A 70,655-nucleotide genomic window follows, 5' to 3' on the forward strand; every position below is an offset into this window, starting at 1 on the left:
TTAGGGCACAGTTCGGTATCAAGCGCACCCCCAGTGCTGTGCAGCCTTCGCTGTCCATCTCCACGAGCTTCATCTTGCAAACTTGAAACTCTGCTGCCACCAAGCTGACTGCCCACCCCCTCCCCGGGCCCCTGGCACCCACCCTCCTACTTTCTGCCTCGATGAACTTCACTATTTTACGTTCTTCCTAGAAGTGGACTCACACGGTATTTGTCCTTGGGTGTCTGGTTTACTTCACTGAGCATGTCCCCAAGGTTCACCCGCATTGTAGCAGGTGTCAGAGCATAAATAACATTAAGGAGCATTAATAACATTCCACTGTGCAGAGGCATGTGGATTTTTAATAAAACAGAAATCTGTCCTCGGCCTCCACGGTTGCCTCAGGCCAGCAGTGGCCGAGGGAGAGGCTGGTCTGTGGGCCAGGCTGCAGGTCACAGTGGCCGTGACCCTCGGGGTGGTTCTCCTCCTGTCTTGCGAGCCACCCTGTCCTCAGGCCCCCTCTGCACACGGCCCCGGAAGCAGCTTTCAAACTAATAAAAGCAAATGGAGTTTTCGATTGCTCCTAATGAAATTATGGGACGTCTGGTGTTTGCTGGAAGAAGCTAATGCTGAAAGATGGTGCTGATCCCCAGTTATCATTTCAGGGAACAGCGGGGCTCTGGGGACCCGGCAGGCACTGCCCACGTGCCATGTGGGCGGGTGGGGGCGAGGGGCTGGCACTGGGCTCTCGCTGGCTGGCCGGCCCTTCTGCCCGTGGCCAGGCCTGAGACCACCTCTGGGGGTGCACTGCCCAGCTGCAGAGGCTGCAAGACACCACGCAGGCGGAAGGGTGTTGGCGCCTGAGCCCACGCAGCAGACACGGAGGGCTGTGAAGGGAGCAGCCAGGGGGCCGCGTGGGTGGGGGTATTCCTGGAGCTTTTCGTATTGAAAAGGCCCCTAAACGGTAGCCTGTGACCCCTGGCAGAGCTCCGAACGTGAAGTCGTCCACACACACTGATGCGCACCCTCCATCCGGCCTGGAACGTGGTCGCAGGAGGACCGAAAGCTCTCAAAGCAGTGACAGTGACCGCTCGCAGCGTGGGAGGGCCCTGGGGGGACGCGGGGTGGCCCTCAGAGGTGGGAGCGGGTCCTCCCACCCTCCAGGCTGTAAGAGTCATCGATCCCGGGGACGCTCTGCTCTCTGTGGCCAAGCTCCTGACCTGCGCTCAGAGATCACGTATGTTCTGCTTGTTCCCCTACACAACCCCCCACCCTGGCCTGGGTGGCCCGGGCTTCACACACACACACACACCCCTCCACCTGGGCTGCCCGAGCTTCACGGCAGAGACACGGGGAGCCAGGCCCTCCGAGGCCCCAGCAGCCCCCACAGGCTCAGCACCTGCAGCAGCCCCCAGGCCACCAGGAGCACTCGAGCTCTGTCCCTGCTGCACCCCCTCAGCAGCTGCGGCCCCTGGCTCCCCTGAACAACCTGGCCCTCAGCTCTGACTCCCTGGAACCTGAGGTCCCAGCACCCGCCTGGTTCCTCCCTTCTCACAACACCTGCACGCTGGCACCTGCTGGCCGATCCCTCCCCAGGTTGGGACCCCGCCAGGCTGCTCTCTCGGTGAATGTCAGTCCTTACCCCACCCAACAAAACCCCCTGGCAGCCACTCTCAGGGACCCAGGGACTGCACCCACACCCTCAACCCCTTGGTGCACCTCTGCCGTCCCACCGAGAGACAGGGAAGCCAGGGGCTCTGCAGACGCCGAGAGGACAGGATGCCAGGGCCGCCCTGGGCTCCAGAGGGGCTGCACACACCCGCTTGCTGCCTCGGACCCCGTGGCCACAGTGAGGACAAGCCCAGGCCTGGGAGGTGAGGGAGGGAGGGCCCCAGGGGTGTGCCAGCCCAGCAGCCCCAGCCAGCCCCACTACCTTACACCCGCGAGAGCCCCGCCCCCACCTGGCCCGGACGCACCGGGACCCTGGCTCCAGGCTGAACTCCCCACAAAGAGCAGAGGCTCGTGTGGAAATGAACCAAACTTAAAACTTTGACAGGTCATTTGAGTTTGGGAACAAGGCTAGTTTGCCAAAATGATTTTTTCTCTCTTTAATTAAAATCCTTTATTAACTGCCAAGCTAATACCTTCCCCCAAGACAGACGAGGTAATGAGCACACATCTGTCAGCCAGGCGGGCGGCTGTCCAAGCAGACGGGTGGGCTCCGGGGAGGGAACTCCCAGAGACACCCCTTGCTCTTGGGCTGTGGCATGGCCCCAAACCCAGGTCAGGAGCTCCAGGAGGGCGCAGATCAGATCCATCTGAAGATCCCCGGGGGACGCAGGGGCGGCCCCGCAGGCGCCCCCAGCTCAGTGCTTTGCAAAGCGGCGTTTCCTACACGGTGTTCTCACTGCAGCCAGAGCAAGGAGGTGGGCAGGGGCCCCGTGGGCCAGCGGGTCCCAGACATGCTCTCAGACTGCTGGCTGGGCGAGGACACTGAATACGGAAGGTTTCGATGCCAGCAAGGGGCAGGCCTGTGCCCCAGGAGCCCTGGACCACAGCCGTTAGTACAGATGGGGAGCTGGGGCCAAGGAAAGGGGTAGACAGCCAGAGCAGCAGCCCATCCAGGCCCAGCCGCCCGGGGGGGCTGCGGGAGGACAGTGACTGTCCACCAGCCCGGGTCAGGCCCTCGAGGACGGTCATAACCACTTCACCTGAAACATCCCAAACGCAGACAAAGTCAGGGATCCATATAACAAAACCAATATAAACCACCAGCCTCACCCAGTCTTAAAACCATACCCCTTGTAACCTCTAGGGTAAAATAAATACCCAGGAGTCCGTGCTGATGTCAATAAGTGATTGAACAAATAAATAAATGGGGAGAAGACACAAATCTCCCAAACTCTCTGTGCGGAAGAACCCCAAGTAGTTTATGGGCTCCGCCCCCGGAAGACGCCCCGCAAGTGTGGGCTGTGCAGTGAGCGCCGCCCAGAGAGGACAGTGTGCCGGGGAAGAAAACAGCAGCTGGACAGTGGAGATGACAGCCTCAGCCCGGTGACAAGGTCAAGGACAGCAGTGATGTCACGGGGACAGGACGGGCCCTCGATATGACGCGATGAGAACCACACTGTTCTCTGTGGCCTTCTTTCCAGAGAGCCATGGCCCCAGCGTCATCATGACAGAAACCTCAGGAAAATCCCCCACGGAGGCTTATGCAGAAACCTGGCCGCAGCCTTCAGCCCGCCAGGTTCCAGCCAGGACCGTCCGAGAAACTGTCAGAGCCACGCGGAGCCTGAGGACACGCGGCACCCACATGCTGGGTGGGGTCCTGGACGGGGCCCTGGGACAGGAAAACGACATCGGGAAACTAAGATATTCTGAAAAGCTCTGGGCTTCAGCCAATATTGTCTCAGCATTGGTCAGAAATTATAATAAACAAACCACACTAACGAAACAGGCTGGTACCAGGGACAACTGCATGGGGGGGGGGGGGGGGGGGAACCCCTCCATTCTCCTGTAAACCTAAACCTAGGCTGAAAAATAAATATTAATTTTAAAAACTAAGCTCTGCCCCGCTGGCGTGGCTCAAAGGTTGAGCATCGACCTAGGATCCAGGCATCGGGGTTCGATTCTCCGTCAGGGCACATGCCCGGGTTGCGGGCTCGATCCCCAGCGGGGGGTGTGCAGGAGGCAGCCCATCAATGACTCTCTCATCACTGATGTTTCTGTCTCTCTCTCTCCCTCTCCCTTCCTCTCTCTGAAATCAATAAAAACATATTTAAAAAATAACAATAAAGAATAAAAAACTAAGCTCCAATTGTCCCTACTGTCCCCCAAGGTCCCTCAGCTCCCCTCATTGAGGGGACACTGAAGGTTTACTGAGGCCAAATAACAAAAATCTCATGGGGGAAGTTGACCCCAAAAAGGCCAGAGGCCCTGTCTGCTGAGGCGCCAGGGGCAGGTGTCCTGTGTGTGAGGGACCAGGCCCCATCCCCCCGCCAGCCCAGCGCTCCAGATGCTGAGCGAGGGGTCAGGTGAGTGGGGTGCAGGGGCTGAGAGGCTGCACAGAGGCCCGTGAGGGTCCCACCGGTGCTGGCAGCGGGCCAGGAAGGCTCACAGGTGCTTCACCTGCAGACAGGTGTCTCCCCGCAGAAAGGTGTCTCCCCGCACACAGGTGTCTCCCCGCGGACAGGTGTCTCCCCGCAGACAGGTGTCTCCCCGCACACAGGTGTCTCCCCGCACACAGGTGTCTCCCCGCACACAGGTGTCTCCCCACAGACAGGTGTCTCCCCGCACACAGGTGTCTCCCCGCACACAGGTGTCTCCCCACAGACAGGTGTCTCCCCGCACACAGGTGTCTCCCCGCACACAGGTGTCTCCCCGCACACAGGTGTCTCCCCACAGACAGGTGTCTCCCCGCACACAGGTGTCTCCCCGCACACAGGTGTCTCCCCGAAGACAGGTGTCTCCCCGCACACAGGTGTCTCCCCGAAGACAGGTGTCTCCCCGCACACAGGTGTCTCCCCGAAGACAGGTGTCTCCCCACAGACAGGTGTCTCCCCGCAGACAGGTGTCTCCCCGCACACAGGTGTCTCCCCGCGGACAGGTGTCTCCCCGCAGACAGGTGTCTCCCCGCACACAGGTGTCTCCCCGCGGACAGGTGTCTCCCCGCGGACAGGTGTTTCCCCGCAGACAGGTGTCTCCCCGCACACAGGTGTCTCCCCGCACACAGGTGTCTCCCCGCGGACAGGTGTCTCCCCGCAGACAGGTGTCTCCCCGCACACAGGTGTCTCCCCGCAGAAAGGTGTCTCCCCGCGGACAGGTGTTTCCCCGCAGACAGGTGTCTCCCCGCAGAAAGGTGTCTCCCCGCAGAAAGGTGTCTCCCCGCAGAAAGGTGTCTCCCTGCAGACAGGTGTCTCCCTGCAGAACCACAAACCCCCAGGCAGCCTGGATCCCTCAGAGGGCGGGGTCAGCACCACCACCGGGCCGCCCCTAAGGACCAGGCAGGGCGGAGTTGTCGGGGCGCCCACCCTTCCGAGGCCCCTGTTCCCCCGACGCTGCTGCCGGGACCCCGGCGGCCCCCAAGGGCCCAGGCACAAGGCCACCATCCAGGGGACCCAACCCATTGGCAGAGCGCAGCTCAGCTCTCAGCCCCTCCAGCAGGCCCTGGGTCCTCGGCTGGCAAGCGAGGCAGGTGGTCCTGCAGAGGACGGACCCACGGTCCAGGTAAAGCCCTGGCCAGGTACCCAGGGCCAGGTGACATCCGCCCAGGCGCCCTGCCCGCCCTCCCCGCGCGCGCTCAGGGCACCGCGCTCCGGGCTCTGCAGCCGGCCCTGCGCGTTCCTCGGTCTTCGCGCGCCCCCTGGCGGCCAGCGGGCGCCTCCGCAGGCTGCGCGGGTCGGGCCGGAGCGCGGTGCGCAGCGCCCTCGCGTGGACACACGCCGTCGGTGGCCTGGCGCTCTCCGCGCGCGGACCTCGATGTCCAGCAGTGGCCTGGGAGCCAGAGCACACGCCTCGGCCGTTTGGCATTGGAGGCCACGAGGCACGAGGGGTCCTGGAGCGGCTTTTCCCGCATATAGCAGGCAGTTCGCGCCCTGGCCTGGCCATCGAGGTCACCCCTGGCCTTTGCCAGCATCACACCGCCCTGGTGCTGGAGGTGCCCCTTGTGAACCCCACGACCATGGCACTCAGGGATCAGGGACAGGGCCCCGGCCCCGCCAGGCAGGTGAGGAGCCCGCAGGCCCAGCGCAGACGTGTCCCAGCTGACCCCTCTAGGAGGGGGCTGCTCTAGGACTTAACCCTCCAAAAGGTGGGCACACTGGCAGCGACCTCTCCAGAAGGGCGACCCTCCAGAAAGTGGGCGCACCTGGATGAAGCCCTCCAGCACAGGGCGCACCCCGAGCCTGCGCAGACCCCCTCCCTGCCGCCACTCCTGACTGCGGGCCTGGGCCTGGGAGGCTGGGCCACGGGCACCGGGCCTCTGCCAAGGTGGCCAGCACAGCACTCGGAGGACAGATCACTCTAAATTCAAATGCGGCCCGAGGTCATTAGCAGGGTGTATTTGTCAAGATAAGAGGACAGCACACATTGTAACGTTTCGTTCAGGTGATTTAGAGCTTCAGTGTTTGCATGGGGTTGGAGGCTCGCTCCCTGAGCCCGAGCCTGTGCCCCGGCCACCCTAGGGCAGGTGGTCCCTCTGGAGCCCCGGGTTAACACCCTGCCCACCAGGAGCTGAGAGTTGGGCATGGGAAAGAAGGGGCTTGCCCTCAGCGAGGCCCAGGTCTCCCGCCCAGCCCGACAATGACCACCTGCTGCCCATGAGGGGCAGGGATCCAGCCTGGCTTGAACCCTGGCTCAGGCACTCAGGTGAGCGACTTGGTAAAATTTCTGAACCTCTTTCCCTGTGGGCAAAAATAGCACCCATGCCACCCACTGCTGGATCCTCAGCATTTCCAAATGACATGCGCCTGCTTCCAGCAGCGCCTGCCCTTCAACAGACGGCCCCTCCTATGGTGGCCAGGCCCCGCCCCGCAGCCCACACCAGGCCTCTGCCCCATCGGGACCAGCTGGGGCCCACCTCTGGGCTCAGTGCCCTCTGGCCTCCCTCTCCAGGGACAGGGGAAGGAGCAGAGTCTGACGCCACCTCCAGGCCAGGAAACCTGACCCTGGACCAGATCCCGCTCCACCTGGTACTCTGACCTGGAGCTGTCTGCGTACCCTACTTCCCGATCTGTAAAATGGGGCTGCCGACGCCTCCTCACGGGGTTGCAGCGAGAATTAGGTGATTCACTGTGTCAGATACTCGGGGCGGCACCTGACAGGTACTAAGCACCCGGTGTTAGCAGCTGCTGCACGGCCCCGACAGGAATGCAGAGCGCAGACTCGAGGACGTGTGACCACGCTGAGGGTGACAAACACGTTCCTCTAGTGAACGGACTGACCGAGGTCGGGGAGGACTTGATAGCAGGCCTCTGGTATTCCCTAAGTGGTTCTTTAACAAAATCTCCAGGAGAGAACACAGGTCAGGGCTTGACACCCACCCCATCCCTCCTCGGTCCACACCCTCCGGAGCGAGCGGCTTCCTGGGCTGTCCCCAGGGCCTGCACTCGGCAGGCTTAGTGTGATGCTGTCCTCACCTTGAGATTCTTAATGTTGTCTTTGGACCTGTTTTGTGAGTGAAACGCAATGGACAATAGAGCGTGTGCGTGAACAAAGACACTTGCATTCGCGTGTCCACCTGTGCAGCTGGCCCCCCGATTCTCAGTGTTGGTGATGTCCTGTGAGCACAGGACCCCAGAGGCCCCCAATGTCTGGGAGCTCAGTGAGACTCAAAGCAAGTGTGGGCTTAAAAAAGTCTGGGAAATGTAACAAAGCACATGCCGTCAGGGTCCAGGGTCCAGGCATTCGACCTGGGAAGCCCAGCGCTGGACCCAAGGCCACCTGCCCAAACCTGGCTCTACTGCTCAGCTGCTCCCCCTCTGCAAAGTCCCCGGCCAGGAAGGCTGGTGCACAGTGGGCTGGTGATTCGGGGACGGGACCCTCGGGACACATGAGGAACCGGTGCCCTAGGTTGCTCCACACACCCTGGGGTGGGGTCTCCACCGCTGGCCAGGAAACAGCTTGGGCGTCCTGCCTGCCTGCACCCCCCAAAGCCAGAGACCCTGGAACCACCGAGGGGAGGGGAGGGGAGGGGAGGGGAGGGGAGGGGAGGGGAGGGGAGGGGAGGGGAGGGGAGGGGAGGGGAGGGGAGGTCAGGGGGAGGGAGGAGGGGGGAGGTCAGGGGGAGGGAGGAGGGGGGAGGGGAGGGGAGGGGAGGGGAGGGGAGGGGAGGGGAGGGGAGGGGAGGGGAGGGGAGGGGAGGGGAGGGCTCTCTGAGAACACCCAGCCTCCTCCTAATTTTTCGTTATATCACACTTAGTCCTTTATTGAGACACAGGGCAAGAGCATAAAAGATTTTCAACTCCCGTAAGAATATCGTTTCCCTTCTTCCTGACTTGCAAGTCCAGCCCCCAGGCTCGGTGCCAAGGCCGCACCTGAGGGAGGCATAAACCCACCCACACAGCAGGCACCCACGTGCCACCCTGAGAAAAGGCACGCTCCCCCTCTGTGGGTCCCTACGGGAAACCTGTAGCGACCTCAAATAAAATTTGATGTCTTAAGATTAAGTAAACTATCTACCAATGATAAGCCTTAGGATGACGGGGCCCAGCAGCGCCCTCTGCAGTCAGGCTGCTGAGCCGGCCGCTTCGTTTGAACACGGATGTAAAACTGCAGCCCGCAGGCCTCCCTCGCGCAGCCTGGGCCCAGCTCCGGCCGGGATCTGGAGAGGGACTAAGGCGCCCAGTCCTCCCACAGGCGGCGTGGCCTGAGAGCGGGCACGGCATGGGGCGAGGCGGGCAGCAGCCGGCGGGCGGCCCGCGCCCCCTTCACCGGCCCCGCTCGCCCCGAAGCTGCGGAACTCGCTTCCGGACCCGAGGGCTGTGGGTTCCAGACACCGCTGGCGAGAGCCCCGAGACGCGAGCCCGGGGTCCGGGTCTCACCACAAAACTTCCCTTTGAAACCCCCCACTTCAGTGTCAGGCGGTACTAGACTTTTCGGGGTGATCACTTCATAAGTTGTACAAATATCTAATCACTAAGTTAAACACTTGAAACTAATACAATACTGTATGTCACCTGTAACTGAAAAAGTAAACATTTTTTTAAAAGATTGAAGAAGGAATTTGCTATTTTGGTGAATGAGTCATCAGTAAGTTAACTCCCATCCATTCCGAGAACTCAGCATCTGAAATACGTATAAAAAAGTAAATTTACCTGCAAAGTACCAAATTACTTTTATTTTTAAAAGTTTTCGATTTTAACAACTGTCAAATTTAAGAAAACTGATTTTAGTTAAAAATTAAGTTGGAAACCAAGCTGCCTATTTCCAGCACAGCTCTGAACCCCCGACCGGACCAGGGCCGGTCCCTCCCGTCCAGTTCTCCCCAACGAGCAGGGACAGCTCACCACCCAGCCCGCATCGCAGCTGCTCCAGTCACTCGGCTCCTTTCCATGACTACAGCGCAGTTTTCTTTACAAGAAGTTATGCAAATGAGACTTTCTATTATAAAAATATGCTTAATATGTTTTAGAAATTGTCTCAACTTTAAACTCAGTAGGATTAAATGCCATTTTGTAAAGATTTAAAACGGTAAATCATTTTCCTTCATTCTTGACTAAGCTGATGGTCAGTCAAGCTGGACAGCAGCAAGGACAGTGCAGCCCAGCAAGGCCCCCCCTTCTACCTGCTGTCCCCACAAGGGCAGTTCCATTATGAGAGCAAGTTTCATAGCCTCCTACGTGGCTTTCTTCAGATCAACACTCGGACCTCAGAGTGAACAGGTCACGAGAAGGGACACACTCTGGTCAGAGCCAGGGCCCTAGGCCAGAAGGCCCTGCACTTCTAGGGACAGGCACACTGGCCACTTGACCCGCACACCCGATGGGAAGGGGCGAGCCTCAGGTTTGGGACAGAAATCCCCGCTCCAGTGCTTTCAGCTAAGCCCTTGAGCAAACTTATGTCACCGAGTCCTTTACCTGCACAATTCTTAGCTCCTCTCCTTGTCTTTTTCTTTCCAGTTTTGGTTGCCAAGCAAAATCAGAGTTTAAAAGAAGAAGCCCACCCTACAGGCCATTTCCCAGTGAACACCAATCCCCTACAGACCCTCCCCTCGCAGGAAGTCCCCTCCAGGCTCCACACCCAAGAGGAGACACGGGTCCCTCTATCCCCACATGAACCCCCACTACCCCCGACACCCACACTCACTAGGGCCCTCCCGCCACAGCTCCCAACAGAGCTCAGACCTAGGGCAACAGTCAGATGATGTCCTTTCCCTGCTGACAGCCTTTCAAGCGCTGGGAACAAGTGTGTCTCTAGGACCCATGCACTGGAGAAAGGAGGTCCATTCCGACGAAACGTTACCACAAGGGCAAGCTCCCTGTTAGAAAACCAACCGGGGGTTGCCAATGGAATCTGAGGTTCGGTTGGGTCCAAGAATTGCCTTACTTCGAAAATATACCCAATAGATATCACTGCAGCTTCTCGTCGGGCAGGAGTCACCCTGAGGAAGGGAAGCCTGTCCCGGAAGCACAACGCAGCTACACCACCAGAGCGCAACACCTCTGCCCTGAACAGCGGTCCCCAGACTGGAGGTGGGTGCTTATGTGAAGACTTAGGCATTTTCTTTACCTGAGCCTGCAGTAAGGAAGAAACTAGCTTATCAAACCTGTGATAGCAAAGATCTTGTTACTTGGGATAAGGTGAGGTTAAAAGGTGACTTAGCAGAAACCACCACAGGACAAGATGGCACTGTGGACAGAGCAGCAGGCACACGATTTAAGTTTGGGAGAAAGTACACAAGTGTGGACTCTCCCCGTCACCCATCCTGAAGCCAAGGCCTTAATGAACCTGCAGTTACAACCCCATTTCCATCTGCATTCTAAAGTTTTTGCTTCACGGACAATGCCCGAAGGAGCCCCATCTAATTACACACAGTGGCAAGAAAATCCACCGAGACGGCGTCCGTCTCCAAGCAGGAAGCAAGGCCACGTCCACCTCTGTGACTGTGCAGATGCCCTGTGTGGCCGCTGCCTCTTTCCACAAACAGCAGGGAAGCAGGGCCTGGGGCAGGGCGAGCCTTCTCTGGAGCCCACCCCTTTCCAGTCTCTTACCTCAGTGGCTGACTGTTGTGCTCTTTCCTTACCACCAGCAGGCAGCTTTGCAGAGCCCTAACCACCCAGATCAGTAGGCTGGGAAAAGTTTATGACCTTAACAGGGCCATAGGCATCCAAAAATCTAAGCAGCAGGGAGGTGAATTCAGCCATCCGGTTAATGGCATGCACGACAGAGGCCTAATGGAGCAACTACTACTTAAATACGCCAGACTCAGGATCAAAAATGCTGTTGACACTTTCACGGACCTCGGGATGTTCTCAACCTATTTAAGGGATAAATCAATACTGTCCATATAGTAAAATAAGTTGTGATACTTAAATTGACAGCACCCTCAGGCTGTGTCCCGGCTGCCCCCTCCCCATGCTGTGTAAAGTGCCTGCTGGGCCCCGCTCCAGCAGGGCCGCTGCGTCTGCACTGCTCCCAGGAGCACACCACTGGGCTCCCTGAAATGATCCCGAGTCGCCCTGCACCACCTCCAGTCCCACCAGTGCCAGCTCAGCAAAGCTGTCAGAAAACATGTTCATGTGAACTTCTCCACGCTGTAAAGAGGCCTCTGGCCAGTGAGGGGAGCCATTGGTCTGGTCTGTGAGCGCTGTAAACATCGTGGTGGATCAGACTCCATCACCCTTCTCCATTTGCTGAGACAGTCTGTTCATAGCTGCTACAAGGAGCCCACAGGTTAGGAAAGAGATTTAAAGTGAGTTCATTATGGTCAGGTCACTGTAAAGACATACTGTAAAGACACTACAGTTGAATATCACTGTAAAAACATACTTTTTTTTTACACAATGGTTTTAATTGAATTCGAAGATGTTTATTGCATTCTGTTTTTGGTGGGAAAACGTAACATATATTTCTTTAGCACAGCCCGTGGAACAGAGCGATGGGAGGAAGCCCTTCCTCCCCGAGTCCAGGATGGGGCCTGGCCCGGAGCTGTGTGGCTGTAACTAAGTATTTCCTGCACTAGTTGGGCAACATGTGTAACATTTATTAATTTTCTCCTTTCAGTGTAGGCAGCAATTCACCGTTTTCTTTCAGTTCCTAAAAATAAAAAAGAAAACAGTAACATGTACACATATATGTAGAAAACAACCTAACTAGAGACTGTATCTGCATCAGAGAACAGAAAGACACCAGTTCACCAAACACTCTAAGTATGAGGCCACACAAACCATCAGACGACTGTCAGGTTACAAAATTAAGGTAAAACGTTTCTCTAAAGCCAGCAGACTGTTTAGCCTTAGTGAATGCAGCAACTGGGACAGACAGTGAAGCCTCCTATTTAAACAACAGCAATGACAGATGGGGGAGGAAACCAAGTGACTGAAGGAAAGGCAGTGAGGTGTTACTGTCCACACAAACGTGCACACAACACCCGCTGCCCACGTCACTACTCCAACCCAACCTGGAAAAGCAACAGCACTACTGCGTAAATATAAATGTAAAGGCCAGAAACCAAGTAAGACATAGTAATTCAGAAGCATTTTGTGCCTATCTTTCAGAAAATTTGGAATATGGCCATCAAGTGTAAAATGTGACAAAAAAGAGTAAGATTTTCTAGTTTAAAATAATTTGATGTCACATGTCAGGTTCTTACGAAGCAACCTGAACATCAATCAGTAACCCCACTCGAGCTCATCTCTGGATTAAACCCAGGTGGGTGCGATCCTGTTACAGGCGCTCACAGTCCTCAGTGATGTCTTGGGATCTGCTACCCAGGAAACAGCACTCTGCTGCACCTAAGGATGCACAGGGCCGTACTGAGCACACGCCCCAGAAGGCCGGTGGCCTCAAGGACTTCCTGGATGTGGCATCGCAGACAGCTCGCCTGCTTCTTCAGGTCTGTGACCCCTCCTCTGGTGAAGGGGACGAGGCTTCTCTCGGGCTCCTGCACTAGAGCAGTGTGCTGGTCGGCATGAGTCCTGAGACACAACAACTGTCCTCATGGGCAATTTAAAGGGCAAATGGATCTAAATACTCTGACTCTCTCCAAACTCTGCAGGAGTAGGCTCTTCAGAGCTAAGGTTAACTCACTGAGTCCATGTTAATCAGTGGCTAAGGTCCTCAGGACAGGAGACTGAGCCACTGACTTACTAATTCATTTAGCCAATCACCCATTCGACAGAAAAGCCAGCACAGACCCCCTGGAACATAACCGATGTCTTAACTGAACTACAGATGAAGAACCCACTCTTCAAGAAACACACCAAACTGCCAATCCAAGAGCTGTTCCCAGTTATCTTCCCAAAGAACAAATTTCCAAACATCTATGTTCTCGGCAGGTAAGCATAAAGTTATATAGCAAACACCCTGCTATGTACCTAAGAAGAGGCTGCCCGAGCAGCGAGGCTGTAGAATTAAGTGAGATTTATTGATTGTATCTTCCCAGGAGTCACCGATGGCTCAGGTACAGGCTATAAACCACTCAGACAAGAGCAGGCTCGAGAGAATTTGGGGTCTGAAGACTGTTGTGTCTTACAAAAATAAAACACATGTATAAAATAACAAATACAGATCTCTTTCTGTTGCTTCCGGGCTATTCAAAAGCTACTAAGTTAGACTTTTTTTTCCACCGGGAGTAAGATTGTTTACTAGAAAAATGCCTCCCTGGTTTGCTTGAACAGTGTGATGTCAAACCTGGAAGCCAGCCGGAGACACCTGCATAGAGAAGAACCAGGAGAGCAGCCTCTGCATGGGAAGGCCACGTTTATAAAACCTGCGACCCACAGCACTGGTCACGCAGGTCAGCCTCGGCCTTTTTCACATTACAAAGTGCGAGTTTAAAACTTTAATCTCCAACAGAACTAGAAGCAGTACTACTGGAGGGGCTCCCCGGAGGAGCAGCCAGTGTCGGGAGAGGCCCCACAGCAAGGGAGAGACTAGCTCAGGTGAGCGGTGAGGACAGTCTGACACAGCAGTGGCAGTGAGATGACAGGCCATGACAGCCCTAGACATGGTAACACTGGTATAGCAGCGACTGGACGTGAGGCCAGAAGAGAAAGGCAGCAAAGACAGCCCGAGGGCTCCTGTTAAAAATGAAATTCTAATTTGCCAGCATGCCCCAGCTCTCAGCTGCTTAGGGCGCCAGATGGGCTGGGACCTCACCTTAACGATGTCCAGCCCGCCAATGAGCTCCCCTTTCACATAGAGCTGTGGGTATGTTGGCCAATTGGAGAAGGTTTTCAATCCCTGCCGAACCTGTGGAAACAAAAGGAGCCTGAGACCTGCCAATCAGGCCTGAGCGCGGACAGACAGACAAGGGACATCAACCAGGAACTTACATCTCCGTCTTCCAGAACGTCGAACGTCTCAAACTCAACACTGCAAAAAGGAGAAACGCTTTAACAGGCAGCTCAGTTTTACACAGACACTGTAGCACCTATTCGTGCTTTTAAAATACTCAAGAAAAGTAAATAAACCGTTTTGGTGGTAACAAAATTAACTGTAGAAAAACAGAAAAGATTTTACTTCTTAATCTGTCACACACTACTCAGAATAAGTCACCCCAACACACTTATGTGAGCTAGGGTCTGGCACTGGCCAGAACGCTCCATTGTAATCGAACATGAAGCACTCACAGAGCAGAACAGCAAGAACGAACAGACGGGAAATACAAGGTACAGACGTAACTGAAGAGTCAGAATTTCTCAAACAGAAGACGTACTTACCCGGTACTATTTAGTATTTCCAGAATCTGTTTGCTGAATCCACACTTAGCTTCCTAAATGTAGAGAAAAAAATTGAAGATGTGCTACCTTTCCACACGACCCATGCATGGCTGCCCCTACGGCTCTGCCGTGGGCATGGACAGACCTCCCAGGGCCCCTTCACATCACAGGGCAGTCAGACAGGTGAGGGTCCAGAAGACACCTGGCATCCTCCCTGCAACTCCAAGTACTGACCCCCCAGACACCATCCTAGACGCACAGCCCACAGACTCACATCAGTCTGTCACCATCGGGAAGGTGTGTCCAGTAGCTTCTAATCTTTGTGGTCGGAAGTCCCTCCGAGTAACCCTGATACCCTCCTGAGACGTCACTTACACAGAGGATCTCAACACTCAGCATTTCTGCCACCATCGTCACTTTCCTGCTCCACTACACCCCACTAGAGATCCACACTTCCTGAGGTTATGGAAATCTCACCTTTTTCAGGCATAGGATCCCGAACCCCATCAATCCTGAGGACAGACTTGGTACCCACAAACATCTTAATGGCGTTAATAATTATGTTCCCAAAATGCACAAAGACTGTTTGGGCTTCCATAAAAAAGTGTTTTGAGAATAAAAATAATCACGAAAAAAACTACTGGGGACTATCAGTTCCACTACTTTGTTTTAATACATGTACAGTGCACACTAGTCAGAGAATCCAGGTCCTTACCCAGTGATCATGTTGAAATTCCCATGATCACCTTCCTAGTCATACTGCTTTCATTATGAGTTACATTAACTAATTCCATACGTACACTAGCTGTTCCACTGTATTAGTTACATTAACTTCCACACGAGTTACCGTGACCTCGTTCTGAGACGCTGTGAAGCATCTGCCATCTGTTCACAGAAGGGGAAAGTGAGGCTCTGTAAGGCTGTCAAGGAAGCTACAAGAACCCCTGTTACAAACAAATGTGGCCCTGACATCAGAGGAGCCACAGGACAAAATGGACTTTAGGGGGAAGTCAATGTATCGGTGGTTCTCAACCAGTTAGGGGCAGGCCCTTTGAGAATTTGATAAACATTAAGAACTCTCTTTAGAAAAAGACAAATATGCAGTTACAGAAAAGAAAACTGCCAAAACCATTTCACTCATTTATCAAACAAGTACTGAGCACACAGGAGGCAGCCAGGGTTTACTTGTCTGTCCTGGACACTTCCAAGGATGGTCTCCAGCTGCAAACCCGAGAACCATGAGGTTCCAGGACTCAGCAAGCACAGTGACCAGACTGCACTCTGTGATAAAGTCACGGTCATGACAGCAACTCACAGAGCAGGGAGTGCCAGCAGTGCTGACCAGTCAGCTGAGAGTCTGGCCACAGAAAGAAACGCACCCCACTGAGATGCTGAGGACACAGCCAGAAAATGCAGATGACTTGGTTTGATGTCCATAAGCACCAATTAAGGCCCAGATAACTTCCTGGTACCTCCGCGGCTTCATTAGCTAAAGCTGGGAAAAAGACGGTAAGTGTCCCCTTGCTGCAGATGTTAACATCAAAAGAAATTACAAGCAAAACCATTTTTGAGTCCTTTACCTGTTTGTTTCCTTTCATAAAGAGCATCACAGAAGCTTTATTTGTCAGTACTTTGAGCCTAAAGAGAGAAAAATGACATGGAACGGCTCAGCTCAGTTATTAAAGCCCACTCTCGCTCCGCTCAGAACGTGCATGCTGAGGGGGAGCAGGAAGATAGTTCACAGCTCTTAGTGGCATTAAACAAGCAAATGCATTGACATTTTCCTGTATCTCTCTCTCTCCCTAAGCTGCTGTAAAATACAATATGGCTTTTTAAGGCAACAAATGTTCCTTCAAGTTGCAATTTAAGCCCATCAACTCAGTTCTAAGAAAATAATAATACCCAATTCAGTAAGGAACTGTTCAATCAGGGGCCCATCCAGAACCTCCAGCACTCCATCCTGCGCGTTCCCTCTCATCCTGAGGCTGTGCACAGCTCCGCACACTGAGTGCGCACATGGCTACCCAAGGGGCAGTGCTAAGTCTAGGAACACCACTAATACTAGCTGCTAAAATCAAATGCTCTCAACTTAACTTCAGGCTGGAATTTCAGGCAATCTTTCAAACATCAGGAGCTAACTTGCTATAAGAATTTTCACCATCTGCATATTAGCCTAGAGTTTAGAAACAGATCTCAGAACAACAGTTAGCGTGAGGACAATGGCTGCTGACGACCCTCTAGGCCGCATGGTGGCCCCCTCACCATGTTCTCCTCCTGTCCCTGTCTCTCTGGATCACTCATGGCTCCAAATCTCCTCAAAGAATAAAGTTGTCATAAATGGAAGCGCAAGTCGTGCACTCTCAATACAGTACTATTAGCTAATTCTCAAAAAAACAGTAAGAAATAGCATGATGCTGATCCCAATCTCTCACCTAGTAACTACCACCTGGATCCAGGGAAGCAAACAGGTCCCTCTGTCCCACTCAGAGATGTCACCAAGCCCAGGAACTCTGGCTTCTGCACTTTTCCCACCAGGAGCCCTTTAAATTATTACTCAAAATACACTGAACTTCCTATACAATTCTAGACAGTCATCCATTGGTGCCTGACCACAGGAGACACAGGTGGATCCAACAGAGAGCAAATGAAAAGCAAAGACAAGCAGGACATGACCACAGAAGTCTGAGGCCACACAGCCTCCAGGGCCACGAGGAGAGCTCAGCAGAGGACCCTGGAGTCACAAAGGGACGAGCAGCATCATTTTCTTACCAAAAAGGCAGGAAAGGATGTAAACCATTTGAGAAAGTGCACCACTTAAAGGTCGGCTTGACATATATGAAATGCTATTTATAAGGATTGTTTTATTAATCAAGGGTAGATAAATCAGGTGTTCATTTTTAAACACTTAGAAATTCTCAAAATGTTAAATGGCAACAAAGGGACAAGAGAAAGCTTTATCTTACAATCGGAAGCCCCAACAATGAATGCCTGATGCTGTTACACATCAAAAAAATTCCTTTTTAAACCTCTACATTAATTCATATTTATTGCAATAAAAATTCCTTTAAGTCTCCCTATAGGCCAAAGTCCAAAATTTCTATAAGATAAAATGTCTAAAAGCTGATTGAGATGCTTCATAAAACGAGTCGGATGGATTTTACAGCCCGAAATCTCCCTGGATGTGAAGTTCTCGTGGTCTGGAAAAGCAACGAGAATCTCGTGTGTGTGCAGGCACCACATACACAGCACTGGCTGTCCCACTCCCACTCCAGGGCTCCAGTGGGACAGTGACAGCAGTAGCACCAAGGCCGCATGTAGGAAAACAAAGAACCAGGCTTATGCCATGAGCAGGACCGGTGACCAAAACCTAGACATCAAGACAGCTGAATCCTGGCTCCGAAATGCACAGAGACAACTAAAACTTGGTCGTCCCATTGTGGCAATGACATTTCTATAAAACAAAGAATATCCTGCACTTAATCATTAAACTGACACAAAACTTCCCCCAGCCTAAATCAGACCTTGCCGAGTTAGTGTGACTTGTCTGACTGCACACACAGAATGCTGACCTTGGCATACAACACAATCTCTGATTTCTGTATGAAAGGCAATGCAAAACTGAGAATTTAAAAATATTTTTAAAATAATGACAGACTACTTAAAACTCTTAAAACACTTACCTTTCCTCTAATTTGGGGGCTTTGGGGCAAATTGTATCTAGTTCTTCAGATGCTTCCAGCTCCTGAAATAAACACATGTGCCCATTGAAGAAAGCGTTTATAGGTAAATCCTGGTCACACCCTAACAAACTCCAGTCACAATCATCTCATCAGAAATGCTATGTATATGTTCCAGACTCAGGCTGGCAAATGTAGAGGTTCTTGAGAAATTTATACTTTAAACTTATTACAGCACTTATGAAACTACACTCTACTGAAGACTCTATACCCGGTACAGACTTCCAAATTCTAACCTTCACAATGTCAAGTCCTCCAATGAGCTCGCCAGAAACATAGAGCTGGGGATAGGTGGGCCAGTTGGAATAGGTTTTGAGGCCCTGACGAACTTCTTCATCTGAGAAGATATCGAAACTGCTAAACTGAATCTTGTGTTTGTTGAGAATTTCCACCATCTGCTTGCTAAAACCTGCATACGGAAAAAGAAAATAGAAAACTTAGTTTCTCTCTCGTTCATATACATACACACAATTTTGAATTCAGAATACATATATCTACGAAACATAGATGCCTGCCTCTATTCTGCCAGTGATTTAATAAGCATATCTGAATAGTGTGTAAAGAGAAAACAAATTCCAAGAACACCTTATCTAACGCTAAACCACATACCACATGTTCAGGTATGATTTAACTTTTTCATACACTTGTGAAATTTTTTAAAAAATGTGTGTGTTTATCAAAGTTCCTTTTTGATATCAGGCACATTTTTTGTTGTAAAAGAAACAGTACTGGTCAAAAAGCAAAGCCTCAAGCCCTGCACCTGGCTCCATCCACCCAGGGGAGTCACAGGTAAGCCCTGGGCAGCCACCTCCCCGACCTGTCCCGCCCCATCAATCAGGTGGCTGACCTGGACACTCTGGACAGACCCTCCCAACTCTGTTCTGTGCATCTATGAGAATCAATACTGGGGGAAGAGAAAGCTCTACAGTAGTTATTTTTAACCACTACTTGACCACACTGGAAACCCAATTCGGTTTGGTTTCTATTCCCTGTTACTATATCCCGTGTAACCACCCTAGCAGTTCTCAACCTTTACTACTCTAAATAGAAGAAATTAAAAATCAGGTGAATATGTTCTGTTTTGTTTAATATGGGTACTTCCGTACACTGATTTCAAAGCTGCCCCCTCTGCTCTTATATATGAGCTGTCAATAAGCTGAGGGTGTTCTTTCTCATCTGGTGTCATAACTTGACAGTTTCTTTTTTCAAACTATTTACATTCCCCAAAGTACGTTATGTGATTTTTCCCTGCACCCTAGTGACCATCTCATGCTCCATGATTTTATTATACTTTGGTGACACATTTTTGTTCCGTACTTTTTTGACATCATTTTCTTAGGATGACATTAGTGCTGAGAGTAAGAGGGTGAATATCGGTCTTTTATAATCTATTAGTCTTGTCTGAAAGGGGCTATTTTTCTTTCCGTAAGCTAAGCCTTCCCAACTGTTTTCAGTACTCGGGACTCCTTCACACCCCACCATTCTTCTTTTCAGACAGTCCTAAGTCTCTGGAAAATTTAAAACAGATTTAACAGCATCAGCAATCATTTGTAAATAAAATAAAATCATAAAATTGAGTATGAGGTTATTTCAAGAACAGGCTCTACTTGATGCCAGAGGACAGCACCTTTCCTACTAAAACGTGGCTCTATGGTAAGCTCCAAGCACCTCCCAGCCCATAGCTGGCTGAGAGGAAACACGGTACAGGGCGGGTAAACAGGTTTACAGCTGCGAGGACACAAACACACAGCTTATTCTTGTATTATTATTTATTAATCATTGTATTATTTTCCATATGAGCAACTATAAACCTACTTTTGTCTCCCCTGCCGTATTTATTTGTGTAGAAGCTGCTTTTCCTACAACTGAAGTGTTAAGTTCATGTACAGCCTGAAGTAAACACTGATTCTGAAATTTTTTATTCATCCGGGAGTTCATTAGTAAACAGCTAACGGCCGATTGCTGACAGTTATTCTGCTGCCAATATATTAACTCATTTCTACTGTAACTGGCTGAGAGAAAGCTTTGTTTTAGCTTTAGGCAATTACATGCAGACTAGAAAGATTGATTGGTAGTGTTTCGTTTTTAAGGGTTAAAGTGGCAGACTGGAAATGTTATGCTTAAGGATAAAATAGTAAGAAGACTTTATTCTAATAACAAAATATTTACACACCCTTTTTTAAAGAAAAGTGCATGCATGCAATAAAAATATTTAAAAGTAGAAAACCATGTTTAACTGCCACAGAACCACTCTTTCTACCCGTAGCCATTTCCACCGCGAACGAAGCCATGAACAATGAACCTAACTGCCACGTTTCATCACTAACAATGAAACCCTAAGAACACTCTGAACCTGCAATGTTTTTGTGTCTGACTTAAAAAGTAAAACCCAATTACATGACTCTCACTGCAGGAGAAATTTCTGTACTGTGGTCAAATACCTTTCACTCTGCTGAAAGCTTTGTTAACTGAAATAGATAAAAGAATTCCCAAATAACTTAATTAACCTGCATGTCTGAGGATTTAACATTCTGCTTAAAAAGATGTACATCTCGGTGCTTTTTAAAGATCTCCCTAAAACATGCGGGCCCTTTCTGTCTGTCCCCCTGAGGAGCACAAAATGAGGATGATCTAATCCTGTCGACTGAGACCCTGTCAACATGTCAGGCTCACAACACTCTACAATCCTGTAGGCAGAGCCCAAGGAAAGGTGAAGTCGACAGAGGCATAAACCAGGCAGGGGCTAGGCTGAGTCCAAGGAGACTCCAGGGTGGACCCGGGAACAGCTTTCAAGGTTTCCTCAATACAAAATTTAAATGTTATTCATGTTTCCTGATTAACTGAAAGTGAGGTGGGGACCAGCTAATCAAAAAGCAAGAGTAGCTCTACTCCACCAAAGGAGTCAAAAGGAGCCATGGGCACTACTGACGGGAGAGCTTTCCAAGTGAATTCTGTGCAAAACACAGAGGTACCAGCCACCCGAGTCCACGCAGTCAGTGGCCATTGCGCTTACAAAGGAGGCTCTGCCCACGCTTCATCTCTAACCTACCAACGGAAGAGCAAAACAATTTCCCACTAACCAGGCTCAGGAAGGAAGGTGGAAGTCATGCACAATCCTATAAGAAAACAGTTTAAAGATAAGAGTGTGTGTCTCAGTGCACACAGAAAAAGGCAAACAACAGGAGCAGAGTCAATGAAGGAAGTAACAGGGCACAAATAAAAGCACCTTCCAATGAATCCTTAGGCAGATATTTTATTAGAGACTGCCAGCACTGTAAAATGATCTACTTATTATATGGGACAGAAAGACATGTTGTAACAGAAACCAAAGTATGGGGAAACAGAAAGCCTATTAAAAATGTAGTTATAGGTACTTGAAATATCGGGGAAACACTCTGTCAAGTATTTGATTGTCCAACCACTATGCTGTATACCTGAAAGGAATACAAAATAATAATATTGAATGTCAACTGTAATTTAAAAATAATTTTTTTTAAATGTAGTTATAAAAATTATAAAGAATAAAATTAGTACTTGTACGGAATGAAACTGTAAAATCTTTGATATCTAAAAATCTTTTAATTCCCTAATTAGGTCTTTTATTACCTAAATGTCTATAATATCGTGCTTTCCAGATCGCTCTGAAATATTTTACAGCTTCTCTTATTCTAACTTATTTGTACAGTCTTCTAAATGCCACTCAGACAGTTAATATAAAAATGGCCATAAATACATCATAAATTCAGTCTAATTAAGTAAAAGGAAAGCAGGAAAATGATTATTTCTAAGTGAACTGAAAAGGATTTCTGAGACTGGCTCCAACCTTCACCTTTGCCAAGGAAGAAATGAAGGCACAGGAGGGTAACTGACTTGCACCTCGAGCTATCAAGGCAGGTGGCAAGGGGCAGAATCTGTCCTCACCTCTGGTACCTTGGTTACCTGCCCCAAGCTTCAGTTAGCCCACTTGCCAATTTCATTAGGTTATCATTCAGCAGAGATGGAGAGAATGCTACTGTTTGATCCAAGAGAAGAGAATATTCTATTGGTTTTCCTGTAGGTTCACCTGTCTAACCTTCACACAGGTTCACACACATTTTGCAGCCAGATCTGCAGCACTCCAGACTCACAGAGGGACTGGACTGATATTCTAAGTCCTGTTATTGTCAGCACATAAAGTACAAGAAATGACTTTCATGCCTGATGGCAGAAAGTAAAGCAGTGCAACCTCCATTGAAAACAAAGCACCACCCAGAGACTGCCCGTGGCTCTCTGTACTAGCTCTGAGACAGACCATGTTAGCTTCAGTACATAAGTAGCTGGCCACCTGACATGTGAATATCGGCAAAGAAATTCTGCAAGTAGAACTGAGAGATAAAGAAATGATTTTCTTTAGAATTCATATTGAAACTTCACTTTTAAACTAGACTTTTCGTGATTTAATATGTAATTTACTAACCGTATAGGGAAGAATTTACAATTAAATTTATTTGGAAGCCTGGCTATTTCCATAAAGTCACCCTGGACAGGCAGTAATCCCATCAATAGCACCTTTCTTCACAAAGCCCCTCCTGTGCAGTTGAAACAACTGCTCTTAGAGTCTCAGCACCATCCAAAGGCATTAAATGCCTGATTATGCAGAATACTGCTGTACTCGGCATAGTACAAAGGAAACAACATAAGCCCAATACCGGGGGGGGGGGGTGTCAAATAATTGTAAAACTTACTTAAGGACAAAATCACAAGCATCTATGTGGTTCAGAAAACAAGAGTGACTATAAGACACAGAATTAGGACTCTTTAAATTAGCATAAGCTACAAACTTGAAATGACAGCAATGGGTGAGTAACACAGTTACTAGATTCTGAGAGGCAACAGGACAGGCGGCAGTACCCGGGCAGACACAGGACACTAGCCAAATCCAGTAACCCTGCAACTGCTGGACCTGGACGTGGTAAAAGGAGGCTGCCACAAAGGAGAGGATAACTGTTAACAATAAAGTTAAGAGAACAGGCAAAAAGCCCATTCATGGAGCCAGCAATATGCAGTTGGAACCTAATCCCAACTCTGCCCAGGAGACAGACCATGGCAAGCTGAGCTGCCTTCACATCTTTGGGTTACTTACACATACAACAAAGGTCTTGAATTAGACTACTTCTAAGATGCCTTTTGGTTCCAACATTCTGCATCTGTAGTGCAAACTAATTCACATCACCCAATTAATTATCTAACACCCCTGGGAATTAGAACCTTTCTGATTTTCTGGAGGTATCTGAACCCAAGCATACGATGCATGGCACAGCATGAAAACAGCGTGAGCACCTCATCTGACCCATCCTGATGAAGGCCCCTTTGTTACAGGATCTTAACAGCAGCATCTTACCACAGCGCGGCTCCTGCGGAGTCCCTTTCATAAACAGCATGCAGGGGGCAGCGTGAATTAATTTCTTCAGGCGAATGTTGAGGTCTTCTTTGGGGTGCTCACTACCACTGGGTGGGAGGGAGCCCACAGATGCGTGTCGCTGAACTTTTTTGGTCAACTCTGGGGCATGTGCACCATCTAACTGGTCAATTTTCTGAGAATTCTAAAGTTAAAAAACTCATTTAGAATACGTGTGGCATTCTTTCATCACCTCTGTATTTTAGGCTCCAAAATTATAACAAGTATGAATCCATAGTTCTAGCCAATTTTTAAGGGGTCAACACTATTATTGGAAAAGTTTTTAAAAACCTGACTCCAACTGCCTGCAATGCATCTCAATCTTAGAAATAACTAATTGTTCTTTTTTTTTCTTTTTTCTTTTTGGGAACGTACTAGGAAAACATCTGTAAATTTTCAAGTGTCAAATCCCTTCAAGTGGTTGATGTTTTTCAGAATGTGGTATAAACAAGTTTATGACACATTTACATTTAATGAGACTCACTATGCTGGCTGTAAACATCGCCTCTACATCTCAAACTCAAACCATATCAGAGACTCGCCTAAAACAGAAAGAACTTCCCCACCCTGGCTGGGATGGGTCCTTTATTAAGTATAAAGGAGGTACTGGGGACTGTGGCAACACCCAGGGACGCCCGAAGCACAGATCTGCACGGCTTCCTGAGGGAGTCATTAATCAAACCAGGACCAGCCCAAGGTTTTACTCTGTCCACACACCCTTAGCAACCAACTTCAAACCCAGCGTGGAAACACTGTGGGTCTACAGCATGTTTCTGAATTGTTCTCAAGAAGCTCCAGTGCTGGCTGCTGGACCTCCAATCCACTCACTTTCCCCGGGCCCCGGGCAAGCAAACACCAAGACCACAAAAAGGGGCAAAACCAGGAACAACCCAATGGGAATGTCCAGGGGTCAGGGGAGAGGACAAAGGACCCAAAACAGAAACCCCGCGGCCCAGGCAGAGGGAGACTCTTGTGCCAGCTTTCTTCTTACCTTGAAAAACAGAAAGGTGGGAACAGAGCTAATTTCATATTTTTCAGATACTTCAGGAACGGCTTCAGCTTCCAACTTTAAAATAAGAGAATTTAAGCTTGATTATAAAAAGTTCCTTTTAGACAACTTCGATATGTAAACCAGTTTCACATGCATTATCCCTTCAAGTAGTTGATGTTTTTTAAAGAGTGTGGTACAAAAGTTTATGACACATTTACATTTAAATGAGACTCACTGGGCTGGCATGTCATCCACTGAGTCTGCAATGTCAAAACAGGTTCAGAGGTTTTTATTTTGTTGCACATTTCAAAAGATGCCTGGAGGCTGTGAATAAAATTTTTGGTGCACTAGTGACCTAGTAAATTTTCAATCATATGCAGCTACTACTATATTGAAATCCATAAATCACTGACCCCAGTTATGTCATGATTACAGTGCTTATTTTCTGCCCACAGCAATTCTTGCTGTTTGCTCTATTGACTAATTTCAGGAGGCAGTACATCATGACTGACAGTTGCAGCCTTCTGCAAATTATGAAGCAAAAAGGAGTATTTCTTCAATAAACTATTGATGTCTGATAAATTTTACTTTTAACTCCTGCAAGGCTGCTGAGCACAAAGCAGATACTTTGCAGGTTCCTTGCTTCGGGTCTCTAAACCCATTTGAGTGCCTGTAAAATGAGATGACTGCATGCTTGTTAATTCCCCTCAACAAGACACCATGTGAGAGCTGACACCCGGGTTTGAAACACATTTAGTAACACAATTTCCCAGTAATTAGAACACAATTACTATAAAGCTATTTATGTAAGACTTTATAAACAGTGCACTTTGAAAAAAACTGACATATATTGTATCTTTCCCTCATAGGACTGTCAATGTAATATAAAACTTTTTAAAACCAATAAAAATCTGTATTTACATTATACCTGTAGGAAATAAAATTTATTGATAAATTATATTGTTAAAAGTTTTAAAAATATATCTACTGTATTTTTCCAAGACTGAAAGATTTCCACTGGGTTTGAAACACTATTTTTAGCTAGAGCTTTAACCAACCCAGCAAATCTACGCAAGTGAATCTTGACGCTAGTGGGAGGCACAGCCATTTGTCTTGGGTGATTCTCCCCCTCAATTATTCTTGGGTGCTGCTTTACTACCTTCATTCTTTCTTCTCTAGAACACCCTTTTGAAACAATATTTTTAATTATTTTCATTTTTAAATGTATTTATGTGCAAAACTAGACACACTTTAAATCAACATCAGCTGTCCAATAAAAATGAAAAAGAACAGACAAGACCACGCACGGGAGGCAGCTCTTCAGAACAGACTCTTGTGAAGTGTAGACACGTCCGTGCTGGCTTCTTTCCCACAATTCCACAGTCAAACCAAAGAGCAGCAGAAAAAGTGACGACAAAGGCAGTTCATTATCTCCTGTCTTTCAACTGAGATCGAGGAGTGCCCACCACGCACTGCGGACTGGGCACTGGGCTCAATAAATACCCACCTTTGGTCTGACTGAACTCTAACAGCAAAGTACAAATCCAAAGGAGGGCTACACTAATAGAAACAAGATAATATGGTCTTAACCCAGAACAAAGCAGGTAGCATCCTCACGCAAAAAAAATTACTGTATGCTTTGAAAAGCTGGTCTCTTCTCACATTACTCCTGGTTCCAGTAAGGTCCCTTACTGACCACTCTTCTGGGAAGTAAATGAGCCACCTGACATTCCTGCTGAAGGCGGACCGACCACTACATGTGCCTCCCCTCTATGAGCTCCCCGAGACCAATCGCAATCAGACAAAGGCAATGGAGACAGACAAATCCTCCTGAGCAAAGGCCAGGAGTACCAATAAAGGCACAGCCACTCTCCAGAATATCAAGGGTATGTGAAGTCCAAAAACCTTTGCAGCACTAAAACTCTGGAAATATTTTTGTTGACTGTAAAACATGAGTTATAACAATGAAACGATTATCTGCATTCAGAAGACACTGAGGATATCTCTGATGGACAACAGATAGGCCTTTCATGGAAGGCCTACTCTGAGTCACAAACCATGACAGGCCCTTTACATAAGCATGCCCAGCCTACTTACAACCTGGACAGGTATGCAGCATATCATGTCAACTTCACAGGTGGCTAGGTACAGGGTAACTTGTCCAAAGACACACAGGCCAGCAGCCAAGCTGAGAAGCAAATCCAGTGTGCCTGACTACAAAGCCTGTGCTTGTTTCAATACGGTTAACTTTTCTACTACAACAATCAGAAAGGAAGATTAAATTTCAAAGCCAGGATTTTACTCATGACTTCAGGACCAACCAAATATGCACATTTCCAAAATGGACTACCACAAAGAACGCCTTTGGTGGGACCACTTGCTTCCTGTACAGTGAATCTTAAACCTGGACCCTTCCCGAGCAGCGTGCCGTGGGTCTGTGGAGAAGGGGTGAGCAGAGGCGGGGGTGTGACTACAAGATAAATCCAGAGGTGGGGCATCCTCTCTCTATAGTCTACTTCAATTTTACCAGGGGTCACCAGAGGCCACCATGATACTAATGGCTTATAGCTATGATTTAACCCAGCCAGACAGGGTTCTGGTGCATTTGTATATTGACTCATTTAATCCTCACAACTATAGGTGCTGTCATTACACCTTTCTTATAGAAGAAAGTGGACCTGGAAGACGTTGGGTGACTTGGTCAAGATTACAACACTGTTGAGTTGTGGAGGGAGACAGTCTGGCTCCAGAGCCATGTTGCCATTTTACCAAGCCCAACAGTCACTCATTTTTGCTCATTTTACTGACCTTTCTGTGTCATTCGGTAAGTATGACCACACTGACCTTTCTCTGCTTTCTCTTCCCTCTCTAACTCGTAGACTCATCTCTGGCTTCTTCCTCCACCTCTGGCCAACCACTGAGGCTACACCTCCCAGGACTTGGTTCTGAGTCTGCTAATCCACTCACTCCCCTACAATGGGTTTCGTCTAACCCCACAGCTCAAAGTAGCCCCAATATGGCGATGACACCCACGCTGCATCCAGGCCAGACCTCTCCCGTCACCTCCACGTAAGCACTCGACATCAGCACATGGATCTCTCTCTGTCATCTCCCACTAAACCTGAGTTCCTATCATTTAATCCATCCAGTTGCTCAAATCAAAAAGGAGACAACCTTGACTAATCTTATTTCCCTCATCCCTGACATCCAATCCATCAAAATATAAGGTCATCTGGATTCCCCCACCAAAATATAAGCAGATTCAGCCCTTGACATCAGTTCAATGCTCTCTCCTTGCCAGTGTCCAGGGCATCTCTCACCTGGCCTAGTGAAATAGCCTCCTAACTGGTGTACCTGCTTCTAGTCTGCACCCTTACCCCCTTCAAGCCATTCTCCACAGGAGCCAGAGTAATCGACTTAGGAATCGGACTGTGTCATTTCCACTGCACTCAGAATACAACCCAAACTCTACCACTACCCACAGGGCCACCTGGCCCTTGCCCACCTCTCCAACCACAAGTCATACCCTCTCCTCCTCTGCTCCCCGCCAGCCCCATTGGCCTTGCCGGCCCCTCCAACAGTCTGCACCTGCTAACCCTATGCCTCAAAGCTCTCCCCCAGCTCTTCCAATGACTGTCTCTCTTATTAGGAAATACCACTAGATCTCGCAAATATTTCACTTCTCAGATGCTCACTGTGGAATAGCACCAGCAGTCTTTTAAATGATCCACCTCACAAACTCCATGCCAACTGCCTCTGCCCTCCTTGACGTCCAGTGAAAGAAAAACTGTGCCACAGAGCAAATAGCCAGAAAGTAACCACACCTGGACAAGTGACCCATCTACACTGTCACCCTCCCCGAGAACGGCAGATGCAGTTGGGGTCAGGTATCTCCGACAGATAAGGGCTTCCTGACCTTGGCTTGCTGAGACACTTAAGCACTTGAACAACTTAAAGTCTCACTGCCAAGTCTGGTACCAATGTGAGAAGTAACTGTAGAGTCCCGTTAAATAAATCATTCAGATGGCAGCTAGGAACAATGTGCTACCTAAACCAGTAACATTATACACATAAAAGCAGACTTACGACAATTACCATCATCTTGATTAATCTTATGATTGAAACGTTTAATCATTCATTTCACTTGTAATCGTTATCTTTTATCACTGACCAAACATGCAGTTTTAATGTCCCCTTCTATTATTTATACTGGACATTTTAGGGTTACATTCTAAGGTTACATTACACATTTCATTGGAATTTTAAATAAGTCCTTAAATTTTAAAAAGCTAGCCATTATATTCATACATGCTTTATCTGCATAAAGAAACACTGGAAGGATTCATACAAAATTAATACAAGCAATTACTTATGGGGGGACAACAGAGCTGACAGGAGGAAGCACGGTGAGGCTTCTCAGCACAGCTTTTCAGTTCTGATTTTTGAGCCATCTAACTGCAATACCTATTCAGAGCACACGTATCTATAGAGAAACTGTCTGAAAATTATACACCTACTGCACAAATGAATTAGTGCAATCTCTGTGTTTTCAGTTTACATAGGAAGTGGCACACAAGGCCAGCTGATGTCACTTTTAACTCTATCTACAGGTATATTTACCAATGTGTATTATGAATGCAAATTCTGGTTTTAAAAAATAAGGCTTGGGTTTTTTGTTTGTTTGTTTGTTTGAAATCCTAAGGATACAGGCTTTTGAATAGAGGGTGTGCCCCTTTTGCAATAATTCATAGACTTTCAACTCATATTCTGGCCTCTTGCCTAAACCAGTACCAGCCCCAAATGATAGTGTTAAATGTACTAAACCAAGTAGGCCACAATGATCACCTTCCCAGTGCTTACCCGCTCAAGAGACACTGCAGATATGCAGCATGCAGAGCTCGGTACACACACACAAAGCAAGAGAGACTGTCCAGCTTCCTTTGTCCTCTGCTTCCTGAGCAAGTTAGAAAAACCTTCGGGTTCTCCTGCAAGTCTGCCCAATCCAGAGAGCAACTCTTCCTGTCCCCCCATTCCTAGCACCTGCACCCCCTTTCTTCAGTCACTTTCCACATTACACCTAGCTTTTCAATGAAATGTGTCTGTTAATATTTTTCCTCTATTAAAACCACAATTATCCACAGTAAGTGATCTAGTCTGCTTTTGCTCATAGGCACCCCCCCACCCCCATAGCCTATTCTGCTCTATACTGGTCCTGATCGTCCCACACACCTGTTAGGGATAGTGTGGTTTTACACTAGCTGGTACTTGAGAAATGCAAAACTATTTTAAGATTTTTAAGAAAAGTCTAGTACAAAAATAAAAGATCCCAACCTCAACTATAAACATGTGGAATTCCTCTCTCACATTAGTTCATATAAACTCCTAAAAGACATGACACTGAACATGAAATACCTTCACAAACGAAACCTGGGGGTGTTCTTTGGCTAATTCTGCCATCACATCGTTCATCTGAACACACTGCGGAGCCCATGGTGCCCAAAAATGGACCACAACGAGGGACCTGTAAATAAATAAAATGCAGTTTTAAAAAATCATGGTATCTTTGGAAATAAGCAAATACTGATATAGATTAATTTCTAGCACCAAAAGATTTTATGAGAACTGCCCAAATTCTTTTCATTCTGCTAGAATTTTGTGTATTAAACACAGACTGAGATACAAGGATCTTTTAGGTGAATTTTCAAGTTAATGATATTTCTTGAGTCACTACTTAGCTCACATGAGGTGGTTCTGGATAGTCATCCATCTCAACTAACAGTCATGTAAATCACCTCTATTTTCAGACCCTTAGAAAGGTGGAGACCAGATTTCTGTAGCTAAAGTACAATGTTCGTAAAAAACGACAGTAGAAGCATGACTCCTGTTAATGTTAGTATTTACCTTATTAACACAGTACTACGATGAAGGAGCATAATCGCAACCATAGGAACAGGAATAAAATGTTGAAAATGAAAGCATCCAAGTAGAAAACATGGAAAAAACTGAACTGCTTTTTACAAAGACATACTTTTTATATTATGCTACAAAAGATTTTCTAAAAATTGATAGTATAAACAGACTAATACTGGATTAATAAACTGTTGATGAAATTCTTAGGAATTTCTGTATATATCTATCAACTATTCTCATATAAAATTATCTTGCCAAAGATATCTTTAAGTCTATCCTCATATCCAAATGAAAAACCCTAGTTTTATAAAATTCTAAGTTCAAATATAATCCCCCTAACAAACAAAAAAAAAGATCTGAGAAATCAGAAAGGAAACGTGTTTTAAATATGTTACATGCAGAGAGGAACCAAGGATAACTAACCTGTGGGCAAAGAAAATAATACAGTAAAATAGAATGGATGAAGTGCCTACTACCCAGTGTCAGGAGAATGGAAGCAAATGGAGGCACTGGGGTTTCAGAGGCAGGAGGGGTAGGATTTGGTGACACTGGTGGCACAGTCTAGAGCTGACTCTTGAGTTTCTGGCTCAGCGACAGATCCTAGTACAGAAGCTGCCAACCTGAGTGGAAAGGGAGTCTAATGGGCTGTTCCTGATGGTCTGGAACTCAGGAAAGAAGTCTGCACTTGTTCTGCAGCTTCGGGAATCAAGAAATAGTCTGGCACCATGCACACCCATGCAGCGGGACAGAGGCCTGGTCAGAGCCTCTGGGATCCTCAACAGAAAGCAGGACAGGTGGAGGAAAAGGAGCTCAGGTAGTAGACCAAAGGTACAGCATGATTACAGGGCCTCCCAGACGACAAGGAAGGGGTGACAACCATCTGATGCAGCAGGAAGGACAACTAGCAATGGGGAGGAACTCCAGTGGTGGCAGGGCAGGTCACACTGCAGCGTGTAGATTGAAGATGAGGAAGTGCAGACTGCTAGAACTCTGCTCTTTAAGAGATCTGGCTGTAAACAGAATGAGGCAAAGGCAAAGACAGGATCAAGGAATGGGTTTTAATACAAGAAAACCTGGACAGTTTACTTTGTGAGGGGACACAGGGAGAGGCTGAGGAAGACAGGGGTTGAGTGTGCGAGGTCTCAGAGGCCACAGAAGGGGAGATCTAGAGGAATTCACCTTGAGAAAGACTGTCTCCTCTGGATCAGAAGTAATGGCATCAATAATGGGTGAAGCTACAAATAAATGTATAGGTGTTGGGAGAGGGACAAGTAGAAGGAGGGCTTGGGAGATGCCTCTGGAAGTCCTGTTTTCCCAGGTAGCAAGGTCATTGCTGAAACCACAGATAATGACAAGGGCAGAGATAGGACTGATGCTGAAGGGAAAGCAGCCCCGGGATACACCAAGGAAAACAGGAGGAGAGCAGGAAGTTCTAAAGGGAGATCCACCTAAGGCAGGAAAGAACACACTGTGGGGCTACCAAGCAGTGCATTGTCATTTGTATCAGCAGAAGTAGGAAGCTGCACTGTGCAAGTAGGTGACCTCAAGGTCTAGGGCAGAAAGGCCTGTGTGTCCTCCAGCACAGCTTCCTCTTCCTCTGGGGCAGACAGCTAGGCTGCATTTCCATCTTCCTTGCAGCTGTTCGGGACCCTGGATCTGCGTTCTGGCTGCTGGGATGCAGGTCAGAAGTGATCTACCTGGCCCCTCAAAACCTTCCCACGTGAGCCTCTGCATGCTCCAGCCTCGTCTCACAGAGACTCTGGAGCGTATACAAGGGGACCCCAAGACCTAAGGCATGGTGAGACGGGAAGCAAGCCCCCAAATAATCCATGCAAGAACATTCACAGCAGCCTTGGACATAAAAGCCAAATCCTAGAAATAACCCAAATGTGCACAAACTGGAGAACTTGTTGTAAATTCATACGGTGGAATACTACTCAGCAATAAAAAAGAACCAGCTATGGAGACATGCAACAACAGGAATGAATCTCAAACACATACTGAGCAAAGCAAGACACAGGAGCCCGGAGTTGCATGACTCCATTTACAGCAAGTCCAAGAACAGGGAAATCAAGTCTACAGAAAGCAGGTCAGTGGTGAGGATTCTCAGGAAGGGGCTACAAACTTTCTGGGGCTCTCTACCCTTGTTTTAAATGATGGTTACTTGTGTGTATACAATTGTCAAAATTCATCACACCTAGCAATTAAGACCTGGGTATTTTATTATAAGGTTAATGCCTCAACTTTTTACCAGATTGAAAAAAGATTTTTAAGATCGTAATATTCAGTGATAAAAAGGATAGACTGATGCCCGGCTGGCAGGGCTCAGCAGCTAAGCATCGACCTAGGATCCAGGAGATCGGGGTTCGATTCCCGGTCAGGGCACGTGCCCGGGTTGTAGGCTCCATCCCCGGCAGGGGGTGTGCAGGAGGCGGTCAATCAAAGACTCTCTCATCATTGATGTTTCTATCTTTCTCTCTTCCTCTCCCTTCCTCTCTCTGAAATCAATAAAAACTTATTTTTTTAAAAAAAAAAAGATATAGTTAAATATCCTGCTGGTTAAAATTAAACTGGAACTTTCAGAAATTTCTTACACACTTTCAAGTATCTATCCTATGAACATAATTAAAGAGACGAAGGTTTATGTATATGAATACTTGCCCGTTATTTTACATAGCAAGTACCTCTAAAAATATATAGTCTAACAATACAATTTTTAACAGTCATGTAACAAAATATTATAAAGCCATTAAAATCATGTCAAAGAATTTTTAATGGCAAGGGATATGATTACATTTTTTAAAAATTAAAATAGGTTACCAAACTTTTTAAGAGTATGAACCAACATGCAAAAAAGAAAGAAAAAACACACATACAACTTAAATTCCTTTACTATTAACATGGTTTTAAAGAGTACTTTCTCCTAACTTCCACATCTGAAATAGCAATGACTAACAGTCTGGGATGTTGGGAAGATCAAACAAAAATATAAAAGCACTTGGAAAACTGAAGAATGATATTAATGTTAATTGTTACTTCATATTATTCATAATATTCTCACATTTAGATGCTTAACGTCCACTTTCCAATTAAGTACATAATACCTACTGTCATAAAGACACACACCTGAAACAGGCAGGAATGCTGCCACCGGCTTGGACTATGCAGAAAAGCATTCTCTCCACCTTCATGGACAGCCCAAGTGCAGAGTGAGCCGTTTAAGGAGACCTCAGAGAAAGGCCAGGTTCAAACCCCGACTACTGTGGTTCGAAACCATTAGTGCTCAATAAACAGCTGTTTCTCTATTATTACAGGTGTTCTGCTCCTACCCTTTCTTATCTGCAGCAACCATTTTAAAACACTATCCTGTTAAATATTTTACAAATAGGCAAAACCTTAATTACTCTGCAAATGGCAGTTACTATCCCCACTGTGATTAGATTATTTAAGAAAAAAACCTTTTTTTCAACTCATATGAAATTGTAAAATTCTAGAGAAGTGAAGATTTGGAAAGTGGGCTTTAAACGATTACACTAAGGACTGCCATTTAATATTCTTCCATGCTTCCATTTTCACAAAAAGCTGCAGGGACCTGTACCCTCCCAGGTGCCTGGCATCACGCCCTCTGTGCCCACGTAAACTATGGGAGTGGCGTAGTGTTTTCTGCGTCGCTTCGAGGATAGACCAGTGGCAAGAATTCACCCGAAAGGCATTTACATTTTAACTTTTACCGACTGTGAGGACTACAGCATTTAAAGAACGAAACACACACACACACAAAATGGGAAACAGCAAAATCGTGCTCCAGGGACAAGTTCACTTACGCAGGGCAGGTCCACACAAGCCCTGCTCCTTTTGAGAGGCCGCCTCTGGACCCCCAAACCTCGCTGCTTTAGCGTGGGCGGTGGGATGAACCCCAAACCCCCTTTCATCACTGAGTAAACGGCGGTCCCCGTCCTTTTTCTTCTTGAACAATGTTCCAGGTGACCCTAAACTGTGCCAAAGGGGCTGTTCTGCTTTAACGCTCTTAACTTCATCACCCCCGGAGCGCGGGGCCAGCTCCGAGCGAGGCGGGAACTCGCGCCCTCCCCACGTCACCCGCGCTGGTCCACGCGGCTCCTGTCTCTCGGCGAAATCCCGCTGCCCCCGCGTGAGCCGAGAGCCCTTCCTGCCCGTGCGCTCCACGCAGGCGCCGAAGCCCCGAGGGCCCACGCCGAGGGCGCGCGTGCGGGGCGGCGCGCGTGACCTCCCTGCGTCACCTCGCTTAACCCCCCCGAGGGGGGCCCCGCTCCACTCCCTCCCGCGGTGAGGAAACCGAGGCCCAGCGTGAGCCCTGCCCAGGGTCCATCCACCTGGCTGGTCGGGGGCCGAGCGGGGGGCCGCTCGCAGGCCACCGACGCCGCAGCTCCCTCCCCTGTCGCCCACCAGCCTCCCCAGGCCTGGGCCGGAGGACGCGACAGACCCCCCAAGCCAGGTGCAGTAGTCGCCGCGACGCCCGCGAGCCCTGAAGGTCCGGGTCCCTATTTGTCCCCAACGCGGCCTCTGGGCAGCCCTGTGGGTGTCCTTCCCAAGGGAGACGAGCAGGTGCCCCCGCGGCGCGGACCCCCGCAGGCCTCCCGTCACCGCGGGCGGCGGGCGGCGCGATGGGGGCTGTCTCCGCGCCCCTGCCCACCCCGCGCTCGGTAACCGCGTCGCCGCGCCCGGGGTCCGGGTCTGGGCCTGCGCTGGAGGGTGGGGACCCGGGCCTAGGAGCGCCCGGCGGGCCGGGGTCGGGCCCGGGATCTGGGGTCGGGCCCCGCTCCTCCGCCGCCGCCGCCGCCCGGAACCAGGGCCCCGGGGGCTGCGCCCGCCTCTCCGCCCGGGCCGGGCCGAGCCGTTCCGCCCGCCGCTGCCGCGACCCTCACCCCTCCCGCCCGCCGCCCCGCTCACTTGGCTCTGAGGCGCAGCAGCTCCTCAAACTCCTGGGCTGAGCCGACCGCCACCACCTCAGCCGCCCCCGCCGCCATGCTGAAGCCGCCAGACAGGAGCAATCGAGCGCCGGACGCCGATGGGGGCGGGGCCGACGGCGGCTGCGCGGGGAAGCCCCGCCCAGGGCCCGCCCTGCCCCAGGTCTGCGCAGGCGCCATCCGGGACCGGGCCGCCGGGGGCGGGGCTTCCGGCCGCGCTCCGCCCCTGAGCCTCGGGGGTCCTGGCTCTCCGGGTGCTGCAGCTGCTGCTGGGGCTCCGGGCCCTGTACCCTCCCTGCGGGTCCCCCCGCAGCTGGGAGAGGGTGTGCGAGTTATGGGAGTGTAAGTGAAGTCAACCTGTGCATACCTGTACGATGTTGTCATTTTAAAAGTAATGCGATTGTGATGCACCAGGGCAATGTGCCAGAGGAATCTTTTTCAGAAAAGGCAGTAATCACCTTTTCCATGTGACTATTTTAAAAACCCAGATTTTTCCTTTAAATGGGATTTGCTGAAAGCAGCAAGCCCCAGCTTCAGAGCACACTCCGCACGTCAAGCTAGGAAAAACTCCTGGAGATTTCCAGTCTGCCCCCTGCCCTTTCCACTTACCGTTATTGATATAAACAGTCCTGACGTCAGCTGATGACCTCTGAGCTTTAACATACTCTGACTTAGGCAACAGAGAGTATTCCACTCAGGTCAGGTACCTTTTTGGGGGACCGCTGCATCTGAGTTACAGGTGTATAGGGGTATATATGGGTGTACAGTGGGTTTTAGCTTCCAAAGCCCTCGCACACATCTGTCTGCATTTGCTATCACTGCTTCCTCCAGCTGACATGTCAAAACACCACTGCTGACCCCCACTTTGTAGCCAAGGAGACTGCCTAGGCCCACAGCAGGGGAAGGGCCAGGGCCAGGACTCACCCCAGAGCTGTCCCCTGAGGCCTCAGGCTCTTCTCGGCCCCTCTCCCCATCCCGCATGCTGTTGATACACAGTGGAGCCCAGTGCTCGCTCTCTCTGGGCTCATTTGGGCCCAGAAGGAAAAACTCATCATACTTAACTGGTTTGGCCTGTTAGAGAATATTCTGGACTTGGCTTCCCCTTATGCCCCTGTTCAAAAGTTCAGAAACACAGCAAAGCAAGATAGTGGGGCTGTTTTGGGCCTTGTCTCCAACATGGGTTCATCCCAGGCACTCACTGACATTCTGCTGTCTCCATGTCAGCATCACTGGGTCGCATCCTAGTCCCTCTTTTGGAGCTGGGGAACTGAGTGACATTTGGTCTTAAGTGCCCAAGGGCAGGGTCTGCTCCTGGGCTCCCAGGACCCTCTTGGTCAGGAACCGGGAACAGCTTTCCCCAAACATCAGCACAGCCCTAAGAAGGATGAGGGGGTTTGTTCCCCTAGGTGCTGTGTGGCACTCAGAGGCCCGGAGCATGGGTACCAGGATGCTGGGGCTCTGGGTCCTAGGAGCTGAAGTCCCCGCCTGGGAGAGTGAAGCTCCAGATGGGGCTGCAGGGGCCTGCCTGGCAGCAAAGGAGGGCCACCTGTGTCTGTGAACTGACCCCCATTTTAAAGAAGGGGGTGTGATCAGTTACTCTTCCTGGTGATGACAGCTAGTGCTGCTCCTACATGGGCCAGGAAGTACTGTAGCCATGCCCTTCTGGTGAAGAATCATTCGTTCCAGTAGCCAAGCAGGTGCCACTCTGCGGCAGGGCCCAGTGCCAAGGTATAGGTGGGCATCTATAACCCAGAGTGGAGAGGAATGACGGTCAGAGGAGATGAGGCCTTGGCATTGAATTCCCAGCAGGTGGGCTCTTTGTAAACCCCACCCAGAGGAGCTGAGAGACACAGGGGTATGGGAGGGAAGGACTCAGGTGGCACTTTTAATGGGCAAACCTTGGCACCTGAGAATGTTGTTATTCAGGTAAAGGGGCTAATGTTTCCTTCCTTTTAAGAGAGACTTTTAAATTCCAATTACTCTGCCCCCGAAGACCAGTTGAAAATAACCCCAACTGGAGGAATCAATTTCCTTAGGAATTTCACTGTTAGAAGATGAATGGAGCCCCCCTGCAGAGAAACAGTAAAACTGTAAGTACAGTAGATTTGCACCTGAAGGATACATATTTTAATTTCTGTTCTCAAGCTGTGATAACATCTCTGGAGCTACTATAAAAAGCCTAAATGAGCACCACACTGCTGCTGGGAACCTGCTAACAGAGCCCCCTAGGAGGAGCCCCACCAACTCCCGGCTGGGGACACCAGGAGTGCCCCCCAGTCTGTCGGCAAAGGTGGCTGGGGGCCCAGAGTTGTGAGGGGCCAGGAACAGTGACTGCCACTGGGTACCTGACTGGGAGGGGTCCAAGCAAAGTCGCCTCCCTGGAGCCCCAACGGATTGACCAAAAGCCCAGAGCATTATCCCTGGACTAGACTCTCCAAAGCCCATCCCCATGTCCCAGTCCTGCCAGCAACCCTGGCACCTCCCTCACTGGGGGACCACCTACCTGGATGCAGAATGGGGGAACCAAGAGGTAGCTGGTCTGTGTCCTGCCCTCAGGAGCCCTCCGGGGTATTTCACCCCACTGTCAATCAGCTTGGGTGGCTCCAAGAATGGGCCTTGGGAAGGACATCTCACAAAGCATCTTGGGATAAACTGGACACTGGATCCAGCTCGTCTCCTCCTTAGCCCACGGGCCAGCCTGGTAACCGGGATGCTACAACTGTCACCCTGATAGCCAAGGGTAGGTCCCAGGTTAGGGAAGTGGGAAGGGCTATGAGGGTTCCTCTGTCAACCCTCAGGAACTGGGAACTTGATCTTGACACAAGTCAGGCAGTTTTCCGTGTTCTCTTTCTTACCAGGAACTGTTTTTATTGGAAGGACTCTGTGTATGTGCTGGCTATAAAGGTTGTTTATGCTGTCATAGCTAGATTTTTATTGGTTGTATTTTTGCTGTACTTGTTTGAAAAAAAATTATTATTTTCAAAGAAAAGAAGAATTACATATCCGGTAAACTAAATAAGACTCATGTTTATTAGGGACCCCTGACAGCTCCTCAAACGTGAAAAAAGATCTTGAAGCAGGAATGGACAATTTATGTGCCAGGTTATTTGTAAAACAGATTTCAAGACATACTTCATCTTGGCTCCGCCAATAAAAATACATTTCATTTCTTCTCAGAGGTGTGTTATCGGATGATTTCACAGTAATCCGGTTTCCTCTAAGAAGATAAAACAACCTGGGTTAGCAGGTACCCACTGACCCAACCTAGTGTTAGATGGAATGTTTTGGGGTTGTATAGACTGGGGAGGGGGAAAGATGTGACCACATCCCATCAGGTGCTCTCTAGAAGAAATAGATTTCTAAGAAATGTAGTCCACAGGTCTTCATCCAATTGCTGCAATCTCCAAAAACTCTTTAATCAAAATAATTTTCAACATGTTTTTAATTGTTTACAATTCATCAGGAAAAAATTCATCTGGAGAGCTGACTGCCCATTTTCCATCCTCTACATCAGTTCTGATCTCTCCCGCAGCCGGCCAGAGCCGGTGGGGGTGAGTGTAGAGCCGGTTTCCAGGCTGCAGGTGGCATCAGCCGCCTCTCCAGGCTGAGGGAGCGTCCTTTGTTGAGCGCTCCCTTCCTTCATCCCGAGGCCGCGGTTCAGAATCTATACCATCTGTGCTGTATCTACAGATGCTCTGCCCACCGTCCAGAGCATGGGCTTCCTCCCTGGCCTGCTGACATCCACACCTCCTCCCACCCCCCCCACCCCCCCACCCCCCCACCCCCCCACCCCCCCACCCCCCCACCCCACCCCCGTAACCATGGGCTGGGTTTTGGAGACCCTGTACAGTTTCCCAAGTCTGTGCTATGTCTGTGAACGTGCTGGGGTGGAGCGGGAGGGACTCTGCAAGTTGTCACCTGCACACACTTCCATGTGCATCCTCGCTTATCCCAAGAGCCAGTTCCCCGTGGGGTCACTGGGATGCAGAGCCGGGACACGCTGGGATCAGGGGTATTCGTGATCACTGGGTGTGTTTATGTGCAGCTGCAGGGTGCTGAGTCTAACATTTTACCTGAAAATGCTGTGGTCAGGGGCCCTCAGAAAGGTGGTGACAATAAAATCATCCTGAATGAAGTGGTGGATTTGGATTGGCTTCAAATCCTGAAAGGATTCCCAGTTCAGAGGGTCTCCAAACGGGGCTGCCCCGCTTGGATTGGGATGGCTGGGATGAGTTTTCTGTAGAATGATTGCCGACCTCAGATTCCTTCCTCTAGAACCAAACAGAAAAGAGAGGAAAAATGCAAGCCAGTGATTTTTAAATGGTCCGGAGGCCTACTGCCCGGTAAGATGTATACAAAATAAACAGGCAGTATTTCACGTTCTCACGATAAAGTCACTGAAGTTTAAACCTCGGCGGTGGCTGTGTCCTCTCATCAGATGGAGCGAACACTGGCCGGTGACTCCATCACCAGCCCAAGTTGCAGTCAGAACCTGTTACTCGCTCGGTGCTGTGAAACACACACGCTTTACTCAGAAGTGTCTCATTCGGAAATGCCAATGCCAACACCACCCTTAGGCTTTCCCATGTGACATACATTCTTTTTTCAGTTCGTATCTGAACTAAGACACGAATAACAGGGGATAGAAGGGGGAGTCTCCTTCCTATGATAAAGGACAGATATGAGAGACCCTAAAATGGGTGGCCCTGGGCACTGCGATCTGAGTGGGGGGGTGCAGGCCGCCTCCAGCTGATCTGCAGATGGGGGGGGGGGGCTCTGCCAGGCGCCTGCCCTCAGGCAGGGAGGGTGAGGACCAGAGTCAGGGGGCCCTCAGTCCCGGCCACCACCCTCCCATCCTCAGCCCCGCCCCGTGGGAAGCCCCACGTGGCCTCATCTTCTAAACTGTGGGGGTTTATCCCAATTGTCCCAAACTCTCAGGCCTTCTTCCCAGACTGGGGAGGGCCAGGAGGGATGCTCTCACCCGCTGGGAGAAATGTTTATTTTCTCGTTCCCATGTTTGCCATCACTGCGTCACCGCTAGGAGCGGCTGCACCCCTCTTCAGGAGGCACTCATCAGTGGATTCCGGGCCACCTGGCTTCCTCTGTCCTTGAATCGGATTATTATATCATTCCCTGCCCGAGTTATTATTAGCCACATGTGTTTACCCTACAGAAATATGTCCTTTTATGAGGGGCCATGAATATTAAAGAGCACTGTCCTGTAATCCCTGGTCACTGACAGGCAGGGGAAAGCCGGAGTCCAGAGGAGTCCCAAGGCCCACTCCTAGCCTTAAATGAAATGTCCTATTCTAAGGAATGGCCCCAAAAGTCTTTAACACCATTTAGCAGTCTCGTCAGAGGGAGTCTGTCTCTTATTTACCAGGAGATGTAATCCATGAGTTTGTGGTCTTTGCTTTTGTTTTATAATTTCAAAAGTCAGAAGATATTGCATCCCCTGGCAATCAGTTTATTTTGATTGATAAAAAGGGGTTAATAAAACCCGCTCAGAAATAAAACACAGGTGAACAGCGATATATCTTTCCCAGTGCCTTCTTCGGGCTGTGCATAAAGAGAGCACGCTGTTTCCTTCTCCCCAGTAAGTCTCCCCCTGTTTTCTATACCTAGTGAGTCATTTATAATCCTTATTATTTCCGAGCCACACGCTAATGCGACATCCGTCATATTTCCACGTGCTGGGGGCTTCTCCGTACTATGGTGTGAGAGCTGAGAGGCAAAACACCCTGTAATTTATAGGAAAATACATGCAAAAGTGGGTTATCAAACATAACCAATGTGACTTCATACACTCGAAAATAAAAAAAAATTTAGGATGAAATATAAAACATGCTAAAATTTAATCTCTTGTTGAAACATAGTGTAGCACAGAGAGTAGTCTGTGTGACACGTAGCGAATGTCACCGAGATCAAAAGCAGGGGTGAAAACAAATGAAGCACAATTAATAGTTTCCGGTCAAACCTAAAGCTGTGGACTTTTGAAGACACATTTGTGGTTTGTTGATATTTTTATTTACCCACAGCACCTATGGAGACAATGCAAAGTGACAGATTAGAAATCTTCCCTCTGTACACAGCAAGTGTTTACAGTTACATTTGGGTCGGAACGGGCACGTACACTGCCGAGTCTCGTGTAAATCTCTCGCGTGCACTGGCCACAGTCTTTCAATAGTAAATAATCTTCTACTTTTGGTCGTCCCTAGAGCACACTGACAGCTCCAGGGAATAATTTAGGGCTTAGATCACAGAGGACTGCAAGAGAGATATTATTTAGAAAGCTGAAAAGCAGTGGGTCATGATATTTTTTGCCTGAAGGCAGTATGTCTAGATCATTATAAGGATGGCATCTAAGAAAACCTTATGCTGAGTCTTGCCACATAGAAAAAGTCTCTTCTGAATGCAGGTCCCCACTTGATCCTTCTGCACCCCAGGCATGATACGTAACATCCCTGAGCCCGTTTCTCTGCCTGAACTGAAGATGGGCCTGCAGGGCTGCCCTGGGGATCAAGTGAAATCAAGGACACCAAGCTGACCACAAGAGGCTCTGATGCTTGATGGACAGTGATGTCCTGAGTGCCGACTGCAGGCCTGGTTCTGTCCAGGGGGGGAAGGAATTCTGGAGGGGGGATACAGAACACCAATGGGTAAGAAAGAGAGCTCCCACCCAGGGATGACTGCATGGGAGGACTGCAGTCGGGCCATTGTAAGCATGCAGGTGGCTGCTCCTGACCAGGGCTTCCCTGAGGAGGGTATGTTCCCTCAGCATCGGAAAAACAAGGAGATAGCTGTCCCAGATTAGGGAAACATTTCCAGGAGAAGATGATTAACTGTCATTGTAATATCTAAAGAAAGTGCAAATTTCAGAGAAAAAACATAACCTTACATTGGTGCCCAAGAAGTGCTGGGAAAATTTTTTTTTTTCAAGAAGGGAAGGAGCATTTATGAAACATCTACTATGTGCCAAGCTCTGTGCTTGGAGATATGTGTGTGTGTGTGTGTGTGTGTGTGTGTATTCTCTTTACCATCCCAATTGAGATAAGAAGACAGTAATTTTTGAAAGAGGTCATTAAAGATTGAAAGGGGGAAGGCTAAGTCAATGGAAGAACAGAAGTAATGGCTTTGCAACAACTGAATCAAAGCTGTCACTCAACCCCGTCTCCACCACACACACACACACAGGCTCCCTTGGCCAGGAGTTGAGCCAGTTATTAAAGGTAATCCAGGGCTACCCCTTGAAGCTCTGACTTCCCTGGAAGGCAGGCAACAGGAGCAGGCCGTAGTGCTCCTGTTTACCGAGGAGGGAAATGAGGCTCAGAGGTCAACACTCGCCCAGCGCACATCTACAGTTAAGTGCAAACGAAACCTCTCCTGACCCTTTCTGAACTCTGGCTGGCCCAGTGCTCAGTTAGGAGAGACTGGAGGTGGTCACACTGGGACCATGAGCCAGAGCTGTGCCCAAAACAGACTGTCCCAGTGAAAACCCAGAGCGCCCTCTTCAGGTAGGCCCCTTATCAGCATCCCAATGGATCAACAAGGGGCGGGGACAGTGAGGTGGAAGCAGCTCCCTTAGCAGCTAGGAATCCGCAGGGGAACTGGAGCTCAGATCACCTTCCTGAGCCATTTCCCCTGAAGGTGGCATGCAAGATGACAGTAAGCGGTGCATGGATAAACAACTTTCAAGTCATGTCTTTATTGTGGTAAAACACACGTAACATAAAATGGACCATTTGAACCTTTAATGTACAGCTCAGTGGCATTAAACACATTCATCTTTTTGCCAACCATCACCCCATCCATGTCCACAAGTTTTTTCATCTCCTAAACTGAAACTCTGTCCCCTTTGAACAAGAAATCCCCTCCCCCTCCACGCAGCCTCCTGGAAACCACCATTCTACTGTCTGTCTCTGTGAGTTTGACTATCCAGTACTTCAAATAGTGGAATTATATCGCATTTGTCCTCTTGTGACCAGCATATTTCATTTACATAGTGCAGCAGAATTTCCCTCCTTTTTAAGGCTGAATAATATTCCATCGTATGTACCTACCACATTTTGTTCATCCACTTACCCATCTATGGCCACGTAGGCCACGTCTACCTTCTGGCTATTATGAATAGTACTGTTTCGAACACGGGAGTTCTAATCCCTGCTTTCAATTATGCTCAAAAGTGGGACTGTGGAATCATATGACAATTTTATTTTTAATTTTTTGAGGAACTGTCATACTGGCTGCAACATTTCACATTCCCACCAGCAGTGTACCAGGGGTCCAGTTTCTTCCCATCCCAGCCAATACTGATTATTTTATCACAACCCTCCTAATGGGCCAAAGTGGTATCTCATTGTGGTTTCGATTTGCATTTCCCTAATGATTAGTGATGTTGAGCATCTTCTCACATGCTTATTGGCCATCTGCATATCATCTTTGATGCACAAAGGTTTTAAATTTTTATATAGTCCAATTTAGCTATTTTCCTCTCTTGGTGACTGTGCTTTATGCAAGACTCCAGTGAGAGTTTCCCATATTCTTCTAACGGTTAATGCATTTAACGTTAAAATAACGAGCACTTGAACTATCATTTTATAGATGTTTTCTATTATTTTTAAAGTTTTTAAAATTTTAAGATATTAAAAATTTAAGTAAACATATTAGGTAAATAGGTCATAAATTCCCACCTGTCCTTGAAGTCCGAGTTGAGCCCAGTCTCTCCCTGCTGCAAACCCCAACACCTGTCACGGTGGGCCCCCCGGGTGACGTCGTCCTTACCATTTTTAACAAGTGTCACGAATACCTTTCCTCTAACACGACATACAGCAGGAGGTGTATTTAGAAGGCTGTGGTGTAGCTCAGCGCACTATTTACCAACGTCGGTCATCGGGGGTCCCCCGCTCAACAGGCGCGCGGCGGGAACCCCACCCCGAGGGTCGGGCGCAGAGGCCACGGCTCCCCCTTCTGCAGCGCGGCCCTCAGCCAGCGGAGCCGTGTTTCCCCCGGGGCCTCCGGACCGGAAGCCACAGTGCACCGGGCCAAACACGGCTCGAGACGGCCGGGTCGCCGAACCACCGTCCCGGCCCGCTCCCGCCCGGAAGTGAAGCCGCCTACAACTCCCAGAGACCCTGCAGCCTCGCCCATGCTGATTGGCTCACTGAGCCATCTATCAGCCAACAAGCCAGGAAGACAGCCAATTACAAGGGGAAAGGAGGCGGGCGCTCCTCCGGCCGATCCAAGGTCTGCAGTGGAATCGTAGCGGGACCCTTAAAAAATAGGTTCTTTGCAGCCTCACGGCCGATTCAGTGATTGGAGAAGTGATAGGCCGGCCCTCTTTGCAAAATCATGGCCCGGGACAGACGTCCCCTAAGTCCAGAAGACTCTGTTCTCCGCTAGTCCTGCCTGCGGCGCTCGCCCGGTAGGACTCCAGTGGCCCTGCGGAACCCCGCCCCCGTCTCTCATTGGCTCCCCCCGTCGGGTTGGGGGCGAGTCCGCGGGGGCGTGTCCGCGGGGGCGTGGGCGGGGCGCCGGCCTGGGGCGGGGATGAGAGCCCGGCGGACTTGGGCCTGTGGGTCGCATGGACACCCTGGCGCCGGGCCGGTGGCGTCGGCGGAGGCCGGAGGATCTGCAGGTTCTGGGGGACGCGGTGAGCCTCCCGGGGCCTGGGCGTTACGAACAGGAAGGCAGCGCCCTCGGGCTGGCCGCAGTGGGCTTCGTGTCTCCCGGCGGCCCTCAGAGGAGGCCTGGGGGACGGGGGCCGCGCGCACCTGGTTGGGCGGGGCCTGGGCGGGGTGGGCGGGGCCCGGCCTGGTGGGCGGGGCCCTCCGCCTGCCGCGCCTGCGCAGAAGTGCGGTACTCGGTGTCCTGATCCACAGGCTCCCAGGGACGGCGAGACCAGGGTCCCCCTAGGGTGCGCGGGGTCCCTGCGAGGCGCCGCGCCCCGGTGCCTGGGCCGGGTGGTGGCGTCCCTGCGTCCCGCCTCCCGTGCAGGCGCAGGGCGGGCGTGCTCGGAGGGCCGGTTGGGCGCGCTGGTCAGTCCCGCCTGGGTGCAGCGCGCCCACCCGAGACCCGGGTGAGAGGCGCTGGCGTGGGTGGGTGATCGCGCCGGTGCGAGGCTGCGAAGGAAACTGTCGGACGTGGGGAAGCGCTTGGCCTTCCCGGGGACGGGGAGAGGTCCGCGGGGTTGCGGCGGGAGGCACCTCTGTCTGCGGGTTGCTGGCTGCGCCGCGCCTCGGACATCGGGGTTCCTCGCGCAGAGCAGCCGCCCGCTGCCCCCAGCGTCTGACTGTTTTCTGTCTGCTGCTTCTGGACCCACAGGCTCGATGGAACGGGGCGTCTTCCTAGTTAGGGCAGGCGACGCGTTTTCAAGCGTGTCGCACAGCAGGACAGGTGACTCGCTTTCCACCCTGCAGCGTCTCTTTAGTGTCACCACCCACCCACTGCCTGATCGCTAAGCCAGGGCCTCTTATGTTCCATCACAGCGACACCCCACTTCCAGGGGCCATGTTACTAGGGCAAGGGGTAGCCTCTGTAACAGGGAGACTTCAGACCACATTGGCGCAAACAGGTGGAAGTGGGATTCTCTCAAGTAGCAGGACAGAGGTGAGCAGCAGTCCAGAACTGGGGACACAGGTACCCCAAATGCAGGTATACGACCAGTGCTCCCCAGATCAAAGGCATCCAGGGAGGCTAGTTCCTTCTGTCTCAGCCCTGCTCCCCCTGCGTGTTGTCCGCTTCGGTGAGGTCAGCGCTGGCCCATCGCTACAGTGCTCACCTTCCAGACTGGGAGGCAAACAGTCAAGTGCTGTGATCATGCTGACATTTTTAGAGCTTACTCTGGCAGCTCTGTGGGAAATGAAAGGGACGGTGGTCAGAGTGGAGGCAGGGGGCGAGGAGTGCATAGAGCACCAGAGGTGACAGAGGCTGGACAGAGGACAGTGGGCTGGTGGAAGCAGAGGGCAGTGTATTGTGGAGGGAGAGCTGGCAGGCCGAGCCCGTGGAGGGGATTGTCGTGATGGACAAATTCGATAATAGATGGAAACACCCGACACCATAGTTTTTTTACTATGGGAAGGGACGTTTATTAGGTTCCACCTGTTGTAAGTAAATTTGTATATCCGCTTTCCTTAGGATTCTTCATTTTAATGAGGAATGTGACTTAGGTTTATCGTGTAGTTGGTAAATATTGCAAGCCTAAAGTTACTCCCCAACAAGTCTAGTGTGTGTTTGTGTCTTTTTACTTTAATTAGAAATAAAAATGGTTTTTCTTTGCTCTTCTTTGCTATCTGCTTCTCAGTAGCTCTCACTGGATGACGCTGGTGCTCTTCCTTCCGATCACTGACTTGCCTTGCCTGTCTGCTCATTAAAAGCTGCCTTCTCTTTGCCAGGCTCGACTGGTCGAGAGTGTGGGGTGCACAGCATGTTGAGGAGTCTTAGGACGTGGTCACAGCTGGAAAAAGCACAGCATCAGGGTGTTCAGATCCATTCGGTTGAAGTCCTCTGTGCCCTGAGAACATGGGAGTTGACGACAGGAGTCCTAATTTCTGATCTTCTCTGTAGTTGACATTGTGCCAGATTTCACTGTTGTAGAACAAACCTCCCAAGTGCAAGGTCATTTTCCAAATGAAAGTGTCATCGAGGAGGAATCTTTGCTTGATGGAAACCATGCTCTCTTTCTAAATGGCAGTCTATAGGGCCTTATTAATCTTTCTCATCAGCATTAACGGTTCTGTATTCGGGGCTGATGGATGTCCGAATCAGCTACTCCATATCAGCAAAAGTAAACTTTCCTTACTATGGTAGAATTAAAACCAAATTCAACTGAAAAACCTCACTCAGCAAACTGTTTCTAGTAACTAGGACTCAATTAACCAGCATGGCACATTTATAATTAAAATGAATAAAGGCCATTAGTCAGTAGAAACCCTCAAAAGACCTTCAAACTGAAAGATTGGGTGGGGGGGTCTGTGTGTCTCTGTGTGTGTGTCTCTGTGTGTCTGTGTGTCTCTGTGTGTGTGTCTCTGTATGTGTCTGTGTGTGTCTGTGTGTGTCTCTGTGTGTGTCTGTGTGTCTGGATGTGTGTGTGTGTCTGTGTGTGTGTGTGTCTTTGTGTGTAGAGAGCGACTTGCCATTGATTCCATTACTGAGTTCTAAGGATTTACCTTGATATTCTAATTCACGGTATATATGCTAAACTCATATTAGCATGTATATGATATATGTTGAATGCAGGTGTTTAATTCTGGGGACGTGGCATTTTCTTGCTGTGCTGATGGAGGAGGGCACACGGTGCTTTTCTGCCAGTGCTCAGGGAAGTTGGTGTCTTCGCGTCCCCACCCTCCTCTCTAATGCACGGTGCAGACACGGGCTTCCGGGGGTGGTGGCGACGGTGGCGTGCGGGTTCAGCCTGGGTGCCCGGCTCCTGTTCTGTCCGTGGGCTCCCCAGGGTCCCCAGGTGCATGGGAGAAGCATCCCCCATCTGGTTGCTATGAGGGCTCACTCATCAGCATGGAAGCTGAGGCTTTGGATTTCATTTCTGCCAAATCCTGAAGCCTTTAACCCCCCTCCCTCCACTCTGTCCACTCATCCAGCTCGCTGGGCCCCATCATTTCCAATAAAGGAGCAAGTCCACGGCCGCACAGGCATGATCGCGCCTCCTCGGCGAGGGCAGCTTGTCTTTCCCAGACTTGCCTACTTTGTTCCATCATTGAGGCAACAAGAGACATATTTTATATTTTAATTTATGCGTCTTATCAAGTGTCTTCTCTTAATCATGATCCTGTTCCAATTGTTCTCTGGCGAGGTTGCTGTTCTATTGATCTCCTTCAATTATTGTTAAGTAATGGGGTCTTTGTGTAGACACGGGGTTTTAATTTTGTTTATACTGTGTGGTGTCTTTATAGTCAGGCGGTAAATCTCCATCTGCCTTATGAAGGCCGACAGAACCTCTCCAGGAGGGAGGAGGGGAGAGTGAACCGTGAGCACAGGCATCCCAGAGAGAAATGCCTCTGCAGCCTTCGTTTCCCGGTCCAGGCCGATCCGTGATAACTGGACTATTTGCCGAGTAAGTGTACATACAGGTCAATCTCATGCAGTCAGCTCTCAGTAATCCACAGTAAATAGCAGAAAACATGAATAATTTAATCCACTCAGCTGACCCAGGGCCACCAAGCCGGTGATCCCCACATTCCCTGGGGAGCCCAGCCTTCCCCCAGCGCCTTGGTATCAGTGTGGGTCCTTTCGCCTGCCACAGGAGGTGGGGGCCTGACCTCCCCTGCCACCTGAGCCACTCAAAGAACGTCAGCTTGTCACCATGGAGGATCGCAAGTCCACTGACCTTAATGTGCCAGTTGTTCTGTGACCCCACGGAGAAATGGTTCTGGATGTCGTCCCAGAGTGCTGTGTGTGCCAGAGAGGCAGTGGCTTCTGCCTCCCATCCCCCACCCCTGCCCTGCGCTTTCCTGCTCAGCAAGTCTCATGTCCTTCAGAGAGGCAGGGAGAGAGCAGGGGTGCTCAGAGCTGACTGACGTCGGGGTGAGGGGCCCAGCCTCTGTATAAAGTGACATGGGGCACACGTGGTGTTTCCTGTTTCCCTTCAACACGGTGGTTATGTAAATCGCAGGCGCCCAACTCTGTGCCGAGGTCTGTGTACTCCGCCCGCCCTGCCATGTGCTCGGCCTCCTGTACCCTCCGTGTGCCCCTTTCATTCTCTTGATTGTGCCCCTGCCTTTGCCCAGCGTCCCTTACCAACTTTCATGTAACTTCCCCTCCGTGGCCGCCTTGTAATTTATTCTGTATTTCTGACAGTTTCCTTTTCTGCTCCCATTGCTTCCTGAGTTCATTCGCCGCTTCCTGTCTCCCTGCTTGTGTTCCTTTCTGCTTTTAACTTACGCTTCTAATTCACGGTGATTTCCACGTCCTCATATGTTTGTTTGATTGGTTTAGTTGTGTTTTCAGAGGATTGAACTACAGTTGTCTTTTGGTTCATGGTTGTTTTTCAGGAGGGAATTTCTATGGCTTGGTGTTCTTAGAAGACGCTGGTCTGGTGGCACCTGGTCCAGGCGCTGCAGCCACTCTGTGTGTGTGTGTGTGTCTGGCTATCTATATGTGTGCCTGTGTCTGCGTATCTCTATGTCTATATCTGTGTCTGGCTGGCTGGCTGTGTGTCTGGCTGTGTGTCTGGCTGTGTGTGTGTGTGTGTCCAGCTGGCTGTGTGTGTGTGTGTGTCCAGCTGGCTGTGTGTGTGTGTGTGTGTGTGTGTGTGTGGCCGGCTGGCTGGCAGGAGGCTGAGCCTCCTGATGTTGTGGCCCTCTTTACTATAGGACCCAAACCTTGCCCCCTTTGCCTTTATCTGCACCACCCAGTTACCAAAGGGCAGCCCACCCCTCCTCTTTCCCCTTTCCTTCCCGGCAGCCATGAGTCTGAAGAAGCCCCTCTAAATGGTGTCTGTTCCTTTGGGTTGTGTGGACGTGGCCATCCCTTCCTGAGTCCACACAGGTACTGTCATAGCTTTTTCATGTTTGAGTGAAGTTTCCCAGCCATGCTGGTGGCTCTCGCCCCTCTGGTAGTGTCGCTCCTCCATCCAGCAGCTTTCCCTCCTGTTCTTGCGCATCACAGAGCCCGCATCAGTGGGTGTGGGCTGGGAGCCCCAGGGACCCACACTCGGATTTGGTGGCGTTTCTCTTTTTACCAGCCTTATTTTCAGATTTTGGCATTCTCTGTCTTTAAGTTCTGCTGAGGGTGTAGTTTGGTGTAGCATATCAAGAGTTTCTCTGTCTTTAGTTTCCTATCATTTGGGAGGAACTCTAGGAGGAAGGTGACTGTATAGTCGCTCTTATCTTCTGTCACCTAGAGGTCAAGCGCTTACCCTCAAAAGATTATTCTAAGTGGCTTGAGGGGCTCAGAGTTCACCATTTTTCATTTTTATTTCTAAGTATCTGTGTTAAGGCATCTTAGAGAACAGTAGAACTAGCAGTCTAACCCTATGATATAAAGTTTCTCTATTGAATAAATCCATTAAATAAAAAGGTGTCAATTTAGAAAATATGAAATAAATAACAGTACAGATAATAATTTGGCACAAATCATGATGATGGTTTGCAAGTGACTGAAGAAGTTGTAGCTGCTGGTGTCACAGGCAGGAGCTGTGCAGCAGCCAGGCCTGCAGGCTGCCCGGGGGTCCAGAGACACTGCTGGGGCTGGGCAAGGCGGTGACATCTAACTGTCAGTGACAGCAGTGTTACCCTCACAATACACAGTCCCGGCACTTTGAGCTACTAATTTTTCCTTTAGCTTTGGAGGGTTGCTTTGGTAATTTATCTTTAGTTCAAGGGGAAGCGGAAACCAAATGCTAACTTTCCCAAAGGTTATCAGTTATAGACTGTGGGCAACTTCAGAAATAAAATTAATTTGGTCTTTAGTGTCCATATGAGAAAGAATTATTCACATGTGGGTTATTCCTGTTGCGTTGAGAGAGTGTCACTTAATACTACGTAGGACATGTTGAAGCATAAGAACTAGTTTCTTGAACAAGATTTATAGGTTTTGTACATTTTCAATATCAATAAACTAGTCCCAATAGTTTATTACAAGAGTTTCTGCTCAGATTGTTAAAATGACTGTTTTAAATCTGTAAAGCTAAGTAAATATCAGACGGTTCCGGGATAATGAGGTTAAATGTAATTGATGGTGGTGATTCCTAAAGATAAAGTTTAAAGTCACCTCCTCAAATGTCCTATAAACTTTCCTGGCTCCACAGGGGTCTGTTTTTGCAGCTGAAGTTTTCAGAGAGGAAATTTAATTAGGGTGGTGTGTGCTTTACGAGGCCATCTCAAGTGAAATTTTGTTTGTTCCAGAAGCGGGCGTGCAGGAGCTTCGAGGCGGCGCCGGAGCGCGGCTGCCCCCAGGTGAAGGCTGTCACCCTGGCGACCTGGGGCGCGGAGCTGGAGGGGCCGCCTGGAAGCCGCCTCCCCGCCCCCAGGCCAGACGGCGGCCAGGGGCCACCAAGTGCGGGGGTAGGTTCTTGTTCCTGCCCAATCGGCCAGGAACCTATTTAAATATTTTAATAAAAAGTGTAAATAACCGCTGTTCTGATCCATCTGCGGCTGTGATTTGTTAAATAGATCCCTCGGAACGGTGGAAGGAGCTCCGCCCAGCTCTGCCCGAGATGTATTGCAGGGGAGTCTGTAAGTGCGCTCACCTTCTTGTGTCACATAAAGGGTAGACTTGTTCTTAAATATTAGATCCATAAAACAAAGTTCATAAAAATGGCAATTACGCTTCTAAGGAATGAGGGATGTAAATAAAAAGGTGCAGTTTGATTTAAGCTTTTCTTAGCATTCTGCTGGGTGCAAACTAATTTGTCTCCAGCTTCAAGTTGGAAATAGAAATTGCAAATACATTTAAAATTCTTCCTAAAAGCAGAGTTCAGGGAAGGGAACAGGCCATCAGATACGATGAACACAGAGATCTTTCGAGGACATCTGGGGGAAAAGACCTACCCTCATTTAATTATCCAAATAGGAATCAATGTTGTTTTTTCTTATCTCTGATAAGCTTTTTTTTTCATGTTTCCATAAACTTCCCATAAACCACAGATTTCAGAAGAAACACAGTATTCACACCATTAATTCAAAATAAAAGGAGATCTAACCCTGCCAGGGTCGGTTCTCAGTCTCCTGTGTCAGGCAGAATATCAGCAAGTATACATTAGCATAGTAACGCCTTTGTTATTAATTTCGAGCTTATTCTAAGAACAAGTTAATATATCTTTGATAACCTCTGTAATTCTTGGGGGTTTTCAATTTAAAAATTGGAATCTTAATATTGCAATAAAATAGAGTTATGTTTAATTTCCACACAGAAACCAGGAGTGTGTGAGTGTGTGTGTGTGCGCGCGCGCATGTGTGTGCATCTGTATATTTCTGTATATTTCTGCTTTTGCCCCCTAAAGATTTTTAGAGAAATGTATTGTTCTGTTTTTGATAAGCAAAAGGTGGAGTCAACAAATTAGAGAGATCTTCAATTGACACACCGCAAGTTACTGTGTTTTACAACGATAGGCAGTGGTTTTGTTTTAAACCAAGAACTGCAACTGTGTCAGTTGTCACCCACGTGAGTCTCTGATGATCTGGTCATTAGACAGGTGTGAAAACAGCCCCGTGTCAGACTCGGCGAGCTCTCCCTCTAGTGCTCTGTCTTCAGGACGGTATCTGCAGGCTCTGTGCTTCTGCACAGTCGGAAAATCAAAGAGCTGGCACTTGAGCTTAGTCTGCTTAGGTTGACTCGTGACTGCCACACATACCTTGCGATGCAAAGAAACATTTACCTTGAGGAATGTGACCCACTCTGGGCCCATTACTTGCGTTCCTGCTGCTTCCCTTCCTTCTCATTCCATTTCAGTGGGATTTCTCTCAAACCCCCACCCGTGGGGGGCACACTAGGAATGAAATGTGGATCTTAGTGCTCTCAGAGGCTGTGCTCTGGCATGAGTGGCTGAAAGGAAAAAAAATTTGGCTCCAGCAACTGATTGGATCATTTTGGCTAATATTCTGTTTGAACAACAGTACCTATTTGATTAGGGTTTTTCCTTCCTTTGTAATTCCCCAAGCTTGCCTCGTGTTTCATAGGAAATGAGTCTGCGAGCAGAAAACCTATATTGATATGTAAATATATCATTTTTTGGTTAATGCTTGATATTCTTTTTCATCTAAATTTCAGAAACCGACTTTAAAAAATCAGTTTCTCTTTATTTGTAGTTATTTTCAATAAAATTTCACCCAGGCTTGGGCGATTTAATATTTACACCCACTATTTCTAAAAGTCTTATGTAAATAAAGATTGAAATGTGAATTGGAAAAGTCACACCTCTTGATATTTGAACAGACTCTAGCTGCGTATATCTTCTTTTTCTAATAATATGGCTACTTTCCCTCCTAAGCTTTTAAAATCATAAGACACTATTTTTGCATTCTAGAACATTGAAAGTCCAGTGTTAAATAAAAAGCAAATAGTATTTTTAGCGATGCAGGATCCCAGGGAGCAGTGCTTAACACAGATCACGGGTGGGCACAGCCCCGCATGTCAGACGGCTTCATTAAACACACCGCACCACGCACCAGGCCAAGCCACGCACCAGACCACACCACGCACAGGTGCCCGCGGCCCGGGCCCCATCCCCACCGCTGACCCACGGGTGTTTCTGTGGAATTCCAACAGGAACCTTGCATGTGATTCTTAGTTTATTCGGTGCTTTTCCCCAATAACCCCGTCACATCCCAGTCCCCTGGGGTACTTCTGACCCCAGCGGAATATGAGCTGAGCTGATCAGTTCTGCCCTGAGTTCTCAGCATGGCCGTCTCAGCTTGGTCTAAGTTCCTGTCCTCCTGTCCCTACGCTTTTCCTTATTTTTATCATGAGTCACTTCTCACGAACCAAGGTCTTGACTTCTCACCCTGCAAGGATCTTCCTCCCCTGGACCTTCTCGAACTCATTCCCCAACTTGCCACATCGGCCTCCTCTCTTCGCCCTGTCCTAGCTCACTGACAGTGATCACTATTGCAGTAGCTGCTGGTGTAGTTCCTTGTTGTAGTCACTGTTAAGGTTCAACTCGTAGTACATGTCATTACTTAGAAACATCTCCTCTCAGCCCTGAGTTACTCTGCTCATGTGACGGACAGTTGGGATGAAACTGTCCTCTACTCATGTGGTGGGACATGGTATTATGTCATTCGGGGTCTCCCCCAGCACTGGGGCCAGCCTGCCCTCGCTGCTATGCACCGTCCTGCACTGCAAGTCCAGAAGCAGTGCCCATCGTCGCTGTCATTGGCAGGCTGCCTTTCCTTCCACAGGGGGTTCTAGAGCTGGACCAGGGCCTTGGAGCAGGCTCCCCTTCTCGGCCAGCTCAGCCCATGGGGTCCCAAGTATGACATGGAAATCACACCGTTCTTTGTAAATTCAAACCCGTTAAATGAAACCTCACGAGGCTGCCAAAGCTCTCCAAAATGATCAAGAAAGATACATGAGAAGGGGGTGGCGTTATAGATACATGAAGGGGGGTGCATTATAGATACATGAGAAGGGGGTGACCTTGTGAGACGGAACACCATGGGAGGAACAGATTGGGATGTTAGTTTAGGGGCAGGTCTGTGTTCTCAGCACCAAGCGTTTGAGGGGGACCTGGTCCCTAACACTCTGTAGCTCCTCAGTGCTGAGTCCTTCAGGGAAGGGACCGCCCTCAGGTTTCACTGGGTCAGCATGACAGTCAGTAGCCTCCTTCCCTCAGCTCTGTCCCCCAGCTTTGTCTCCCCTGCTCTGTATTGTGGAGACTGCGTTTCCGGGCTCCCTTGCTCTGGTTTCTGACACTGGACGTGAGCATGGGAGGGGGTGATATCCTGAGCATTTCCCCCTCCCCCTTCCTTGAGGCCCATGTTAAATTCCCTGTGTTAGAAATACCTAGATTGGTGTCTGTGTTCTGATTGGACCCCATCTGGTCTCATCAGCTAATGTGTGGACAAATTCTCCTGGGAAAAGAAAAGATTGGGGTTTTAAAGACAGGCCTCTGGGCCTCCACCCTCAGGGCTCAGGTCCTTGGCCCAGAGCTGGGCGTTTCGGAGTGTGGCAGAGCCAGTCCTGGTTTTAAGTCACACAGGGGGGTGTTAAATTGGAGAATACAGTCAGGCCTTTAGTATTGCCCGTCACTGGTGTTCTTTGCTTTCTTTTATCTGGTGTTAGTGGGGTTTACTGACCAAACTGAAAGCCAATATGGAAAGCATGATTTTGGGTATTGTAGACCAGCACCCCTACCCCCGCTTCCCAACAAACTGATTTTGGATGCGGGCCTGTCCATCAGCGTTGAGGGCAGCTACTAAGGGAGTAGTCTTAATCAGCCTCTGTGCCATTCACTTTTTGACATTCGCTTTCAACACGGACTCCATTTCCTGACAATGGGAGGTGGGGGGTCACTGCAAGAGTAGAAATAGAGGGCAAGGGAGGGGGTTGTTTGGTTCATTTTTGCCCGTAGGGATGACAGGAGGAGCCCAAGCATGATGATTACTCTGATTCTAAATGGACATACATTTTTTGTACTTTTTTTATCTCCAAATGGGTGACCTTTAAAATGTTTATTTTGTTTGTTTGCCTGACTGTCTCATTGGTGATTGCTTTGCACGTCTGCAGCGTCTAGAAGTACTGCAGTGGAGCAGGGGCAGACCCAGGCCTGGGCGGAAGCAGGACTCCACCTTCTCCCATGCCTGCCTGTGCCCCATCCCGCAGGCCCAGGTGTCACACAGACCCAAGGCCAAGGAGGGAAATGTGATGTCCTGACACAGATTCAGAGGGATCGATGTGCGCTGGTTCGCTCTGTGTGTCCTGTTTCAGCAGCAGCTAGTTCTTGTCAGTCCTTTATTCGTATGTCCTGAGAGAAGGAAACTCGATCACAGAGGTACCAGCAGGACTCTACTGATTATTCTGTAAGAGTGAAATTGTGCTCCGGGCGTTCTCCCCCTCGCTTCGTCAGGGACCCGGAGTTCATCGGCCTAACCCCGTCCATGGAGAGATAAGGGCAGCGAGGTCCACGGGGGTTAAGTGATTGGCCTGCCATGTGCTGTGGTTGACGGGGGGCTGGCTCCAGCGCTCACTGCGCCCTCCCCTCCTGTTCTTGGCCGGGTGCGTGTTTACAGCCCTGTGCCAGCATCGTGTCCCGCACTGGGTGCAGCGACCTGCTCTAACACTCCCCGAGAAGGGCAGCAGGAGATTGCGGGTCTTCGTGGACCTCATTCCCAGGCCCAGTGAGCGCTTCTTGGCTCAGATGCAGGGCTGAATTGTTCAAACTGTGAAAGAATGAGCTGGCCAAGGGGAAACTGGCTGCTTTTATGCTGAATCCCGAGCCAGTGTTCAGACATCATTTTTAAAAATTCTATTTTATGAATATGTAGATATTTTCACTCTTTTTCTCATAGGCAAGAGGAGCAATAGCATTTATTGAGAACATTCTGTGCACAGGCCCTGTAGGAAGTGCTTTAACTATCTTAACTGTAATATTTTTACACTTACAGGCATACTCTGGTTTTTTGCAATTAGCTTTATGGTGCTTCGTAGGTACTGAGTTTTTTACAAAGTGAAGGCCAGACCCTCCACCAGCAAAAAGATTCTGCCTCGCTGAAGGCTCAGATGATGGAGCGCATTTTCATCAATAAAGTATTTTTAAATTAAGACATACGCACTTTTAGACATAGTGCTATCACTGCACACTTACTAGACTATAGTTCCGTGCGAACAACTTGCGTGTGCCCCGGGAAGCCTGCGGCGGCCTGGCGCGGGCCGCAGTGTCCCCGCGGCTGCCCTGTGCCCCGTACGCCGCCTGCCTCGGGGCGAGGCCGCGCTCAGCGGGCAGCCCAGCCCCTGGAAGCGCAGGGCCGCGTGCCGCCAACAGGCAGCCACGGGAGATGTACCGCTCGGTGAAAATGAATCCCCACGTGTGCTGTTTTATGATTTTAGGGACACTTTAACCACACCGAGAGCCATTAGAAGATACGAGTTGGAAAAGGAGCATTCCAGTTTGGGTTTTGAACCTCCCCGTGACGGCGAGTGCAAAACTCCTGCAGACGTACGCGGGCGCCCACCTGCTCTCCCATCGGGTGACCCGCCGCCCCCACGCCGAGCCAGGAGGGTCCTGTCACTTCCCGGGAGCCTGCAGATCGCGAGCACCTACTCAGCCCGTCTTGGTTAAGAAGCAGATCAACTGTGTCATTTAAAAATTTTGAAAAATTCAGCATCAAGTTTCCTGTGAGGTCGAGACGCTGTGGCTGTGGAATCATACTCAGCCACAGCCTCGCTTTTACACTTCCCAGCAGTTGTGGGGGTACCCAGGCTGCTGACGCAGCCTTTTTAATGAAAAGTCTTATTTTTATACTTAAATGCTCTATAATCTTAAACTGAATTTTACCAAATGCTGGTATCCAAACCGTTCTGTGTAATTCTGCACCTGGAGTTCATCAGGCAGGGGACCTCTTTGATATTAAATGGAAATTTCTCATTTTCTCCTGGGTTTTCAATGTATCGTCTGACTGTGGAGACTGGTGTCATTTCCCTGAGTCTGAAGCCTTCCCGAGATGTCCCCGTCACCCAGGACAAGGTCCTAACAACTGCAGTGGGTTATAGGATTGCTCTCAGCTCCTTCCCTTCCCAAACCCGAGGCCGACGAAGCCCCTTTGCTCAGGTGATTTTATTGTGTCACCCATGTGTGCCAGTTCTCTGCCCACCGCCGACCCTCCACACGGGCACTCTGACGAGCCCACACCATGAGCAGTCACAGCGTGTAGTCATGGAGGGAACTGCACGCTGGAAAGACGGACAGAAGATGAGCTGGAGGACACTAGGACATGCCACTGTGATGTGGGCTATTCAAGCCACATGAAAGAAAGCTGACACTCCAGCCCAGCCATGGGCCAAGGTGGTGGGAAGAAGTGGGGGTGCAGGTCATGGGGGAAGGGGTGCCTGCTTCCAGTTGGCCTGCCCCCTAGCAGCCAGTTGATGGGGCTCCCACAGACTCCGGCTCCTGCCCTTGACTTTGGCAGGGCCAGGAAGGGACACAGCCAGACCAGCCTTCCCCAGTCCCGCTGTCCTCCAGCTTGGAGAGGGAGCTGGACAGTCTACTGCAGAGCCCGTCAGTGATGAGCCACAGAGATGAAGGCAAAAGCAAATGCCATTGTGCTGAACCCAATGGGGACACCTGGAAGAAAGAGCCAGGTCCTCGGGAGGAGGCTGTGGGCTGTGGGGCTGTGGACACTGTTGGGGCATTGAGGCAGCCTCTGGGGGCCCTGGACCTCCACCATTGTCCACTGTTTCCCTACCAAGCACCCAGCCCCCTCTGGCCTTGAATAGACCCTCAAGTGTCCTTAGTGGACACAGGATGCAAGAGAGCAGATTGCTTTCATCACCTACATAACAGCCATGATGTTAACGAGGTAACATTAGTGAGCACTTAGGTGCAGCCAGTATTTCCCTGACACAGACTTTGGTGGATTCCTGATCCCCATGACAATACTGTGGGCACATTCCCTCCCCTCCCCACTTTACAGATGACACCAGGTCCAGAGAAGCTGCGCCATCTGAGGTCACAAAGCAGGTGGGATGGCTGCTCTCAGAGCCCACCTGGGTATCAGCAGGCGTATAGGCCACCTCAGCACTGTGACCATCCACAAGCCAGGTGACCGTTGTGGATGGAAGACACACCTGTTCCTTGCAAGGACCTGGGTAAAAATGTGTGTGCCTTTCCTTGCAATCAAAAAATTATATTGCCCATTTCTAGAGTGCAGAGCCTTAAAATGCAAGAGTGCACAGGTGTATACACACCCCCCCCCCGTGAGGTGATTGACGCTGCCCACCGCCCCACCCTGGACAGGTGAGGGGACTCCCCCTGGGAGATGCAGTGGCCTCTTCATGGAGATCGTGGCCCCATGCCGTGCAGAGGTGCAGTGAGTGTCAGCCTCTCTCATCTGTTATTTAAAGCTGGGGCAGGGCTGGAGCAGCTGGAGCTGTCTGTGGCCTCGCAGCTCCGGAAACATGCCCAGCCCGTCGCGGGGCAGCCGGCGGCAGCGCCATCCATGACTTACGCAGAGATGGCAGCTTTACATATTTAAAGGAGTGTGGCCGGCTTCCTATCTGAAGTATGTGTCCCCAGAGAGACCACCACCATTTGATCTATTTTTGATTAAAATGTAAAAATTAAAAATTAAATCAAATGGTAGTATAACTCCTTGGGGAAAACACACTTGGGTTATGAAGTATTCCCCACAGTAACCTTGAGACTCTCAGGCAGCATTGTCTCATCCGTAGGTGGTCTTTGCATGTCACACGTAATTAAAATGAATTGCCCGCCTTCCCACATATGGACTGTGGGCTGGTGCCTCGGGAGCAGGTCCTGGTAGGGAGTCACCAGGTGGAGGGGACAGCATGGCCCCTTCCCCCGCCAGCTCCCCCGGTGCGGTCTCACCGGGCCAGCGGATGAGGCGCTCACCTCTTCTGCTCAGACAGCCTAAGCACATTTCATGTAATATCACCAGTGACTGATACGGCCCTAGAAACCAAAGCAGACGCAATCGGATTTCCTAGGAAAATGTGCTTTGCAGAATCTAATCTATAACTTATTTGTATCAGACTACTTTATCAGTCCGCCTCGGAATCTGGGAAAGCGCATATTTGATAGGATCAGAGGCTGGGCGCCTCACAAATGAGGTGCCAACATTTGCATCCATGATCCCTACGGCCCATGGTATGTGCCACGCGGGCGTGACGGGATGTGACTTCCTCTCCATTCGTGTGGGATGTGACTGGACTTGCGTGGCTGCCTAATGACACTTTCCTGTCTACATTCACGATGCCACCGAATAAAGACTTTTCTGGAGTAAAGGGTTTAACGCGGGCACCAGCAACGCTGCTTGGCATTTCTAAGCCAGTGAATGTGTGAGGGTGCCAGGCGCAGGGGTGGCCACAGAAACGCTAAGTCCACTGTCCAAGGGTCACCCAGAGCCTGCCCTGTGGGGAGACAAGGAAGCTGGCCCTACCCTCCAGGAAACCCAGTCCCCCAGGTTGGGTTCAAAACTTCCTTTAGGGGTGGGTTTTGTTCAGCTGGACAGGCATTGCTGGGAGGCTTGCCCCTGGAGCTCCCCAGCCCCATCACCATGGCCTAGTGACTCCTAGTGACGAGGGCAGAGCTGGCAGGGACAGCAGGCCCCACCAGCCCTCTGTGGGGCAGGCACTGAGACTCAGCATGTCCGGCCAAGGCCAATGACATGGGTGGGGGACAGACCCAAGCTGGGCCCTGTGCACTCCCCACCCATGGGCCAGCTGGGTGTTTCTGTTGCTAGCAGTGGCCTCTCTAGTTCCACTTCTTGTCCCACATGCCACAGGAAGACCTTCCCGAGGGACAGAGACGCTCTGAGGTGGCTGAGGGCACATGCGCAGAGGAAGCTCATAACGTCCCCAGGCCCACAGCTGGTCAGTGGCCCAGCTGGAGCCAGCCTGCCTGTTGGGTTTGAGATTTCCCTGCTCCATCCCACTGGCAGCCGCATACACCTCTTCCACTCAAGCCACACCGAGTTTTAAACCCAGAGGCTCGGTCCCCTGCCTCAGCCTTTCTGTCCCTGGGTGCAGTTTGAGCCTGAGTGACAGCTTTCCCTGTCCTAACAGCAGTGAGGCCCCCTCCCTGGGCTGGAAAGAAGGCACAGCCCCCTGCAGCTCGGCTGTGCCCCCTCCCGGCCTGCGTGTCCTGCCTTCTCCACTCCACCCGTCCCTACCAGGGAGACCCCTGCCACCAGGGCTCCACTTAAACTGTACTAAGTGGGACCCTTCCCATCCGCCTGGTGATTCTGCACGCGGTCCGGCTTAGCCCGAACACCAGCCCTGACATCACCCTCACACTGGGCTGGCTCTGGCTTATATCTGCCACCAGATATTAACTCTCATCAGTTAAAAATGCAAATCAACTCTATGTCATTTAACTGTCAAGTTGACAAGGGGTGTTTTTGTTTGTTTGTTTTTTAAATATATCTTTATTGATTTCAGAGAGAGGAAAAGACAGGGAGAGAGAGAGAGACAGAAACATCAATGATGAGAGAGTCATTGATCGAGCCCACAACCCGGGCATGTGCCCTGACCAGGAATTGAACCCCGATCACCCGGATCCTAGGTCGACGCTCAACCGCTGAGCCATGCCCGGCCGGGCAGAGGTGTTTTTTTTTAATTCAGATACTTAGGGCTGACGAAGATGGTGGGAAATAGGCATCCCTTTTGGTAGCAATAAACAGTGTCGCAGTTATTTTGGAAGACAATTTGGCAGAATCTATTAATATGTAAAGTGCCCCTGCTCTTCGGCCCATCTGCTGCCCTCCTCAGCATTGATTCTGTGTGTAGATTTATGCCCAAAGCTGCCTCCTGAGCCCTGTCCCCAGACCTACAGACCGCACCACCATCTTCTCCCCCTTCTGGGGTCAAACACCATCCGTGGAAGCTGTGATCCCTGCAGCACCCATAATACCGAAGGGTGTGGAAGCCACCTGCACTCAGGGGCCAGGGCATCAGTATTGCCGTGTTCGCTGCTCTGCATCCTGTGTCAAACCCAGCGTCTCCCTGCAACACGCCAGTTCTGGAGCCTCGTCTCCTCCACAGTGGAACACATTTCACAGGCTGTGCCCTTCAGTGGAGGGAAGGAGGGGCCCCATTCAGGACACTGCAGTGCCTTCCCCCAGATTATGCCCCCAGGCTGGAGCCTGCGCCCAGGGGCAGAATCTGGAGGAATGTTAACACTGGCGAATAAAGTCCCAACATATTGCTGCAGGGACCACCCTGATGAGGCCAATACCTGGGCAGGAGCCAGGCGGCGAGGAGACAGACTCTCCTGATGCCATGAAACAGAAGTGAGCCCTTGAGGGTGTTGCTCAGTGAATAGAGCATTGGCCTGTACACCAAAGGGTTGAGGGTTCGATTTCCAGTCAAGGGCACGTACCTGGGTTGCAGGTTCAATCCCCAGGCCCAGTTGGGGCACCTGCGGGAGACAACCAATCGACGTGTCTCTCTCACATCGATGTTTCTCTCTCTCCCTCTCCCTCCCTCTCTTCCACTCTCTCTAAAAATTAATGGAAAAAAATATCCCCAGGTGAAGATTAACAACAACAACAAAAAACATACACAAAAAACAACAACACAGAAGTGAGGGGCTGCGGCAGGGATCACAGCACCAGGTCTTTCCTAGACCAGCTCTTGTCTAATGAATGCATGTCCCTTCCACTGAACACCACGTGCATAAAGACACCTTCCCCAGGAACAAATAAGAAGTTCTGACCTGGAAACTTCATCAGTGCCTGGAGCCCCCTCTGGGCCCTCCTGCCACCCACCCACAGGCTGGACACCTCGGGGCCCGCACCCTCTCTATGCCCATACCTGCGGGGAGCCGTCACTGCTTCTCCCTGTCACAGAAGAATTAAAGACATCTAGGGTGGGAAGCAATTGTGGAGGGTGGAAGTTTCTGGCCAGGCAAATAAATTGGATTTAAGTATATTACAGTCATAATCTTTGTCTGCCTCTCTCCAGACGGTCTCTGTACACGGAAAAATGAGAAGGTATTCGCAGACAAAGCGTGACCTGAGGGAGAAGCCTGCCGGAATCTGGATTTTCAATAACATAAGACAATAAAGCTTAGACTTCTAACCTGCTGCAATATGGTCAAAGTATAAAGAGCTTAGCTGCTAATAAAAGGGAAGGGGCTTCCCCTCCCGTCTGACGGTCCGGACCCCCCAGAAGGACACTTCATAAAGATCATAATGGGTTAGCTGGGATCACGCAGACACGAGGCCCCTTGTTGACCGATTGTCTGACACTTGTCACCTATGGTCTGATATTAATAAGTTCCGTGTTGATTTCCTTGGGGTTTTTTGGCCCTGTAATTGAACACCTTCCTGTCGTGACCTACGGGGAGCGGCATGTGGGCTACAGGTACCTGACGGCAAGATGCATATGCGTCACTCTTTTCTTTCCGGGCTGTGTCCACTGTGCAATGTCCCGTGTCCACCTCCCTTGGTGGACATGGGACAGAGCCAGCTGCCCCTCCCTGGGGGGCCAAGCACCCCAACTTTTCTCACAACAGGGGGAGCTGGTGAAATTTAGGATCCAGGGCGATTATCCTCTGAGCGTGTGTGCTTTTCAAATACTTTATCAGGGGATTAGTGGTTGCCAAGCTGCTCCCCAGACGGTGTAATTGGGGCAGATTTCATGAATGTATCGTGTGAGTACGATGCACAAGTACAGCTGGGGAGAGGAGCAGAGCTCAGATACAAATGTTCTCTGACCTTTGAAATGCCACTGAACCGGAGCTTAGCTGCGGAGAACTGTGACATCACAGCCTTTCTGCCTGTCCGTCCCTTCCCAAGGTCCAGCGCCCCCCCACCCCACCCCATCTCCACCCCGACTGTCTGGTGGCTCCAGGCTGTGCCGTGCCTCAGTTACCCTCTGCCATGCTCTTCTGTGTCATCTGCACTTTAAAGTGACACTGAAGCCAAGTTTTCCAGAACATTCTAATTCTGCTAATTCCAGGTGTTGCTTCATCCCTTGAGCTGCACCTTGGAAGAGTTAGCCCCACTGCATAGGAGACGCATCTCTGTCCAGGTTTTATTTCTGGGGCGGCCCCTAATGGGGAGATGAGTATGGGAGGGCTGATGCTCCTGGAGAGGCCCGCACTGCAGGCTCTGCTGGGCAGCGCCATTCTCTGGGGTCCCTACCGTGGTGCAGTTGGAGAGGGAACAACATGGCAGTGTGCACTCAGGTGGGCGGCACGCCTGTCTCACGGCCATGTCCCACTGAGGGGACTCAGAACATTTCCACCATGATTCACAACACTTACAGAGCCAGGTGGGCTTCTCCCTTTGGTCATCAAATACAGACCATTGAATCGTGGGAGTTCGCAGGAACCACACAGCCGTAAGGCAGCTGACAAGGAAAAGGGAAGGGAGCTGCTCTTCTCGGGGGCCTCCAGGCAGGGTTTTTAGAAACATACAGGCCCTGGTGTGGGAGAACTTGAAAGGGAGACGCCTGCCTCTGGGTCAGGCTACTGGGGCTCCCAGGAGGCAACACTGAGCCACATACAGGCCTGCAGAACCCTCCAGCCAAGGTGGGAACTATCCCAGCTGGAGCTTGAGGTCCTGACAGGAGGTCCTGAGGTCTGTAGGTGGTGCTCACAAACTACTGGGCTCGGAAGACCAGAGCCCAGGACCAATGTGGGCTCCTGGTCAGACGGGCCTGGCATGGGAAGTACCATCATATGTGCCAGCCATGCCCTCCACAGCTGCATCTTTCTGAGCTTCAGTGTCCTCATCAAAATACAAGTGCCATTGGGCAGATCAACTGAATTAACTGCAACCTTTTTTTTTTTTTAAAGAATAGTTTATTGATTTTTAGAGAGGGGAAGTGAGAGGAACAGAGAGAGAAAAACATCAATATGAGAGTGAAATGTCAATTGACTGCCTTCTGCCCACTCCCTACCTGGGATAGAGCTCACAACCTGGGTATGTGCCCTGCCCTGGAATTGAACCCACAACAATTTGGTACATGGGATGATGCCCATCCAACTGAGCTGCACTGGCCAGGGCAATTGCAGCCTTTTAAGAAAAGACAGTTCTCAGCCTTTGAAGGGCTGAGTTATGGGATGAATTGTCTCCTCCAAATTTCATATGTTGAAGTCCTAACCTTCAGTACCTTAGAATGTGACTGTATTTATAGGTAGAGTCTTTAAAAGCAATTAAGGTTAAATGAGGTCATCGGGGTGGGCTCTAATCCTATATGACCATTGTCCTCATAAGAAGAGAATAGGACACAGACATGCAGAGGAAAGACCTTGTGAAGACAGAGGGAGAAGACAGCCCTCTACATGCCAAGGAGAGAGGCCTCAGAAGAAATCAAACCCACAGATATCTTGATATTGGACTTCTAGCCTCCAGAACTGTGAGAAAGTAAATTTCTATTGTTTAAGCCACATATCCTGTGGTATTTTGTTATGGAAGCCTATGCAGACTAATACAGGCAGGTTTACCCACAGCTACCTCTGCTGTTAGTCTAGAGAGAGTCGGCCCTTTATTCCTCAGTCCTTCTGAAGGTGTTTCTGTCACTAAGTCACATGCTCAAAGGTCTTCTCCTTTGTGACAGGAGAACGGAACACTTGTGTGGTAGAAACAGGCATAAGAATACAAGCAGAAGCCAAGTAAACTCGTACTGGACCTAACCCTCTTGCAAACAAAAACTACAAACTTTAGACAGAAAGAAAAATAATAAACTCTACCCATGTCTCTGGCTAACCCCTGAACCACACATGCTTTTCCACAGAATTTAAGCAATTTAGCTAAAATAAAATATCTGAACTGTGATTTGAGCTGATATGAAAGACACAGGGTTTTCACACTAAGTCCAGTCATGTTAATTATCTACTAAAACAAAAAGTCACTCTCTGGGGGATTAGAATAGAATTCAGAATCTCCACAATATAACAATCCCAATACACGACATTCCAGGATACAACCTAAATTTGCTTGACATACGAAGAAATAAGAGAAAAGTCATTCAATTGAGAATAATCCTGAGATGATGCCAAGGTATTGGACATAGAAGATAAGAATTTTAAGTATTATAACTATATTCGAGGAAGTAAAGGAAAATATGCAAGCAGTGGAAGAGGGGAAAAGGAATCTCAGCTAAGAAATGGAAATTATAAAAATATGAACTAAATGGAAATTCTAGAATTGAAAAAAATGCAATATCTGAAATTGAAAATTCAGTGGATTGACTGACTACTAGAATGGAAATAACGGTCCAAGGAGTCCATGAACATGAATATAGATGATCCCATCTAAGGGAGAGAAAGAAAACACACTGAAAATAATGGACAGAGCCTTGGGAACCTGTGGGACAATATCAAGTGGTCTAACACCTATGCAATTTGAGTCCCAAGAAGAGAAGAAACAGAGAATGTAACAGAAAAAGTATTTAAACATATAGTGATCAAGAAATTTCCTAAATTTGACAAAACACCTAAATTTGAGTTTCCAAAAGCTCAGTGAGCCCTGAACAGGTTAAATAAAAATAAACTACACCTAAGCATCATAGTAAAATTGCTGAAAATCAAAAGAAAGAGAAATCTTTAAAGCAACCAGAGAAACACTGTACACATTCTGCACAGAGCCATATTATTTGAATGACTGAAGACATCTCATCAGAAACTATGGTGGCCAAAAGGCAGTGGAATGATGTCTTTAAAGTGCTGAAAGAAAAACCCGTCAACCTAGGATTCTATAATCAGGGACATGCGGTATCCTTCAAAAATGAAACTATTTTCAGACTACTTATGAGAAATGCTAAAAGAAGTTCTTTGAAGAGAAATAATACCAGTTGGAAATTTAGATTTTAGGGAAGTAATGAACACTATCAAAAATGGTGAGTTACACTTATGATGGTAATGGTGCACTCAAGGCAGTCGATTTTATGCTCTGTGCATTTGAAAAATAAAAATTAAAAATATCAAGATCCAGTTGTAATAGTTATTTTAAGTTTGTTATATTAAAATAGTTTATTTAAATATGGAACAAAGACATGCCACGCAACCAGTAAACATGAGGAAACTGGAGTGGCTGCATTAACACTAGACAGAAGAGACCTCAAGATGGAGCACAGAGACTTTAACAGCCATCTCTTAGCAGTTTGTGAAACAAATAGAGACAAATTTAGTTAAAACATTGGTGATGTGAAAACGTTATCAACTACCTTGACTTTATTGATGATTATACAGCATCCCATTACTTTATACATTCTTTTCAAGGTGCTTGGGATGTTCACCAACATAAATGACCACCTGCTGGGCCACATAACAAGTCTTAATAATTTAAAGGATTGAACTCATGCAGAAGATGTAATCTGACAAGAATGAAATCAAATTAGAAATCGATAACAAGGAGATACCCAGGAAAACCCCTGTGGTAGACAGAATCAGGTCTAAAACCCCACTCCGGGGCATCTGGATCTCATCCCTGGAGCCTGTGAATATGTAGGTTATGTGGCAAGGGGAGTTAAGATCAAAGATGGCATTAAGGCTCCTCTTCACTGACCTCGAGATAGGGAGACAATCCTTCATTGTCCCAGTGGCTCAGTCATCACAGGGTCCCTGTGAGTGGAAGAGAGAGGCAGGAGAGGAAGTCTAAGCGACATGATGTGAAAGGGACTCTACATACCACAGCTCGCTTTGAGAATGAAGGAGGCCACAGCCCAGGAGTGCGGCTGCCTCCTGAAGCTGAAGGCAAAGACGTGGATTCTCCCCTAGAGCCTCTAGAAGGGTGCCTGCCCCTTTCCCTCTGTGGTTCCCCCAGGCCAGACAGAGCTGAGGGCGCCCATCCAGCATCCAGGGAGATGATCTCCAGATGGCCCAACTTGCTCAGAACCCACTTCCCGCTCCGGCCAGGCGGTGGGCCCAGGAGAGGTGGGCAGTGGTGCCAGCAAGACTGACCAGCCTGCTGCCCAGCTCACTGTCCAGCATCCCAGGCTGCAGCACAGAGGGGAGGCCAGGGAGAGCCACGCAGCAGCTGCCCAGGTTCCTGGAGAAAGGAGTTGCTGCCATGTCCAATGGGAGACAGGGTGGGGCAGGACTAGTCTTTAGTCTGGGGTCACTGTCGTTTTATCGTTAAGGCAGGTGTGGACAGTTCCGGATGAGTCTAGCCCTCAGAAGGCTGGGGCTCTTAAAGATCACGGCAGTGCAGCTCAGGCCTGTGAGCCATTAGCACAGCGGCTGCTCCCCTCCTCCTGCTGACCCAGGGCAGAGCCACAGCCAGCTTCCTGCCTCCTGCCGTCCAGGGGGCTGCTCGCAGAGGATCTTCAACAAAGAGCCTCGGGTGGGGGGAAGTCCTCCCACTGTTCTCAAGGCCCAGCAGATGTGCTGGAGGAAGCGAGAAGTCCAGTGGAGCCGTGCACCCAGCCTGGCTCATGGAGTCACCTGCTGTGCAAGTCACTGCCCACCCCCCTGGTCACATTCATCACACCAACAGGCCTACTTCTCATGGGGGCCCCACAAGCACATGGCTTCACACTCCCCTGTATACTTCATTATGCACACAGAGGGTTTTATCGCCGTAATCTGGTGCCTAAATTGCCTGCTGCCCCTCTGGTCGCAGCAGCTAGAGCTGGAGCTCGGATCCAAACCTGAACGCTGGGATCGTTTGTGCTAATTCTTGGGAGCTGCGGGGGGAAAACATTTCAAATTAGGGAGAACATTCCAGTAATTGGGAGCCCCTGGAATCCCCAACGCAGCCATTTCTAAACACATTCAAAAGAGAGAGAAAAAGTCTCTCTCCAGGCACGTCTCGTGAAATCACCCGGCAGAGAATACACTGCAGGGGCACGTGGCTGTGTCCCAAATTCTTCGGAGGAAGGATGTGACAAGCTCAGAGGTTGGAACCGTCTCGTACGGTGCAAGCATTGTGGAGCTGGAGGAAACCCTGGCGGTGCTCTGGAGGGCACCCGTGTCCTGACAGAGGCCTCAGGGCAGCTCCCACCAGTCACCCCCATCAGTCCTCATGAAACTGAGTCCCCCGACCCTCTGCTGTAAATGTGGGAAGCCCAGTGGAGCTGGGCACCCAGGCCTGGCTCGTGGAGTTGCCTGCTGTGCGAGTCAGTGCTCATGAAACTGAGTTCCTCCACCCCCTCTGCTGAAAGGATCACTCTCAAAATTCTGTGGATGGCTTCCAAAAGTGTTCATGGGGACCATAGACCTGGAAACATAGACTTTATATTTATATTTTTTTTAAAAGAAAAATTAAGTTTATTAAAAGGGGATGGGATATCCAAAGGGAAGGGCTACACAGCACTGAGCCAAAGGGTATTGGATCCATGATGACAGCAAAAATATACTTGGGACAGTGAAGCGAGGAAGGGCACAGAAGCAACAGGAGAGCCCAGGCAGGCCGCTCTGGCTCGCTGAGAGGTCAGAGAAGGGGGCCTTGCAGACAGGCTCGGGGTAAGCCCGGGACAAGCTGCAGCTGCAGAAACATAGACTTTAACACCCATTCGTCTTGCAATATGGGAGGATATCAATCAATGAATCAATTTCAAAAACTGAATTTCAAGGATAAATAAGTAAGAACAGTGAGCAGCGGCTCTCAGGGAGCAGCATTCTCAAGGGGAGGACAGACCCAGCGCCCTCCGTGGGGACAGGAGCTTGAGACAGTAGCTGTCTTAACCTGGAATGTTTGATGACTGCTTAGCAAATTTACAAACAGGGTTTGTTGGCTTAAACTGGGGACTCTAGAGATGCTGAAGGCTTCAGGCACAGAATGACCCACATCAGGGCTTAGCAAACTCAGGCCCATGGGCCAAAGCGGTTCTGAGGGTCTTGGCAGAGGGTCCTTGGAGATGCTTCTGAGGTCTGTGGGCAGAAGGGACAGCCCGGAGATTCTGACCAGCCAGTGTCCTCTTTGCTCATTTGCCGGACTCTCTGGGGTAGTGGGGACCCTGCTGCCCGCAGGTCCTCTCTGCACATAGCTAGTTGGCCCTGCAGGGTGCTAACCCGTGGGCAGCCCACAGGTCAGGACCAGCGCCCCCTGCCCTGCCCCGCACTGCAGGAGCCACGGCGGGAGCCACGGCGCTCCCAGGCGCAGACACATTGGGGTTGACTCCGGTGAAGCCTGCGCCGTCTTTGAACTGGGCAGTTTCTCTCGGGGAAGCACCAGGCAGGCGTAGCTTCATTTCCTGCGTCTCGTGGGGAGTGGTGGCAGGTCCTCCCCACCCCGGCTTCTTTCTTGCCGGCCCACAGCCTGGGTGCCGCGGCCTCGCGAGGAAGCTGCCCACAAGGACTCCTCTCTGGTAGCGAGTCGAGCGCCCCGCCGTATAATGAGGCTGGGAAGTTAGGGGCGATGCATTTAATGAATTTTGTATTAAGATATAACACAGCTGCCATCATTTGCATTTCACAGTGCTATTTAGAACTGGTGTTTAATACTTAATGAATTGAATATTTAGATATAGCGATAGATTTGACACCTACCATTAAAGAGAAGAGCTTCAAATGTAGGGAGTCTTCCTCAAGCCATGGTTTGGGGGTGTAGGCAGTGAAACCTCCAGATGGGCCCAAGGGGGAGAAAGACCTCGAAGGAGACACGCTCTGCGCCTTGGCCTCCCGCTGCTGGCCGGAGGAGCCCCCGGGGGGCCTGCAAGCCACCTCCATCCGACTGACCGCTGCTCTTGCCGAATGCCCCACCTCACTCAGACGAAGCACTGGTTACCTTTTTATCTGTAGCAGAGATTGTTCCAGAAAGGTGTCCATCCCTTGCAGACTGATCCAGGAAGTTAAAACACAGCTATGACGATCCCACAGCCTTCCATGTGCTGTGACGTCTCTGTGCTCTATGGAACACTGTGGTCTGCTTGTTACAGTTTATTTCATGAGTAGATGCATCTTAAGAACAATTTACCCGAATATTAATACCTCTTAAGGGAGACATCATTACCCTGACTCGAAGACGTGATTATAGGAAAGTCCTGGGGAAAATCTTGCAAAGCAAGGCAACCAAGTCAATAAAAAGCCCCACAGGTGCCCATGTGATGAGGGACAGGATGGTTCCCCTGGCCATTGTTGAGCCACCTCAGTCCCGGAGGACACACAGACAGGGCCCCTCCCACTTGGGCCCCCTGAGCTCCCCAGGCCCCTGCCCAGGCCACACCGCCTGCTGACCGCAGCACATGGAGGCCAAA

The 70,655-nt window shown here is 49.8% G+C and overlaps 2 protein-coding genes and 1 long non-coding RNA gene across 4 annotated transcripts; 1 reads left to right on the forward strand and 2 right to left on the reverse strand.

Moving 5' to 3' along the window:
- Positions 1-11,484: 11,484 nt before the first annotated feature.
- On the reverse strand, positions 11,485-35,484 carry GLRX3 (glutaredoxin 3). The gene is made up of 11 exons (XM_081158859.1): positions 35,365-35,484; positions 29,938-30,046; positions 24,526-24,600; positions 23,478-23,679; positions 18,334-18,506; positions 18,041-18,102; positions 15,941-15,998; positions 14,361-14,413; positions 13,974-14,013; positions 13,798-13,890; positions 11,485-11,733 (listed from the first exon to the last, which is right to left on the reverse strand). Exons 1-11 carry the CDS (start codon positions 35,439-35,441, stop codon positions 11,683-11,685), a joined length of 993 nt encoding a protein of 330 aa, XP_081014985.1. The 5' UTR covers positions 35,442-35,484; the 3' UTR covers positions 11,485-11,682.
- Positions 35,485-38,382: 2,898 nt separating this feature from the next.
- LOC308567349 lies at positions 38,383-44,483 on the reverse strand. Of its 2 annotated transcripts, none has more exons than XR_014000292.1 (3): positions 44,163-44,480; positions 39,455-39,652; positions 38,383-38,598 (listed from the first exon to the last, which is right to left on the reverse strand). It is a non-coding gene; the product is annotated as an uncharacterized lncRNA (long non-coding RNA). The 2 variants fall into 2 exon arrangements; XR_014000293.1 differs by having other exon boundaries at positions 38,390-38,598; positions 44,072-44,483.
- Positions 44,484-44,891: 408 nt separating this feature from the next.
- On the forward strand, positions 44,892-57,420 carry LOC308567152 (uncharacterized protein C10orf143). Its single transcript, XM_081158461.1, has 4 exons — positions 44,892-45,030; positions 51,239-51,397; positions 51,506-51,568; positions 56,880-57,420. The coding sequence occupies exons 1-4, from the start codon at positions 44,962-44,964 to the stop codon at positions 56,907-56,909; spliced, it is 321 nt and encodes a 106-aa protein (XP_081014587.1). The 5' UTR covers positions 44,892-44,961; the 3' UTR covers positions 56,910-57,420.
- The last annotated feature ends 13,235 nt before the right edge of the window (positions 57,421-70,655 follow it).

The sequence above is a fragment of the Miniopterus schreibersii genome (assembly GCF_964146895.1).
Source record: "Miniopterus schreibersii genome assembly, chromosome: 14".
NCBI lineage: Eukaryota > Metazoa > Chordata > Mammalia > Chiroptera > Miniopteridae > Miniopterus > Miniopterus schreibersii.

What these genes read in the sequence shown, in the direction of transcription:
- LOC308567152 (XM_081158461.1), top strand. Translation starts at nt 44,962, where the DNA reads ATGGACACCCTGGCGCCGGGCCGGTGGCGTCGGCGGAGGCCGGAGGAT. An exon ending in AGGGGCCACCAAGTGCGGGG is followed by an intron (nt 51,398 to 51,505) that starts GTAGGTTCTTGT and finishes TTTGTTAAATAG; the next exon opens with ATCCCTCGGAACGGTGGAAG. An exon ending in GATGTATTGCAGGGGAGTCT is followed by an intron (nt 51,569 to 56,879) that starts GTAAGTGCGCTC and finishes TTATGATTTTAG; the next exon opens with GGACACTTTAACCACACCGA.
- GLRX3 (XM_081158859.1), bottom strand. Translation starts at nt 35,441, where the DNA reads ATGGCGGCGGGGGCGGCTGAGGTGGTGGCGGTCGGCTCAGCCCAGGAG. An exon ending in CTGCTGCGCCTCAGAGCCAA is followed by an intron (nt 30,047 to 35,364) that starts GTGAGCGGGGCG and finishes ATTTATTTACAG; the next exon opens with GTCCCTCGTTGTGGTCCATT. An exon ending in GAGGACTTGACATTGTGAAG is followed by an intron (nt 18,103 to 18,333) that starts GTTAGAATTTGG and finishes TGTTTATTTCAG; the next exon opens with GAGCTGGAAGCATCTGAAGA.